Raw genomic sequence first — 54,445 nt, forward strand, 5'->3', positions numbered from 1 at the left:
GGCTCTGCCATTGACCACAGTGCCCACTCTGCCTCTTTTCCCAAGTCCCCAGAGTTCCCTCTACTCTTTCCCCTCCTGTGTGCCACACAGCAGCCTAAGAGACTTGCTCAGTACCTCCCTGCTGATAACCCTCACCCTCAGGGTAAGGCCAGCACCCTGGTGAGCCTTGAGAGGCTGCAGAGAGCCGGGCCCCACTCAAAGACCTCTGGCTCAAAGGCCTCTGGCCCCATGGCCTCTTTCGGTGCTGGGGATTGAACCCAGGGCCTTATGCTTGCAAGGCAAGCACTCTACCAACTGAACTATCTCCCCAGCCCTCTTGCTGTGGTTTCTGTGCTCCAAACCATACCAAATCTTCTGTTCTTAACAAGCCCATGCCCGCTTTGCTTCCAAGAGTTTGGACATGCTGTTCTTTGCCAGAAGCAGCCTCCCTCTGCAGCCTGTCCTCCCCTCACTTATGCCTGCCTGTCTGCTGTCTCACTAGGGAAAAAATAGATGCTTTCAAGCAAGGGATGGATCTTCCTGAAGGAAGAAGCCGGTACCCTAAGTCCTGTGCTTCCCCAGGAGGAGCACTGCTCCTGAGGGATGGCTCGCTGTCTCTCCATTCATGATCCATGGCATTGTGCCTACATAGTGCTTAATAAAACGTGTTCAATGGAGCCAGACACAGTGGTGCACACCCGTGACCCCAGCTACTCACCAGGCTGAGGTAGGAGGATCCCAAGTGCGAGACCAGCCTCAGCAACTCAGCGAGGCCCTCAGCAGCTTACTAAGACCCTGTCTCAAAATTAAAAACAAAAAGGGCTGGGAGTGTAGCTCTTGGTAAAGTGCCCCTGTGTTAAATCTCCAGTACCAAAAAAAAAAAAAAAAAAAAAAAAAAGGAAAGTTTGAGGCCAGCCTGGGCAACTTAGGGAGACCTTGTATCAAAATAAAATTAGAGGGGCAGGGGATGTAGCTCAGTGGTAGCGTGCCTCCTACTAGACGCACTAGCAGAAAAAAGTTTTGGATGAGAAATGGAAGCAGTCTCCAGGCCAGTGCCATGACCATGCCTGAGTACACGCCTACCCTCCGTGGCGCCCCTCCATCTCTGATGAGAGTCCAGTCTGCAGCCTGGTCCCCAGTACAGCAGTGCAGATGTGGATGTATAGCTGTTTTCTAGATCTATCATTCAAAAAATATTTGTTGAGTGTATACCATGTGTCAGGCAAAGATCAAGATCAGCATCATTTGGTAAAATGATATGTGAGGAATCAGGCACCTATAATCCCAAGGACTCTGGAAGCTGAGGCAGGAGGATCTCAAGTTCAAGGCCAGCCTGGGCAACTTAGGAAGAACTTCTATCAAAATAAAAAATTTTTAAAAGGTTAGGGCCAGGTGCAGTGGCGCTTGCCTGTTATCCCTGTGGCTCGGGAGGCTGAGGCAGAAGGATCTCGAGTTCAAAGCCAGCCTCAGGAACGTAGTGAGACCCTAAGCAACTTAGTGAGTTGTTCCTGTCTCAAAATCAAAAAATAAAATGTTTTAGTCAGCTATTTTGTTGCTGTGACCGAATGACCCGACCAGCACCACTGTAAAGGAGGAAAGGTTCATTTGAGGGCTCACGGTTTCAGAAATCTCAATCCATAGACTGCTGGCTCCATTCCTCAGAGCTCAAGGTGAGACAGAACAACATGGTTGAAGAGTGTGGCAGAGGAAAGCAGTTTGCATTATCAGGAAGCAGAGAGACTCCACTCTCCAGATATAAAATATAAAACCATAGCCACACCCCAGTCCTCACCTCCTTCAGCCACACTACGGCTTTGATTAATCCCATCAGGGATTGATTCACTGATTGGATTAAGACTCTCACAACCCAATCATTTCTCCTCTGAACCTTCCTGCATTGTCTCACACGTGAGCTTTTGGGGGACACCTCACATCCAAACCATAACATAAAATAAAATAAAAAGGGGTTGGGGATATGGCTCAGTGGTTAAGTGCCTCAGTGGTTAACCCGGGTACCAAAAATAAATAAATTAAATTAAATTAAAATAAGTGTTGGGAGTGTAGCTAAGAGATAGAGCGCTCCTGGGTTCCATCTCCACTATTGCTGAAAAAAAAAAAAAAAAAAAAAAAGGATGTGAACCACATATGGATTTTCAAGTTTTCCATTAACCACATTAAAAAACAAAAAGGAAACAGGTGGAGTCAGTTTTAGGACTATATTTTCTTTAATTCCTTATATCCAGAATAGTGTGATTTCTGCTTATTGCCAACATTAAAAAGATATTTTACATTTTTTTACCCGAAATCTTCCAAAGCTGGTGTGAACTTTATATTTAGAGCACATCTCAGTTTGGACTAGCACATCTCCGAGGCTTGGTCACCATGCATGGTTGGTGGCTGCTGTAGGGTGTGGAGCATATATTGAGCTCTAGTGTATGCACTCAGGGAGCTTATGTTCTAGAGGGGAAGGCAACAATAAATAGGTACAGGATACATGTCAGGTGGTTGTCAGAAGAAGGGGAGAGTGACATCCCCGAGGAGGTGACACTTGAGAATGTAGCAAGGGGCTAGCCATGAAACTGTCTCCAAGAAGAGCATCCAAGTGGGGGGAATGGCAGGTGCAAAGGCCCAGAGGCAGAAATGGACAGAGGCTGGTGTGGCTGGAGTGTGACTGGAGTGTGACTGTGGAGTGAGCCACAGGGTGATGGCACCCCAACAGCAACCCCAACGTCCCCAGTTGTTCTGCAACATTGCTGGCTCTGCCAGCCCCACCCCCTGCCTTCCGGGAGTCACCAGTCACCTAGTCCCACTGTTTAGCCCCCTCAGCCTCTCCTTCCTGTGCCTACCTTTCACAACCCGTCAGAGCCGCCCAGGGCGGCCCCGTCACTGATGGACCTGGAGAACACCCGGGGCCTCTGCTCCTGTCACTCAAGTCCAACCCAAACACCTCGTTTGGAGGCTTAAACTGGATCCAGCTCCTGAACTGGCCTGGACCTGAGCCCCCATGGCCTCACCTCTCTCACCATTGTGATCATTGGGAATGGCCGGCAGGGGTTGTGGCTCAGTGGTAGAGCGCTTGCCTAGCAGGTGTGAGGCACGGGGTTCAATGCTCAGCACTGCATATAAATAAAATAAAATAAAAAAGATCTATGGACACCTGAAAAAAAAATTTTTAATTGGAAATGGCTAAAACACAAAGCTGCTGACAATTTCTGATCATGCAAATCTCCTTGCCGCCTCTGTACCTGGCCGAGCTCTTTCGCTTAGGGTTGAGAGGGGCCACCTCTCCCAGGAAGGCTTCTGAGCCCCACCCCAGGCCTGGTAGACACTTCTGCCCAGTGTTGCAGTCACCCATCGTGTTCTGGTGGGTCTCCCTGTGGAGGTCAGACCCTGGCTCAGGGCAGAGCACATCAGCCCGTGCTGACCAGACTCTCGAGCAGTGCTTCAACCTGGGCCATTCTGCCCACTGGCCCAGGGGACATTTGGCAGTGTCTGGAGAGGAGGCACTACTAGCAGCTAACCAGAAAAGGCCAGGGAAGCTGTTAAGGCACAGGGCAAAGAATTAGCCCAAAATGTCACTAGTGCTTCAGGTGAGCGACTTCTTCACAGCAATTGTTGGCCAATAAAAAAAAGTCAAACCCAGAGGGCTTCTCTAGCATGGTGGGCCACTGTTTCAGGTGTCACCGTGATGAGGGACCCTGTTGGCATTTAGTGGGAAGGGGCTACCAATGCCAAGATACCCTCCCAAAATTAAAACAAAAAACAATAGGCCAGGCATGGTGCTGCCCGCCTGCTATCCTAGCTACTTGTTGGAGCAGATCACAGATTTGAAGCCAGCCCCAGCAACTTGGTAAGACCCCGCCTCAAAATAAAAAGTAAAAAGGACTGGAGACGTGGCTCAGTGGTAAAGCACCATTGGGTTCAATCCTCAGTACCCCAGAAAAAGAAAAATCGTCACACACAACCTTACAATGTCCCACTGGACATTTAGAGTGAAAAGCCTCTGAATTACCCGAGTCCAGTACCTGATTCTGTTTTACACATGAAACATTAAGGATTTTGTTTGTTTGTTTGCAAGGGTTTTTTAACACACACTACACCAGTTTTTATTTCAATGTCCACCTATACTCTATTTTTCCTGGACTTCTTGCACAGAATGGCTTCTACGCTTACTTCTTGTTGTTGTTGTTGTTGTTGTTGTTGTTGTTGTTACTGGGGATTGAGCTCAGGGGTGTTTAACCACTGAGCCACATCCCAGCAATTTTTATTTTTTATTTTGAGACGGGGTTTTACTAAATCCCTTGGGGTCTCCTGCCTCAGCCTCCTGAGTCGTTTGGATTACAGGCATGCACCACGGCCCAGCCAACCTTCTCACTTCTTTTAAAACCGAATGATCTCATTGAAAATTAAGGCACATGCCTGCGTTCCATGGCACATGCCTGCAATCACAGCAACTTGGGAGGCTGAGCAGAAGGATGGCAAATTTTAAACCGGTCTCAGCAACTTAGTGAGACACTGTCTCAAAAAAGAAAAAAATTAAAAAGAGGCACAGGTCTAGGGGTGCATGCAACTCAGTGGCAGAGCAGTTGCCTAGCATGTGCAAAAACCCAGTAAAAATAGAAGCACAAATCATCGTATTGAAACACATGGCACCCCTTTCCTCCTTTATAGTGCAGTCGTGATGAAATCTATTTTTAAAGCATGTATGTACAGGTATGTTATATTAAATTTTATTTGTTTCACAAAGTGTTAGAAAATCTTTACTAGAGGAAAACCCCATTTTCCCCAAGGCTCTGTGATAGACAGTGAATTCAGCGAGGAGCTGCTGCCACCTAGTGGCTGAAGTAGAAATTGCTGGGGGGACTCCTTTTGATTCTCCTTGCAAAGGACTGAACTGACCTCCTCCCACCTTCGTCCACAGTGTATGAGGCTTCTGCGCAGTTCCAGGAATCCAGTGAAGAGGCCTAGATCGGAATCCGGAGCCCTGAATGCTGATACCCACCCTGCTATAACTCACCCTGTGGGTCTGGGGCAGGGACACTACGTCCTCTGGGTTGAGATGTAACATGAGGGATGGACAGAATTGGTTCTGAAGGTCCTTGGGGTCTGCCACACACATATGGATGAGCAGCATCCAGGCTCTCCTGCAATCTGTCCTCTGTGCCTGCTGCCCCCACAGTGGGCTTCAGGTGGGCAGGGCAAGACTGGACCATCCTTCCTGAAGAGGGAAGGGTGGGCTGGCTGCCTAAACCTCCACCCCAATTTCATGTTCTTGTTGGGTTGCCATAAGCCCTGACTCCCGCCCCTATGCCATCTGCCACCCCTGCCATGATCAAGTTAGTGGTTACCTCCACAGTAGATCTCCTCTGAGACCCAAGCTCAGCCTCTGGTTTCTCTCTCCGATTAGGGGTTCCTGGAGGCAGGGGTGGTCGTTCCTCCCCTCTCCTCCATCCCCTCCCCATTCAAAGGCCGCACAAGACTAGGCCTGACTTCTCCATCAGTCTCCAAAGACCCTCGCCCTGCTGGAGGGCAGCTTGGAGCAACAACCAGGCCAAACCATTGACCCCTTCAAGTGCCTGTGTCTGACAGCAGGGGCCCAAAGCCTGTCAGGAAGCCCCTATCCCAAGCCCCCTACCTGGACACTAAGAGAAGCAGGTGGAGGCAGCAAAGCTGAGGCACGTGTAGAATAAATATAACTTTATTCTTTATCCAGTAGATCTCAGTGGAAAGTCCAACAGTAACAGGTGCGCCAGCGGGCTCCGGGGGATGAGTCCCCAGCCCCGGGGCCAGGAGGGCCGGGCAGAGCCAGCTTCCCGAGCCCAGAGGTGCAGGGGTAAGGGAAAGGGATCCCCCCATATACCCGTCCTGCGGGAAAAGAAGGGGGCACAGGTGTGGGGCAAGCCAGGATTGGGGGACAGGCCAGGGAAATGGAGGAACTTGGGCTAAGTGTATCAGCCCATCAATTGTTGCGCGTGCGTGTGTGTGTGTGTGTGTGTGTGTGTGTGTGTGTGTGTGTCCAGGGGTCCCTTGGGGTGCTGGTGGCTGTGAGGCTGGGGGCAGGGGCAGCTCAGACCCACTGGCTGGCCCCTTCACAGTGGGGCTGGGGGCTTGGATGATGTGGGCCCAGAGACATTATAAAGCACTCACTCTACATATCCCCAGGGACCCCAGCCCCTCCCCCTACCCCACTTTTATTGGGTGGAGGCAGATGCCAAGGGCCAGGACCCCCCCTAAGGGTCACACACCCAGCGGTTAGGCAGAGGGAAAAGGGGGCTGGCTGCTCCCCCTGCTGAGGGGAAGACAGGCCTTGGAAAGTTAGTACTTCACAGTATTAAAGAGACAACTGAAGAGGAGAAGGCTGAGGAGGAGGGCTGGAGGGACAGGGACACGGAAGGAGAGGGGGAGCCCTTCTGAGCCACTCCCCTCCCCCAGGACCCACCCGCCTCCAGCTCTGGATCCAGCTCCCCCCAATACACAGCACAAATTCCTTCAGTATAAATGTGCTTAAAATGAAAATTCTTATTAAAAAAATCAAAACAAAAAAATTAAAAAACAAAACCAGCGAGAATTAATACCTGGGTGTTGGTATGGCAGGGTATATACAGGGGGAACCCCCCACCCCGGCCACCCCTCTGTCACCAACCGAGGCAGGGGGAGGTTCCCCAACCGGGGAGCAATGGCTTGAGTTCGGAGGATGGGGAGCCAGGTCCCGGCATTGCTGGTGATGAAGACGTGGCAAGGTGACCAGGGCCGTCTTGACAAACACAAGGTCCAGGCCCGGGTCCTCTCTCAGCTCACTGCCTGGCCCCCGACGTCAGCACAGGCTGCAGAGCAGGGCAGTCCATCGCGAGCCCAGGCCTCTGTCCAAAGAGTTGCTGCCTCCTCCCTCCTGTCCCCTGGGAAGGTCTCCAGTTCTGTCTGGGAGGCCGAAGGGGGCAGGGCTGGCAGGGCTGCATGGTTGGTAGGAGGCAGAGAAAGCCGGGACATGGGGCCAGGGCTGCGTCCAAGTGGCATGGTGGTCACGGCGAGTGGGTGGCTGGGCTGCTTCTGTTGGAGCTGGGGCTGAGGCTGGGGCTACAGCTGCCTGGTGGGGGGGCCAGGCCACCCCCATCCCGTCCCCCACCCCCTGGCTGTCCGCTCAGAGTGTCCAAGCCCTCCGAGTTCTCCAGCATTTCCTGGATAAGAGGTGGCATGGAGCCTGGGATCTCCATCTTCAGGGTGATCACTCGCTCGGCCCCTGCAGGAAGGGAAGGTGGAGGTCAGTATGTCCTGCCCAGGCCGACAAACTCAGCTCCAGCAGGGAGAGCCATGGGAGGCAGGAGGACCAACACACAGGGATGTGGGCACCCACCACACACTGTACTTGGGACTCAGTTACGTGACATGTGCCGGCTCTTTTGAGCCCCCACATCCAGGGATTTGAGGCAATGGGGCAAAGTGGTACCAACTCTGGGCTCCAGGGTTAGACTGCCTACCTGGGTTTGGCACTGGGCCTGTGGATTATTTCACTCGCACCTCCACTCACTAGCCCCACTCAGGTGGGAAACGGAGGTTCAGAGCTGTGAGATTCTGGCTCATGGTCAACAGCCGTGGGATCTGGTTCCAGAGCCATGCCCTGAACTACCATGCAAAGGCATCTGGCTGAAGCTTTCAGGAACTGTAGTCTAGATAGGGATGGGGACAGGCTGGCTCGAGGTGAGTACAACATGGTCTAGGCATGGTGAGCTGGTGCCAGCTTGGCTGTAGGGGGCTGGACCCTGGGCAAGGATGTTGGGTCCTGGGCCAGGAGTGGGGAGTCTATACCCCTCTAGGTCAGGGAGCCTCACCCTTGGCACTGATGCTTCGCAGGTCCGTGATCTTCATCAGCATCTTGGGGAACATGTGGGGACGGCTGGGCCTCCGTTTCCGCACATAGACCTTCAGCGCCTCAAGCAGTGGTTCCTGCAGCATGTCTACCCTGTCTGGCTGCTCTAGGTCCTGCCGGTCTGAGAAGCACAGAATTGTCCCCTGAGCAGTTGCCCCCAACCAGGAACACAGCTGCATTCCCAGTCTTGGCCACTAGAGGGCATGTCTGAACAGGCCACAGTGAGGGTGGCCTAGAGGGTGCGCTCAGACCTCCCCACAAGGCAGGGGGTCTCTGAGTCCCCAGTGGGAACAGAGGCCCTTAAATAGAAGCAAAGAGAAATTAGGACCAGAACTGCCCAAAGCCCTCCCAAAGAGGCAGTGCCATCCTCAGGCAAAGGGAGGATTCCAGCAGGCTCCCAATCTCACCAGGTATGGAAGCCAGCACAATGCTGCAGAAATCCTCACACAATGGTGACAGCAACTAACATTAACCGGGTCTTAGTCCATGCATACTGTGCCTTCTTTAAAACCACCTTAACCCCCACCTCAACTTCAAGAGGTAGACCAACTGTCTTTTTTTTTTTTTCTTTGGTGGTGCTGAGGATTGAACCCAGGGCCTTGTACTTATAAGGCAAGCACTCTACCAACTGAGCTATATCCCCAGCCCAAGGTAGACCAACTGTTACTGCCCCCATCTGACAGGAGCAGGGGCTCTGGAGCAGGCTTGGAGAAGTTCAGCAACCAAAAGTTAAAACTTAAAAATAAATGTAAAATAACAAATAGCAACCTGCTCAGGGTCCCACAGCTGCCCGGGGCTTGAACCTGGGCAGACTGATTCTCCAGTGCTCATTCTTGAACCCCCTTGAACAGGATTTCAGAATTCAGGCCCTTGACACTGCTGTCTTGCTGCCCCTCAGGGCCTCAGTGTCCCTCTCTGAGAGGGACATGGCAAATGATGCCTGTGTTTCCTGTAAAGACTCCACGGCCCTGCACTCCCACCCTAGACCTGGCCCCCATACCCCGCCTACCTCCGCAGATGAGGCAGATGGCACTGAGCAGCCCAGTCTCAGCATCATCCATCTCCAGGGGCAGCAGCTGGTTGGCGAAGGCAAAGACCAGGTCTGTGAGGGGGCCGAAGCCAGCGTTGTGCATCTGGGTCCGATTCAGGGTCAGCCCGTCCGAGAAGGTCATTGTGTCCTGCTCAGGTGTGTACCGCGTGCAGATCCGCAGGATCTGGGTGCAGAGGATGTACAGGTTCAGGGACTCAAGCTCCATCCACCCCTGGCATTCAGAACCAGCACTCCCCAGAGGACCACCTGGCAGGCAGCCAGAGCAGTGCTGTCTGACAGAATTTTCTTACTGTGATGGAAAGCTTCTCTCTGCACCATCCAGCACAGTAGCTACCAGACCTATGGGGCTACTGAGTTCTTGAGATGTGGGTAAAGGAACTGACCTGGGTCTAATTGTAATTAATTTACATTTAAGTAGCCACACATGGCAAGTAGCTATTCTACTGGGCAGTGCAGATCTAGGTCATCTTGCCTCCACAGAGAATCAAAAGGACACAAATTTCCAGGAGACAAGGAACTAGGAGGATCTGTGTCCACAGTTCCCAGGGCAAAGCTCAGTCGAGGTGTACTGACTTGAACTACGTGTGCCCTGGTGGTGCCCCCCACAGCTGGGCATCGAGACAGGCAGCTGCACACGCCTCCCAAATCCTGGGTTCCCCACGCTGGATGTGTCTGAAAGGGAGCAGGTGGACTGAGCCCTTGTCAGGGATGACATGGAGAAGAGTCCTCTTCCCAGTCTTGGCTTGGGCAGTTCTCCCACTGTCACCTGCATTCTAAACCACAGTTCAGTCCACCCTGTTGGCCCCAAGTGCCTTGCCCTGAATCCAGCAAGGTCTCCCAGCAGCAGGCCTTTTATCTCCTGCTCCTGGGAAGGAACACCCTCTCACCTGTCCCTTCTATCAACCCCTAAAGGGCACTCCTCTGAGACATCTTCCCTGGTGGCCCGGGCATGACACCCCTCTTTGGCAGGGAGGGAACAGCCCTCCTCTTCCCTCCAGGCAGCATTGAGCAATTCTGCACCCTGTTGACTCCTTGTGGCCTATTCACTGGAAGATTTTCCAGAGAGGGGATGGTGGTGTGTCCACCTCGGGCTTCTGACACAGCTCAAGGACTGGCCAGAGGGACATAGGTAGATCTTATTATGAGCTGGGTGACTGGGCACTGTAGGCACACTGGCTGCCGAGTGGCTGTGTGGACAGATGCACAGGTGGGCAAGTGGACAGGTGGATACATGGGGGAAGAAGGCTGGTTATTTGGGTGGTGGGCATTTGGACAAGTCAATTCCATGTGGACATTCAGGAGAGTAGCTCTTCAGCTGAGAGGTCATCCCCCAAAGACAGCGCAGTGACCAGGACAGTGGGGAGGTGGGGGGCAGACCCTCACCAGGATGTCCAGGCAGGCAGCCTTGAGGAGGGTGATCTGGTCGGCAATGGTGAGGGTGGTAAAACCGGGCAGCTGCTTGGCGAACTCCACAGTCTTAATGATGCACTTGGTGGAGAGTTCACTGAACTTGTCCCAGAGGTCAATGTCCAGAGACACACGCTGTTCTGAGCTGTTGTTCTGGGGGAGGGAGGAGAGTGAGGGCCTCCTCAGTGGCACCCATGCCGGCTCCCAGAGACCTGCCCTCCAGCCAGCCTCCACTTCCTGAGAGCTCCTCGGAGGGAGGCAGTGGCAGCAGAGGAGAGAAGGGAGATAAGAAGATCCGGCCAGGCTCCCAGCCAGGCCAAGGGGGAAAGCACAGCAGAAGGGACGTCCTGCTGGGCGCTTCCACCCCCACGTCCAGGGGGCACCTACCGTAGTATATTTGCCCAGCTGGCAGAGGGCAGGGAAGGTTTCCTGGTGCGCTTTGCGCACCTTCTCAATGAGCTCCCCCACCTCCGGTGTCAAGGTGTAGCTCTCGGAGCACTCGGGCTTGGGCACCTCTTTCTTCTTCTTGTTTCGGTCGTTCCTCACAGCTGTGGAGGGAGGACATGGGCAGCTTAGGGGGCTGCAGTTGCAGCATCCACCCCAGGTCCAGCACTTCCCACCACACAGAGCTGCCAAGGTCACCCTGGCTGTCACAAGCACACAGACACGCAATGCACTCTCGAGCAGGAAAGGCATCCCTACCCGCTCTAGCCCCAGTCCTACCTGGGGGGCCCCAGGACCATAGCTGTGCCCCTCCCCACACACAGCCCACAGCCAGCCAGTGATGACCCGTCCTTCCATGCACCCACACTGGCCTCCACTCCGAGCACGAGCACGGAGCACCAGAATAGGGCCAGGACACACACTCCCTCCTCCGCTCCTTGCTTCCCCGGCCCCCAAGAAGGACCTTCCTCAGCACCCAGGCCCTCCTGGTAGAGTCTCCCTGGGGATCCCTAGTACAAAGTGGCTCAGAGTAGCTCCTTGAGCAGGTGGGGAATAGGGCTCCCCAGCCTCAGAGTGGGGGGCTAGGCGGGTGAATCTCTCGGCCCATTAGCCGGGGAGCTGACAAATCACCGGGGGCGCTGAGCCGCACACACCACTCGGCTTTAAAGAAGCGATGGGGTCGTTACCAGCCGATTATCTCAGACACACAATCACTCACAGGGCCGGTGGTGGTGGCTGCTGATGCGGGAGGAAGGGAAGGTGGGGGTGGGGGCCCGGGAAGGGGGCAGCAGGGGGGGAGCTGGCATAATTTGGAGATCACTCATGTCGATTCTGCAAATTCAATAAAGTGCAGGGGAGAGAAGGGAGAGGGAGAGGGAGAGTGGGGGGATAATTTGGGAAGAGAAAATTGCAGCTGTGACAAGACGTTTATCATTCGGAAGCTTTAATTCTATTGAAATGGCAGCTGCTCAGCTCCGGGGCACAGAGCAGCCAGGAGAGGAGAAGGAGGGAGAGAAGGGGAGTTGTCAGTGGGAGGGAGAGGGGGTCCCCATACTGGTCCTTCAGCAGTGAAAAAGTGAAAAGAACGGAAGGTGGCCAGAGGGAGGAGGAGGTGACAGCCCTTTAGCAAAGGTCCCAGGCTTGCAGGTCCCAAGTTGTCACCCACTCTACAGCAGGGAGCATCACTTCCTGAGCTCAAAACCACACAGCTCTGTCTCCTGGAGGAAAGAGGTGGCAGGGTACTCCAGGTCCCCTCTGTTCCCGTCTGGGGCTCCTGGTGCATCAGTCAGAACCGTCTCTTCCTCTAACCCCCACCCCACTTCCCTCCTCACTACCTTCCCCACAAAGGGCTAGGGGGTCCTGAGGCCCCCTCCCCCACTCCATCCCCCAAGGCTCAAGCTCCATAGCAACGGCCACGCAGACAAGGAGGAGTCTGTCAGCGTCATTTATCTCTGACATCATCAATCACCGGTCACCACGGTAACACCCATGATTCAACACAAGAGGATCTCCCTGTCCAGCCTTCCCCTCCCTCCCTCCCATTGGGCCTCAGCTGAGCCCAAACTGGAAACCCCTGTTCCTCTGGGATCTGAGGAGCTCTAATTCTCTTCCAACTCCAGGTCCCAGGCTTACCTAGACAATGGCTTCGGGTCCTTGTGCCAGTTCCCACTCCATACATAAATATCAACCTAGCACCTCCAAGAGTTCGGCCCCTCCCAAAGACGCATAATCAGGTATGCCTCTGAGCCCCACCCTAACACCAAACAGGGTCTGGAAGAAAGCCATCCTGGGAGTAGATCCACATGCGCGCATGTACAAACACCAGTCAGACAAGCATATGGAACGGCTATACGAACACTGGGCTTGAGCGCTGACCCGTACTTGGACACAGCCAGCGGGCATCACAGACAGCTATACACAGGCCCTGGCAGCTATACACAAGCCATCCTTAACCACGAGCCTGCATGCCATAAGCATGCACGTCAACGCACGTGCACACACATCCACACGGCCCTGCTCCCCTGGCCTTCAGGAGCACCTCGGCCCCACCTGGGGTGGGGCTTGGCCCCTGGCCCTGTGGCACTCACACTCCTTGGACATGCCCACTTCGAAGCACTTCTGCAGCCGGCAGTACTGGCAGCGGTTCCGGGTCACCTTGTTGATGATGCAGTTCTTGTCCCGGTGACACGTGTACACCATGTTCTTCTGGATACTGCGGCGGAAGAAGCCCTGGGTATGGAGGGCAGGGAGTCAGGTCATCCACACCCTCAGTGGGAGCAGTGCCCAGCCTGGAGTCTTGGCCTGGGAAAGAGTGCCAGCAGCTACTGCCCCCAAGCGTTTGCCCATCACCTTCTTGAGCAGGCCAGAATAGGTAGACAGATGATTCACCCAGGATAGTCCTCAGGAGAATCCCAAGACCCGCCTCAATCCTACAGCATGGGCAGGAGTCTTCTTCCAACCTACACCCACATAAACGACTCCTCCCTTTTGGGGACAAGACCTCAAGAGTGCTGATGAGTCAGGAAAAGGAACACATGGGGCTGGATGGGAAAGAGGCAGAGATTTGGAACCCACAGCCCAACACTCAGAACACAGAAGACGAGAAGCAGGAAGAAGCCAAGAAGGTGAAGAGAGAAGCACACACTCATAATCACATACACTTCAGGAGCAAGGTGCCAAGACATACATTCATTAACCAGACAGACATGCACAGATCGATTAGAGAGAGACCCAGGCTGTCAGGAGCTCCACACATAGGTTCACCCAAATAGATTAGGTAGGAATAAGCCAGGGACAATCACACAGGACAAGAAGACATACACCGTCTGAGGCCCGCTCTTTGCTGCAAACCTGAGTCTCATACCTGGGGACAGCTACTCTAGGTTGTGACCCAGAGAGTCACATAGCCCTAACGCTGTGCAGTCTGTAAGCCCTCTCTGGAGGAAGAGCCCAGTATAGAGACTCAAACCACAGGGAGAGAAGCGGGAGACTCTAGGCCCAAAGCTGCTGGGAAGGTATAGCTACATCTGTACCAGGAGTCTAAGATGAGGGTGGGGCCATCCAGACAGACCTGGGGAGGCCACAGCCTGGGTGCCTGAAGAGGAGACCAAGGCAGGGTGCCTGCTCCTGAATGCCTTCTGCCCAGCTGCCATGGTGAGGTTCAGGCAGGGCCGCCGGGGGCAGGCCTCCTGGGTCCCCAGCCAAGAGCCAGTCGGCAGCCAGCTCACCATGGCAACCTGGGCAGCGATGGCAGAGCAATGTTCGCCCTGCCAGCAAGAGGATGGAGACAGGGAGAGAAACTCAGGCAGGAGGGGACCTCTGGTTTGGGGAAGCCCGTCATCAAGGAGGAGGCCCTATTGTAGGTGTCCCCTCCTCCTCTACTGCTGCTGCCAAGTCCCAAAAGCAATGTCGTCCGAGACATCCCATTTATCTAATCAAGACTACCCTTCCCGATGACTCCCTCAACTCACCTTGCAGCCCTCACAGGCGCTGACCCCATAGTGGTAGCCTGAGGATTTGTCTTGACAGACAAAGCAAGGCTTGTAGATGCGAGGGAGAGGGGGTGGTGAGGGAGGGCTGGGCACTATCTCTTCGGAACTGCTGCTCTGGGTCTCGATGGCTAGGAGAGAAGAGAGGAGAGAGCAGTTAGAGACCTAGGTCATCCTCCTGAATACCTTGCCCCCACCCTGCCTCCTGGTCCTATGCCATCACTGCAGCAGGAGTCAAAGTCTGGGGCAGGGGCAGTCTCAAGAAACCTGGCACTCCCCCAGCCTTCTCTTGGGGAAGGAGGCTGCCAATGACACCTCCAACCTCCCCCATCACTCCTACTTTCCCAGGACCCCACCTTCAAAACCAGAAAGATCAGATTATAAGCCATCAGATTTGTGTGTGTGTGAATGGCTGTGCTTGGAGGGTGGGGAGTGGGAGTCAGCCTGGTTCCAAAGCTAGGGTCCTCAGGCACCTTGGCTTGGTCTCCCCAGAGGCAGGAAGGAGTTAAGGCTTGATGAGGAGGGAGGGAAGAGGACACAAGCTGGGGGCAGAGGAAACTGGGGTCAACAGGATATTCAAAGCCAGCCACTCCCTCAGCCCCCTCTGCTTCCGCTCCCCCTCCACCCCTTCTGCCAGCAACCACAGCCCCTCCTCCACCCAAACAATCCCCTGGCCAGGGACTCAAGGCAGGGTGTGCAAAGAAGAATCACAAATATTGGGGTAGAGCAATCTGGGCCTCCCTGAGATAGTAAGGGAGATCCCTTGAAGACAGGGAGGAAAAGAGTCCCTATGGCCCCAGGAACCCATCACTCTGGGTACCCGATGTCTGGGGGGAAGCAGCATGACAAAGGGGGTCTGTTCCCATCAATGCTCTGTCTGTCTGGCCTCAATACTATGTCCGGGTTACTACCCCCTCTCCTTCTGTTATTCAGCTCCAAGAGGGCAGCCAGGAGGGGCGACCCAGCCAGCATGGGCAGCCCCCACTGGCCAAATCTCCCCAGTGCCTGGCTCCATGCCCATCACCCCAGGCAGAACAGGGCTGATCTGGGTGGGGGATGTCTATGTCCTAAGCCTGGGCAACTGGGGGTGTAGTGTGCTAGATGAGAACTACAACAGAGGCAATCCCAAATCCCCAAGGGGCCATATAGCATCCTCCTGAGGCCTGCCACATCCACTTCTTTAGGGCCAAAGATAAGTGAGGATGCTTCCCTGGGAACACAGAGCCTGCTTCCTCACACACCCCAACCTAGCCCCTCCCTACACTCTAGCACATGAGAAACTGGCATTTAAAGGTACTCCCAGTTCCTGGTCCAAGCACCTTACAGACATGAGTTTTGTGGTCCCAAAGTCCAGGAACCGGGAAAGGAAGCATGGGGACAGGGGGGCTGTTGCATGCTACTACCCTCTCCTGTTACCTGCAAACATACTAGGGGATACCAGGCAGTTGATGACAGGGAACCAGGCCAACAATTCTGGCAGGCTTTCCTGGCTCTTAGTAAGGCATGGGCACCACTTTGCTGGTCAGCCCAGCTGACAGGCACTGCTGTAGCCCCATGTTCCCTTCCCTGCCCAGAGAGCAACCTGCAGCGAAGGGACCACTTATGCCTATACCCCTACAAGTCCAGCAGACTTCACTGACCTCCCCTAGCCTTCTGCTCTCCACCCCAACACCAAACTGTCCTGGCCTGGTTTTCCCTCTTCTCATTCTCCCCGGCCAGACAAGCAAATCAGACAGGGAGGCCTAAGAACAGCTGCTGGGGGGGCCGGGTTGGGGGGCCTGGGTGAGGCCAGGAGCAGAGGGGTGAGCAACAAAGGAGCCCTTTGTTGTGCTAACTTTTTCCAAGATGTAAAAGCAGTAACAATAGACAATCCAAACTGGGGGGGAGCATCAAGGACAAGGAGGTGGGGGGGGGGGCTGTAGCCTAGAATCCTGGTCAGCATTCCATCAGGCAGGGGAAGAAAGCTTTGACCTCCCCTCCCCTTCTAACCCACCCTTTGCCCTAAGCCTGCCCTCTAAAATGAACCAGACTGGAGGAGGAGAGGACTGAAAGAGCTTTGGGGTATAGATAGGAAGAGGGAGCAGAGGCAGACATGGAAGATACCAGGATGAAGAGCAGTCAATCAGGGAGACACCAGAGGTGCAAAGGCCCATAGAAATTTGGAGCTAAGGCAAAGTCCAGGGGTTGTTTATGGAACTGAAAGAATGCGCTTTTACAATTTTTATGGCAGGATGGGGGACATGACCCAAGGATGGGGCTACAGTTTGGGCTGTTTGAAGCCTCCTTTCAGCCACCCCACAGCAGCCTGGCTGGCTACCTTTTAGGTTGCAACACAGTCTGCACCCCCACCCCAGCATATCCCCACCTGTCACCCAGATAACCCAGCTCAGAGGTTTCCTGCTCTGCCCTTTGAACCCAAAGCCTGGGGCACAGTCCCCACTTCCCTAGGCTTCCAACCAGCAAGGCAGGAGGGCCAAGGCAGGGGACTCCAGGCGCTCTGTCTGCAGGAGTGGAGTTAGAACACATATGCGGGGGAGAGGGAAAGATACCACCCAGGAGGGACTGCCCTGGCCCCTCCCGGCAGGCCTCCCTCCCCAGAGGCCCCAGCCCACAAATCTCTCCTCTTCCTGCACCAGGACTCAGGCTGAAGAAGGACCACACCTTCTCAGCTCAAAGTTCCAGCGCCCAGCAGAGGGCTGGAACCGGCCCAGGAAGCCCGGCGTCCCCTCCCGCCACCGCTGCCAGGGTGCCCCTCCCCAGTTCCCCCTCTTGGGCGGGCGCGCTGAGCACTTCGGAGTCCCCACGCCCCAGAGCCGTTCGCAGGCCCGCGCAAGGGGCCGGTTTCCTGGAGGAGATCAGCAGGAAATCAGCTGGGCCCCTGGCCAGCGGCTCCCCTCCCAATCCAGCTGGCGCCCTCTCCTCCACAGCTCCCTTCACAGCCCCTGGGGAGAGCTGGGAAGGGGGCATAAGACCCTCTCTTTACTGCCCTTCCTACTCCGGGGGAGAGGGTGGGGGTGGCTCCGAGTGTAGCACCGCCGGCCAGCTAGGGAAAGAAAGCCCTGAGCCCAGCGGGCCGCTCGATAAGCATCTCTCCCCTCCCCCACTACGGGCATCCACGTGCTTCACATTCTTGGACGTCTGGGAGCGGGCGGAGGCGTGAGCTGCAGAGATTGGTGGGGGACAGATGGGGAGCCACATCCTGTGCACCCCTTGTCCTCTAGTGCACCGAAACGGGGCTGTGAAGAGGGAGGCAAGGTCCCCAGAGCCATGCGGATCCTGCAGGTCTCCTCCCACAGCCAACCTGCTCTTTTCCACCGTTGGTGGATGCTAGGGGGAGTGGAGAATTCTCCACGAGGAGGCTGGAAATGAATGATTCCAGTCCCCAGAGGGCATCACCACACCAAGAGGTGACATTCATCCTATGCACTCTAGACAGGGTCTAGTGGCCACCTAAACTCCAGGTCCTTCTGTGTGCCTCAGAGCAAAATCACACCCCATGGCTGCCATATACACACCTCTGTGCTGACTAGGGGAACAGGAGTCCAGGCCTCTAGTAGCTCTACCCCACCCCAGGCTGAGTGCAAAGCAGGTCTGCACTTCCTCATGTCCAGTGGTTGGGGGAAGCAGGCTCACCATATTGGCTACAAGCAGGCCTCTGCAATCCTCCTCCCTTCTAGTTCTGGGCCAGGAAGAGCTGAGCTGTCCCCATGGGCTAAAGAAGAGACAGGAGCTGAAGCCCAAGGGCTCTGATTCCAGCTTTCCCCAGTGCTCTAGAGAAGGCGGTGGAAGGGGTGGGCCTGGCAGCCCTGCCCCAATTATCCCTGTGGAGGGTGTGTGTGTGTCTAAGAGAGGGCTTATTCCTCCATTGCTGGGGTAATGGAAAAGATTCTAATGTCACCTCTCTCACCTCCCTCTTTTTCCAAAGCCCAGGTCACTCACCCCTCCCTCTGGGTCTGCAGCCTCACAGCTGATTCAGCCCCAGAGGCAAAGGTCAGGGGGCAGGATAATAGGAAAGGCTGGTGTAGAGGTGTCTCTGGGAGGGCAGAGGTGGGCTGTCTGTCCACCTCAGGTCTCTTCCTGAAACGAAGGGCTGTGGGTGGGTAAGTCCTTTGCCCTTCAACCTTTTCCAATCTGCCAGACCCCCAGAGACCCAATCCACCTCTCCTCCCTGGCAGGCAGGAGGGCGGCAGCAGGTCTGGGAAGGTGGGAGAACCTCCTGGGAAGAGCTGAGCACAGAGCTGGATAGGGTAAGAAATCTGAGTCACCTAACAATAACCCCCGAGTGCCTTTCTTGCCCACCCAGTGTACATACCTCACAGCTGGGCATGAACACACCCAGGTGTGCACCCAACCTCTCACTCTCCAGCCTAAACCCAGACTGAAGAAGGTACTCAGCTGCCAGGATATCAGGGTCCTCACAGTGCCCCTGTTAGGGACAGCACAAGACCTGGCCCTATTTCCTAGACTAACAAAAGGATTTGTTGGCCAGTAGGATTAGGAGAGAATGATATATTCCCCATTTCCAGAATAGCCCCAGACCCACAAAAACAAACTCAGCCCAGATTAGGACTAGAGGAAGGATTATTCCCAAAAGAGCAGCCTTTCCCTTCCATTCCTGAAGAAAGAATCCTTTAGGATGCCAGTGTCTGGGACCAAGACAACCCCAGATAAACCAGGTGCCCCTCCCTAAGATATAAAGGTTGGTCAGGACACTAGACAAGGGTCTGGTGAAATTGCCCCTTTCTGCCACACCCCACTGGCAACACCAAAGACAGGGAGCGCTCCCCTGATACCCACTCTAATGACATAAGAGCAGGGGCTGGGGGCAGCAGATGTGCAGGGAGGGGGCTCTCCCATAGGCTTTATCAGGGGTGGGATCTAGGGAGATACCCCCTCCTTCTAGGATCAGACAAGCCCACCTTTAACCCACCCTCCAGCCTGCTGCGAAGCTAAGGGAAGATATAAACAAGAAGATATAAACTGGGGGCAAGAGGCTGGGGCTCCAAGTGCCCTGGAAGAAGTGCAAGAGAGGTGAACGAACGTTTCCTTGAAAGGAGGAACCCTCAAAGTTCCTCAGCCCTATTATAACAGAAACAGCGACCCAGGGTTACTGGGGACAATTGTCCAGCAAGGGCACTTGAGTGGAAGTGAGATAAGGGAAAGTGAAGGGCACGGACAAGACCCCTACCGCGCCCAGGGCTGCATCCCTGGGGAAGAGTGGAAGCCCTACCGCCACCCACACCTCCTACAATAGCAGAGCGGAGGCCGGTACATACAGTGGTTTGAGCCATTCCAAAGCGGAGTCCGGAGCGGAGTGGAGTAGGGACCCGGGGCGGGGAGCCCCTTCTCCGGGAGCAAACAGGCCCGGTTCTGGTTATAAAAATCCACAACTAGGAAGGGGTTAGGGGTGGGGGCGAGCCCCCCCACTTCCACACTCTCGTACATCTTCCCCCTCGAAAACAAGAGGTCCAGGTGGGGAAGTCCTGCGCGCCGCCCCCTCACTCAGCCGGCCGCGCCATCCAAGCAGAGGCCGGGGGCAAGGAATACGTCCCCTCGCCCCAACTGGTGACCCGGGCAACAGGGCGCCCTTGTCCTTAAGTGCCAACGTCTAAGTCCACCGCTCTCTCCACCAGTCCCAGGTGAAAAGCGGGAAGTTGCGTGTGCAGACTAGGGTCCCTCGGCGCTCTCAGGGAACGCCGGGCGGAGGCCCGGGAACTCGGAGGCTTCACCTCGAGGGGGCTCCCGTCTCGGGTCTCCGGTGCCGAAGAAGGGTCCGGCGGCTCCCCAAGTCCGCAGGCGGGAGGCGGGATCGGTACGGGGCGGGGGGGTCTCGGTGCACTTCCTCCAACGCTCCGGGACTCCCGGGCTTCTCCCGGGCAAGGATTCCGGGTGGGGGTGGGAACCCCGTACGGCCCCGCCTCCGCCAGGCCCGGGCCGCGGGCGGCTAGCTGGGTCTCGGGTGTGCGCGCCGAGGCCCCCCCAGCCCCTACAGCCCCCTCCCTCCGGTCCCACCCCCTCTCCTCCGCCCCGCCCCGATCCGGCGCCGCCCCTGGCTTAACCCTTTCCGGGCGGGTCAGACTACAGCTGGCGAAACGCAGGGAGGCAAGTGGAGAGCGAGTGGGGAGATCCTCAGAGGGGAAGAAGAGGGAAAGGAAGAGAAAAACGCACCAAAGGAGGAGTACGCCGAGTGCAGACGGAGGCAGGGTACGGGAAAAGGAGGGGTGCGGGCGGAAGAGGGGCGGGCGTCTCACTCATCCCAGTTCCGGCTCCCAGCCTCCCCGCGAGCTTTGGTCAATCCCGGGGCAGGCGCTGCTGAGGCAGGGGAGGTGGGGTGGTCCGGGTGTCCTCCTCTTAACACACACCCCCACCCAGACCCGGCCTCATTTGCCTAATGCAATGCGGCTGAACTCTCGCTGAACTCGCCTGGCGGCGCCTCACCTCCGAGTGACCCACCCACCACTGCCCGTGACATCACCCGCTCGCCAGCCCGCCCGCAAGGTTCGCCCGCCGGTTCCCTGCCCGGATCGGCCGGGCCAGCTCTCCCAGACACGCGGAGAACGGCCGAAGGCGGGGCTGGGCCCGGGTGCTGCGGCCAAGCGTTACAGCCACGAACGCCGCGTGCCGGGTGTCCCGGGTGTGACATTATGCAGCTTGGGTACTGTGTCTGAATGAGACACCCGGCTTGTGTCACTGTCTGTGACATCACGTGTGACTCGGGCCACCAGCCCGCCCGCCGGAACCCAACGCAGCAGCGCAGTGCAGTTGGCACAAACACAAGCAGAGGGGGTTCTCCTCCCCACTCTGCGTGCTTCCGGTGAGCAAAGCCCCGCCCAGGGTGTCTCCCAGCTAGGGAACCAAGATCCACAGCCAGCCAAATGGTCCAGTCCTGGAGAGATAAAAGGAGGGTCTGGTATCTTCCTGCTGACCACTTCCTCTCAGAAGCCCTCAGGATGCCTAGGATGTCTGTTTCATTGAAAGGGCCTTGGTTGGGTAGGTCCCTAGAAAAAGGGGATACCCCTGGAAGAGGGGTATCCTATTACCCTACTCTGTAAAAAGAAGAGATAGGAATTTAATACACAAGATTATCCTTCTAGAAGCCAGGTGCTTTACATATGTTGTCACTGAATTCTCACAGCAACTGCAAGAAATCAACAGGTTTGGGGCTGGGCATGTGGCTCAATGGTAGAGCATTTCCTAGCTTGCATGACACTGAGTTTGATCCCCAGTACCACCAAAAAAAACAAAAACAAAACTGAAGTCTCAGCAAGGGTAGGTGAATTCTGGATAAACATGCAAGTTTCTGCCACCAAGAGCACATGCTCCCATCAAGCCAACTCAAGGTGAACTGTATTTTCTGAGTGCCTTCTACAAAGTGGATACCCTGGAGACCTTCTGGAGTAACATCCACTAATATGTAATGTATGTATATGTATGTGTGTATCTATATATATGTGTGTGTAGGTATATATACACACATATACATATATACTAATCTATATACATATGTGTATGTATATATAGATATGTGGTATTATGTCACAAGTGTAGTGTGCTCTGAAATAATTAATGAAGGTGCAAGGGTCAGGGAAGAATTCAAAGCAGAGACCTGAAAAATGCAGAAATTCAGAAATCAGGGAAATAGCAGGAAAGCTTACAGTTCCAATAAAAGAGCCTGTGCAAAGCTCCTGGAGGTACAAAAGTTGGTGAGTTCATTTAAGGAACTGACAGAAGACTAGGATGAAGGCAGATAAAATTGAAGAGGAAAAAGATGCATCAGATCCAGCTGGAAAGTGGGCTAAGACCAGAATATGTAGGCTTGTAGGTTTCAGTAAGCTTCTGGATTTTATCCTACACACAAAGAGAAGTCACAGAAAGGTTACAAGCAAAGAAACAAGACCTGATTTATACCATAAAGAAGATCTTCATACTGTGTGAAGAATGGATTAAAGTGGGGCTGGAGATATAGCTCAGTTGGTAGAGTGCTTGCCTAGCATGCACATAGGCCCTGGGTTCAATCCCCAGCACCACCAAAAAGAAGGGATTAAGGGATAGCAAGAATGACTACTTAGAAGCTGCTGCAGGAGTCTAGGCTAAAGGTAGTTTAGCCTAGGAAACTGGCAGTAGTGAGGGACAGAGAAAGGTGAATTCAAAAACTACTTCAAAGGAAGAACTAATGGGGGTGGGGGATGGGAAAGGTGGTATCTGGTATAGCTTATACAACAGCAAAGTTCCTGAGACAGCAACACAGAGATGTCCTCCTGCTACTGGGCAGATGGGAGTGGGGCTCAGAAGTGAGGGTCAAGGCTGCAGAAGGAATACTGGGGGCTGGGATAAGTATGCTAGTCTTGGCAGCGAATGAGGCTGCTGGAGAAGAGGACAGAGTACTTCTGTGCCCTTGGTATCTTTCCGCCCAATGATGTAGCTCTTTGGCATCAGTTATGTTGTAGGCTCTATGCTCACAGCTGCAAAGTGGTAAGGGACCTAAGACTGTCCCTTGTGGTCAGGGCAAGATCTCCCAAACAATTATAGCTCACTGTAGGAAAGGGAGAAGTAACTGGTAAAGAGAAGAGTGTTGTAAGAAAAGGAAAAAAAAAAAAAAAAAGAGGGAGCCACAGGCACTCAAAGGAGGGAGGGAGAGGGTGGCAAGGAAAGGGGAACATCTGTGAAGATTTTGGGGAAGAGGCAGCATTCAAGATGTTCCTTGAAGGATGGATAGGATTTCTAGAGCTAGAGAAGAAAAGCTGGGGTGAGATGCCTGTTCTGGGCAACTGCAAGGTCATGCAGCAGGTCAAAGCAGAACACAGCATTCTGGGGCAGTAGGATAAGAGGGGAAAAGGAAGGTTCTGGTAGCAGCAGGATGTGGAGGCCTGGACCCCATCCTCCTCAGCTTTATCCCCCCAGCTCCTGCTCCTCCAGGGCTTTGTGCTTTAGCAAGACCACAGCAGGAGTGGGCTGAATTGGCTCCCACTTGTGCCAAGGAGTGTTTCTTCCCTCCTGTCCCCAACTTCAACTAGCGGGGACATCAAACACATCATGAGGCCTGGTGCCAGGTGTGAATACAGGGTGACCATCCCCTAAGACAATGCCCAGCTCCACCCTGCCCCTTGTTATCACTGTTTTTGCAAGGTATTTGAAACTCACTGGGGCTATCACCAGCATGTGGGTCATTGTGGCCTCACAGCAACTAGTCTAGCCAGGGACAAAGTAGGAGTCTTTCTTCAAAAAGGATAAAACAGACTGAGAAAGAGGTTAGGTGACCTGCCCAAGGCCACACAGGAAGAGCTGTATTTTAGGGCTTTTGCCCTTGGGGGAAGATAAGGTAGAGGGGTGTCAGGTCACCTTCCGGAAGGGAAAGACCTCTATTTGATATAACCAGAGCTGAGTGGCCTCCAGTTTATCCTGGCCAAGGAGGGAGAGGAAGGTACCACCCCAACGTGACTCAGAGAAGGTACCACTTCCTCTTTCCTCTTTCCACAGATACTACCCCTCACAGGGTTGCCAGGTCCTGTACTAGCACATCCACATGGGCACACATCCCTTGGCATGATGTGGACACAATGCCTCAGAACCTGACTCCCCTAAGAGAAAGAGAGGCTTCTTTCCTTGAGCCTCCTCTGCCATTCCATGAAGGGATCCTTCCCCGAGGGAGTCTGTGCTTTATCCATGCTGGAAGATAAAACTTGAGGGATCCCATGTTCATTCAAACAACCCCCACCTCAAAGTACTCTCAGCTGACTGCATTTTGGACCCCCAGAAAAGGCACTGCTAAGCAGTATCCCTCCCCCTAGGCTGGCAGTGGGAAGAAGGGAAGGAGGGATGGAGGGAGCAGGCACAGACTGCAAAGGAGAGGGAGTGGAAGAGGAGGAAGGCATACCCACTCCTCTGTGTCTCAGGCCCAGCTTACCCCAGACCCTGGGGCCATTCGCCCCATCTCTTGACACACAGCAAACTGCTGGATGGAAAATCTGGAGCCACTCTTTCAGGCTCCCATCCCTGGCTCATCTGTTGATTGCTTTGAACTTCCCTGCCCCCACCCCACAAATTGAAACAAAATAAGAATAATAGGAACTGTGGCTTTTACATGCTGTTCCTTCAGTGTCTGTCTGAAGATGGGGGGAGTGTACCCACTAAGCTCTGCAAACCCTTGTGAGCTGCACCCAGCAGATTCGAGGTGGGGATGGGTGTGAACAGATTGCAGCCACAACTTCCAGGACAAGATGGAGATCTGGCTCAGGCCTCTTATCTCTCCTTTCCTCCAGCCTTCAGGATCCAAAACAGAGAAGAGGAGGTGTGGCTTGGTGCCTTCCTTGCACCCCCTGGGAGGGGGCAGGAGATCCTAAAGCACAGACAGGGCCTCAGTAAAAGGAGGGAGTTTCAACTCTGGCACAGAATTCCCTCCAGGCTCTCCACACCCAGAAATGTGTCCCACAGTTCCCCCAGACTTGCCTATCTGGGTTGTGGGAAACAGCCCAGCTCAACAGTCCTCCAGGTTGGGTTCTGCCATACTTTAACAGTCTTGTTCTCTCTTATGTAAATGGGGTAAGGTCCCTCTCCCAAAATTACAGGGATTAAGATTTGTAAAGCCCAGATAAAGTCCCTGACCCACAGTAAGTGCTCCAAAGCTTCCCTTTCTCTCCAGTTCCCACCTACAAACAACCTAGGTCCAATGGCACAGGGGTCATGTGCCACACATAGCTGAATACAATACCTTGATGATCTTGCCTAACTCAGTCCTCTGAGGTAGATTCTGATAATATCCCTGTTTTATAAATGAGGAAACATACTCTGAGAGGGAATCACACATGGTAAGTGGCACAGATGTCCAAGTTTTAACCAGGAAGCTCCAATGCCCACCCCACAGCCTCCAGTCAGACCCCTTGGCCCATGGAATTCCCAGGACCAACAGCTGAGCAGTGCCATGACACAAGCATAAGAAAGAGACACCCTCTCCTCCCAAACAGTCTGAAGATCATTTCCCCCTTAAGCACACATGCTATGCCATAAATCATGTCCCACCCCCCAGCCCCAGCACACAAACAAGCTAGCTGACACCCCCTCTCCAGCTCTGGATTTGATTCTCCCAAAACATACTCAACTGTGGAACCCTCTCAACAAATACAAGTCATTGATTCCGTTCTCAACACCCAAATCAACTTTGACCTCCCACCCCTAAAACACACCACCCTGACCCCCACCCTCCTCCATAATGCACATAGCATCCCCAACCTCCACAGTAAACACCAGGTCTCAGAGGCCAAGGACAAAGGGGAGAGGGAGGTCTCATACTCTCTTGTCCGCCTCCCACCATGGCTGCCTGGGAGGATGCAGCAGGCAGTAGAACAATGCCCACCCCTCCCCACAGTGACCCAGAGAGGATTTCTGTCCTCCCACAGGCCACTTGGTCTCTAAAGGGCACACCCAGGACACCTAAGATGCTGCCTCCACTTTACCCGGGTAGAGAGCTGAAATGGGCTGGAGAAACCATCCCAACACCTTTGCTTAGTGGGGAACAAGAAGAGGGAAGCCTTATCAGTGAGTCTTCCTACAAAAAAGAGTGGCAGAGACCCAGAGCATATCATTGAGGAATGGAAGGCCACCAATCCCACTTCTCCCAGAACTGCCTGACCCCCATTGCCAGCCCCAAGAGGGAAGCTGAGCTGCCTGCATCTCCAGGGCAGGCATCTGACATCTTTATCAGCCCTGCTTCCCTACACAGACTGAAGAGCTCTGATCACCAGGCTCCCCCACCCCTGCAGGAGAAGGAAGGAGAACCCTTCAGACCCAAAGCCATGCCTCTGATCTCAGGAAAGGAAGCTCAGAGGTTCAGAAGCTGGGGGTCTGGGTAGAAAGAGAAATTGTTGTTGTTTACTAGGAGTGGGGGAGGAGCTTAGAAACTAACAGGCTTACAGAGGAGGGGACAGGAAGGGGACATTGCTTAACCTGGGTGGGGAAAGCCAAAGAAGGTCACATTTGCCCGAAATGTGGGTACCCCACCCTGGGTAGAAGGGTTACCAGGGTAGGAATCCCTCCCCACCCACCTCTAAGAAAGAGGAAGCAGCTTGCAACATTGGGGGGGGGGGGGGCAAAGCATTTGCTCTGTCTGGCACAGAATGGGCAAGGACAGGGGCCAGGCCCCAGCCTCCACCTCCAACCCTCCAGTGAGTCTAGGCCCCAGGTAGGAGTGTGTTCCCATCACCTGGGGAAGGAAAAGCTATCCACGGGCACCAGGTTGCAGGACCCCAACGCCTTTCCTCCTTAAAAAATCCCACCATGGCAAGAAGTAGATGTTCTTCCAGCTCCAGTGACCTGAGATTGGACTATTAATCCTGCTCCCTTTAAATGCAGCAAATATTCCCATATATGTACCCACCCAATCCTCAGCAACCCTGAACCCCAGAGGCTGTCCTTCCCCCATCACCAACAGAAACTACAAGACCAGACCAGAATCAGGGTTCCCAAACTCCATCTGCCTCACCCTCCTATGTGAGGTAGAGAGAAGAGAGAGCAGCAACAGAAGATGAGGGTTTCAAAAAGGGTTAGCAGAAGAAACTGAGGTAGCACCTCTCTGCCCCCAAGCCCAGGGCACAAAATAGGGGATGTTAAGGAACACAGATACAGAGTCCCTGCTCCTGGTGGCTGGTGGGAGGGAGGGGGCTGTGGTGGAGCCAGAGGAGGCGATCCAGGAAGCAGTGGTGGCAGTGGGCAGACAGCCAGTGTGGGCAGTGAGGCGCCCAGCCAGGGCCTGCCCCAGGGACAAAGAGACTCCCTGGCTCCGGGGAGAGAGTGCTGCCCCCACATCAAGAAGGGGACACTGACCCAGCCCAGCCAAGCACACAGGGCAGTGGTGCCAGGCAGCTTGCCAGTAGCTGTGGGAGGGGCAGTGGGTGCCCAGGGCAGGGTGTTCATTCCCTGATGGCCAGGAAAGGTAGGACACATTTCCCAGGTCAGCAGCTGACCAGCCAGCCAGCCGTCCATGGCCTGTTCTGCTGCTTCCACCCCCTCCTGCCCGAGGCCAGGCCCAGCTCCCTCCTCCCCAGCCCTGGCCTGGCGCCCAGCTGGGCCCTGGGGGCCAGAGTTACTGTAAGCGGCCTGGCAGGCCTCAGGCCTGGACTCTGCCAGCTGGCCATAGCCACCGCCACCTCCCACTACCTGGCTTGGCCAGCCAGGGAAGAGTACTGAGACCCCCACCCAGCCAATGAGTGACCATCACAGCAAAGGGTGGAGGCAGAAAACACAGGCTCTGCCAAGACCATGCATGTGTCCAAGGCCAGAGTCCAAGCCGAGCGCCCTCTCCTGGGATGCTTAACCCTATCCACCAGGCTCAACTGCCAGTCCCTCTCCCACTCTCCCCCCAAAAAGAAACAGGGTGCTTAGTGGGGTAGAGCAGAGGGCCCCAGCCACCTGCCTTTACTTCTTAGAAGCTCTTTCCCTCGGAGTCCTGGGAGGGGACATGTAGGTAAGGGGCAGCTCTCTCCAGCTCTCCACAGAGCTGCCTTTCCACCAAATGTTGAGAGGTTTGTTTATCCACCTCCAGCCTCTGTGTCCAGTCCTTGGAGCTATTTATAAAGGCCCTCAATGGCAGAGCACAGGAGAGGGGCACAAGGGATTCCACAGGGCTGGGAACAGCATGGTTCACCTCTCTGCCACCCGCAACATCAAACACAGCAAACAAGCCTTCAGGCAGTGGGACTTTCATCCTTGAGCCCCCAACGCAATAGTCTCCCTGGTCTGGAGAAGACCTGGCCACTCACTGCACACCTAGCAAAATAGATGTGCCAAGAGCCCAAGCCCTGAGCCTGCTGCCCTTCACAGCCCCCTCCCACAAAGCCTCCCCCAACACCCAGACTTACTGGCTGGGGATGGTGTGCTGTATCCGCTAACTGGAAGCTGGTGCTGGAGAGTGGTCAGAGGACCTGGTGGGGAGAGTCCACCCAGCATAGGAGGGAAGAAGAAGGCGTAGGGAGGCACCGGGTACCCATTTAGGTGCCCACCCCCAGGTGTTGGGCAGGAGCTGCTGTTGCTGGCCATGCCAAGCAGCCGGTCAGAAGGACAGGCAGACAGTCTGGCAGGGTGCTATGGCGGGCTTCAGGCTGCCCCTCCTCGGGACATGGGGCCTGGGCCCAGAGGGGGTTTGGGTGGTCAGCCCACCCCCCTCTTCTGTCCTGAAGCTGCTGTCCAATGTCAACAAACCAATCTCAGCCTTCTGGAGCCCCGACCCTAGCTGGGGGCCAGGTGGGTTGGAGGATATCCCAAGACTCAGTCCTTTGGTTCAGCAGTTCTGTGAGCTATCACTTTCCTGGGAAGGTTCAAAGCTGGTCTTCAGGGTACCAAAAGGGATGCCACTCCTTGATGGATCCCGGCTAGGCGGCTAGGGGGGCCATGGCCTGTAGTGCTGCAAAAGGAGAAAAGACAAGTGAGTGGGCGCTGCAGAGAAGGCACATGGGATTCCCCGTGGAGCTCCCTAACCTGGGCGGCCGGAGATTTTCCTGTGGCACCAAGCTGAGCAGACAGCTGGCACCATGCCTGGCTAGCAGAGCCAGCCTGGGAGCAGGGCCCAGGCACTGCTGGGGTGGCAGGATAGCACAGCCAGGCTGGGGAGATGGGGACATAGCCCGGAGTATCAGAGGGCCTCTCACCCAGAATCCTTAGGGAAAGGGTCCACAGTGTCACCCCAAAATATCAGTGCAGCAGAGGCAGACAGCTGGCTCGCCTTCCTCAATGCAGGTTACCTAAGGTCAAGATGCAAACAACGTGTGCTTTGGGGGAGGCGGGAGGGGGAAAAAGCCGCTTCCCTAAAGCATTGGCACTTCTCAGAAAAATGACTCCTAAGCCAAGGGGCCCCTCTTATACCACTTCCCCCCCAAATCCAGGCCCCAGCACCCCAGAAGGATTGGTCCCACAGGCCTGGGGATGAGGCCCATTTGCATACACACAGATGGGAAAAGGAAATCAAGGACTCCTAGGTATCACTTCTAATGCCTAAAAGCATAATGGTCCAGGGGAGGGATTGTGTCAGGAAGGCCAGGACTGCCCACCTCTAGCAATGAAGGGGAAAGAGAGAGATTAATCTCAGAGTTCACCACACACTTCTCTCTGCAGAAGCAACACACTGAGGAATGGGGTGGGAGGTAGGCCAAAGATAAGAGGCCAGATGACCCCCCTTAGCAGTGTGTACACAGATCCACACCCAGTTTCAACAGCTGGGACCAGAGGATATGCATAGATAACACCAAGGGGTAGAAAGGCAGCGATAACTCAGAGATTCTATGACAGTGAGATAGGCAGCACAAAGTAGAGAGAAAAAAATGAGAAACAGATCCACAACAGGATATTTCAAATCCATTTGGGTATGGGTTATAAATAAAAAATTATATATATATATACACATATATATATGAAATGTGTGTGTATATATATACATATGTATATATATATATATATATATATATATATACACATATACATGTGTATGTGTGTGTGTAAAAATAAAAGACACAAAAAAATCACAGCCAATCAAAAGCACAAGAAACTCTGCCCAGTCTTTCTTCTTTCCCTCCCTTCTCCCACCAGGTACTATTTCAAGAATAATAAATGTATGCACATATTACAGGATGGCTATAATAAAGAAGATAGACAATAATATGTACTGTTGAGGATATGGAGAAATTGGAATCCTCATTCAAGGCTGGTGGGATTGTAAATAATACAGCTGCTTTGGAAAACAGTTTGGTAATTCCTCAAAAGGTTAAACACTGAGGTAGCATATGACCCACCAAGACCATTCCTAGGTATCTACCCAAGAGATATAATATAAATCCACAAAAAGACTTGTACATAAATGTTCAGAGCAGCACCGTTCATAATAGTCAAAAAGTAGAACCAACTCAAATGTCCATCAACTCATGAAAGGATAAATAAAACGTTGACTATCCACAGGGGACTACTAGTCTGCCAAAAAAAGAAATGAAGTACTGACACATGCTATAACCTGGGTAAATCTTGAAAACAATATGATAATTACAAAAGATTATCTATTGTATGATTCCATTCATATGAAATATCCAGGAGCAACAAGTCGGGCAGAAAGTAGATTTGTGGTTATCAGGCCCTCGGGTGTGGATATGAGAGAAACGGGAAGTGATGGGTACAGGGGCTCTCTTTGGAGTGATAAAAATGCTATAAAAGTGCACGGCTTGGTGGCACACGCCTGTAATCCCAATGACTGGGAGGCTGAGGCAGAAGGACTGCAAGTTTGAGGACAGTGTCAGCAACTTAGCCAGACCCCATATCAAATAAAAAATAAAAGGGTCTGGGGATATAGCTCAGGGGCACTGGGTTTAATCCCCAGTACAAAAAAAAAAAAAAAGAAAGAAAGAAAATCCTACAAAAGTGGCTGTGGTGGCAGTTGCACAACCATGTGAAAGAACTAAAACCATTGAATTATATACTTTAATGGGTAAATTTTATGGATTGTGAATTACATCTCAATAAAGCTGTTAAAAGAAACAGGGCTACAGAGACCCAAAACAAGGACTGTCTCTTTCTAACACCCTCCATCCTCACCCACTGAGTTCAGGATATACCAGCTTCCAAGCTCCAAGCCCCAGGCTCAAACACAGAGACCAGAGGACACGTACATGGCCTGCATTTGGCTGGGGACCAGGCCTGGGAAGGGGGTTTTCCTGCCAAGGCCACTATGGAAGAGGCCAAGACTTCTGAGCCCAGCTGGACCAGTCAGCCAGCCTCCCTGTGTCAGACTGAGGGAAAGATTAAGGGAGGGCACAGGTACTGGGTAAGGAGGCAGCTGCCTCTGCAGTAAAATCTGGACTTTGTTATTTACCATGATTTTTACTGTTACCCATTATGATAAGCATAGGGCCTCTCTCCTCACTCCCACTCCAGAATGAGGTGCCCCCTTCCCTTCCCAGGCCCTGCTGATTCCCTCTCAGGCAGCAAAGGTTGAAGTCAGAGAAACAGGGGCCCCACCCACTGGACCAGCTGCCACCCTGCTCCCCAACCCCCACTCCTGTGGGGCCCCACACAAAGGGAACTTGAGCTGGGGGAGCCGGGCAAGGAAAGGAGGGGCTGCTTGAACCTCATCAGTGCCTACAGTTGGACCCGTGCGCACACACACACATATACCATGCACTTGCAGAAACACACATGCAGCTCTACAGAAAGCATGTGGGTGGGCAAGAGCATGCTTGCAACCCCAGCCTGTGTGTGCAGGCACGCACGTGAGGAGAGGGAACCTGGAGATACCATCTCACACCTGGGCTCCCCCATGAAGTGAACACAGTTCAGAATTTCCATAGCGGGGCTGGGGTTGTGGCTCAGTGATAGAGTGCGTGCCTAGCATTCATGAGACTCTGGGTTCAAGTCTCAGCACCACATATAAATAAAGGAATAAAATAAAGGTCTATTGACATGTAAAAAAATATTTTTTAATAGAAGAAGAATTTGCATGGGCCCCTATACACACTCCCAGAAGACACACAACCACAGCCCCACAGTTTCCCAAAGTACACGTTCCCTGGGCCTACTTCTACTGCCAGGAAATGCTCCAAGGTCCTCCCTGTGAGCAGAGCCCAGGTACATGGCCTCCCCAATGCACATCAGGATCCACACTCAAATGGATTCACATCCAGAGGCCTGCCTCCCTAGAGGTGAGGCTCAGGGAGTAGCTAACCCAAAGGGAGGCCTCCTGAGTCGAGGGTGAGGCCCAGAAAGCCATTTACTCCAGACCCCAGGCATCCTGACCCAGCTTTGGGGATTTGGGAGACACCTGTACTGTTTGGAGTCCAGCAGGGCACTTTCTGGAGCTCAGCATTGCTCCCAGAAAAGTAACTACAGACATTTTAGAATGAACACCTCAACTCTGACCCTTAAGAGTTTGAAAGTGGACTAGATTTCAATGTCCCCCTGGAGACACACACCCCAGGGGCAGGCTGAAAGTTCTTCCCTGAACCTCCAATAGCCTAACCCACTTCAGTCTGCAGCAAACTTCAGTCCAAAGCTGCTCAGCTCCCTGGGGAGGGAGGACCCTGAGCCAAGGGAGGGGGCAAAGGTCACAGAAATGGGCCAAGGGCCAGGTTAACCAGGGAACAGGACTGGGCAAGGACAGGGATGATGGGGGATGGGACTGAAAGGGCACAGATCCTGCCTCAGAAGTCCCTTGGGAGCCATGACCCTCATGGAGAGGCCTGGGCCCCAGCACACTGTACACAGGGGTAGAGAAGGCCCCATCAGAGAATCGAAACCAGCACCGAAGAGAGGGAAAACAAACTACCCACATCCAACTCCCACTCTATGCCAGCCACCTCCACTGCCCACGACACCCTCTCTCAAGAGAGAGAAAACCACAGGCCCACACCTCCAATATACTGAGCCCAGCAGCAAAGGATGGGGGCTTGAATGCCGATCACTAGCCAGGTGCCCCTGTTCACTGGAGCATCTTCAACCCTAAAAGGTGCCAGTATCACACCCTAGAGAAAAAAATGTGAGAGTTGCCTGAGCCTTGAAAATGGCAGAAAAAAACAGAGGTCAAATCTCAGCTCTGTCACTCTGGGCGACCTTAGGCAAGTCACTTAACCTCTCTAAGCATTTGTTTTCTAGCCTGTGAACTGCCTACCTGAACAGCTGGTTGTGGGATTTAAGAGATGAAGCCCTGGAAAGCACCTAGCAGAAGCCTGGTGCAGGGGGAGACCTGGGCACTGGGGCCTCCCTCCCCATACCTCTCACTATCCCCCAGGGCCTCAGCAGTTTGCTCCTCTCCCGCCAGCATCTATGGACAGGGCTGGGAGGAAACATTACCCATTTTCCAGGGTCTGCTTCCCCCAGACAGAGAAGAGGGATGTGGGAGAGGGATATTAGGGGTGTGGGTGGAGGCCTGACCACAACCCTTTCCCAAATTCCCTTCTTGCATTTCACAAACCAAAAAAGGGAAACCTCTGGATTTGGGGATGGAAGAAGGGGAAGAGAAATAGACCATTTCCTCCCCTATCCTCTGGGGAGTGGAGCCAGGGATCCCCAAGCCCAGCTGGGCCTAGCTTGCCTTCTTCTTCATTCATTCGCTCCCCTCTGTTCCCCTGGCTCCCTGAAACAACAGTTGCCCAGGAATAGAAGTTAAGCAGTCCCCTCTGGAGGGACTGAGAGAAGGAGGCAAGGATTGAGGAGTTTATAAGAAAGGGAGACGGGGTTTTCCTAAGCATTCTAGACAGTTAATGAATCATATGCAAATGATACTTGGAGCTCAAGCTCAACTTGGGCGGGAGGGACTCCAGCCCTGGCAGGAACAAAGTCCTGCCTCCTTTGGACCCCCTACTCTGCCAGGAGCCGGCAGCCAAGCTGGCCAAGCAGGGCGGGACAGGGCACATTTCAAACTAGAACAGTGGGCTGGGACTATTTATAAACTTTCCAGGAAAACACACTCACACACACAAAGCCACAACCTCTCCCCTCCCCCACTCCCCTCCATCTGCAGCCAGGGCTGGGGAGCATGATGACCACTACTCCCTTTTTCCTTTTTGTCAGGGGCCCCATAGCCAAGGCTCTCACTCTTCCTCCAAGGCAAGCCCAGCATCATTTTGAAGGAGACCACCTGAGGAGAGCTTGCGGCAGATCACCTGGGGGAGGCGAGGACAGGTGGAAGGCACCTCTTCCCCGCCAGCATCACGGAACCCCAGCCTCTTTGTAGCTAGGACTGGCTTGAAAACCTGCCCCAGTTTGTGCAGGCTCTGAACATATCCTCACAGACATCAGGGGAGGGCAGTGCTGCAGGGGGCTACCACTGCCCACTGCCTCAAGACAGCACCTCATTCCAGAAGAATGGATGTCTCTGCAATTTGTACTCTACATGGCCTCAGTTCCTGCCCCAGAGCTGCCTGGCTCCCAGTTCCCACAATGTTAGCAGTGACTGACTACCAGGCAGGAACCCAAGCCCAGGCCCAGGAAGAAGCAGGGATGTCTGCCAGGTACCCCAAGGAATGTACTCCAGAGCCCTCTGGGGCCATGCTAAGGACCTCTGAAGCCCAGGGTAATGGAGATATCCACCCAGAACCAGAGCTGAAGCGTCCCACTACGTCTTCCTTACAGAGTAGGTGAAAGGGCAGAGGGGCAGCCCAGGATTCAGGGAGAGGGACCAACCGATGGGGAAGGAAGAAAACAGGAAGAGGAAGAAATGAGCCTGCTGAGGCCACAGCCAGACCACAGGAGTGCATGGACTATACAAACGCACCTCTGTCTACTGGGGGACCAATGGGGCACTAAGGGGACCCCCCAGCTTGGAAACCACCATCATCACACCCAGCCTGGCATGGGGCTTTCCCCACCCTCACCTTGGCAGCTGCCCCCGCCCCCTGCCTCTGGGCAATACATCAAGCAGGAAACACCAATTGCTCACAATTGGGGAGCAGAGGGCTCACAGAGAAAAGGGACAGAACAGCAAGTAGGGGGATAGGCTATAGCACTCATTGCCTCAGCTCAGACCCAACCCTGAGCCTGTCACATTCTGAATCCTAGGGCAAACTGCCAACAGGACTAGATGCTACCAGCCCCCTCCCAGCATCCCTCCCTGGGGACCTAAGCTGTAGGGAAGCCAGGAACACCCCCCTTCCTACCTCAGGATATCCTTTTGGCTCTGACCCCAGACCAGGCCTGAGTCAGACTGTGCCCCGCCCCATACCCCACACCCATCGACCCCCCAGAAACTTCCTACTCCACACCCAACCACTCGGTTGAGGCTAGACCTAGGGGGATCTCTTGTCCTTTCTATACCCAGCTGATCAGGAAAGCCCACAGTGAGTAGGGAAATCTGGTCAGAGCTCCATGGCCTCCCCTTAAAGAACAGGGAGAAGCTGACTGACTCTCTGTAGAAGAAAGCAGCATCTACAGATCCACCATATCTCCACCCCCAAAACACCCAGGGGACCCTGCCCAGAGCCCCTCCACACTCCAGTCTGGATCCCAAGAAGCCACAGAAATTCCCTGGGGAAGGTGGTGTCCATCAAAACACAAGATGAGAGAGGGCTCCCAAACTGTACGAGGGAAATAGGGAAGGCAGGGGCTTCATGAACTGGGGTCTTAGGAGGCAAAGGGACCCAGGCTAGAAGAGATGGGGCTGCCAAATCAGTCAGACGCACAGCACTGTCACAGCCACAGTCAAGCACAGCCAGATGCGGTCACAGTCTCCCCAACACTCAGTCTGAGTAGGTGGCTGTGACTCCTTCCCACAGACAGAAGTCTGGGGGGCCCTGGGGGACCTAGGGCATCAGAGACCACACACACTCAGTCTGAAAAGGCCCCCTAGTCAGGTCCCCCAAGTCCCCCTCCCAACTGTGGGCTTTGAGGGGAGGGGCAGCTTTCTCCCCACAAGAACCAGGGGTAGTGCCTACGGCAGCCATCGCCATGGCAACCAACAACAAACACCCCGGGAACCACAGTGGGACAGGAAGTGACAGCCACGTGACAGGAAGACATTTTTTTCTCACTGTTGGGGGGGTGACAACGATTGTTAACAGCCCCTGGGGAATCAGCTGTCCCTCGAGTTTCCCCCACCTGGAGCTGGAGGGAAAGGGAGCACCTCTGGGAGGGTTGCCATCCACCATCACCATGTGCACAGTCAGTGCCCAGTGGACAGGGCCCTCCCTCCTCGCCTGTCACTCACTGTTTCCCCCTTAGCCCCCCTCCTCTCCACTTCCTGCCGTGACTGGAGATCAGAGAACTCCCCACCGCAGCTTCCCCTTCTCAAGTCTCGATTCCTGGACTGAAGGTTTCACTGTGGGGCAAAGGACAGAGTAAAGGAGAGTTGGGGACCTGCAGTAGGACCCAGGGGACAGAGGCTTCAGGGGGAGGGGCTAGAAGGAAGCCACTCCAAGGTAGGTGTGTACACACAGGCACACAGTGAATGGGTCACCGTGACACACTGCTGGATGGGCACAGTAACATAAGGAGATGACCTGACCTCAGGCAGCTGGGGCGGGGGTGGGGGATCCAGCAGGAACATCCCACTCAGGTCCTGGCCTGAGCCTCTGGGTCCATCTCAAGTATCTACTGGTCTCCAGGTGGGTAAGATCCCAACTGTGCCTACCTCTGCTGCCTCTCCCCTGCCTTTTGTGCTGAGGAATCCCACTCCCTGCTCCAAGGTGCCTGCCCAGACGAGGGCACCTTGGCCGGAGGTGGGGGGGAATGGAACCTCCCTCCACCCCCCCTCCTCTTCTCTGCAGATGTCCCAGACTATATTTAGCCCAAACTGGGCGGCCAGCCAGACCCAGACTCCCCACTGGCCCAGAGCTGAGCTCCCAGTTTTTATGCAATTAAAACATTAACAGAGAACCACCCCCAGCCATCCCCCCAACACACACACACACACACACACACACACACACCCTAGCCTGCCAGGGCAGCAGAACTCTGAAAACTTGAAGGAGTGCAGCCTGGCTCTGCAGTCAGTGATGGGGATGGGAGTCATCGGGCAGGACAGGGCATCAACCCTGAGATCAGCTTGACACTTGGGGAGGCAAGGGGCAGGCTTTCCTTGTTCTAGCAAGTGGGAAAGATTTATCCAGTTGGGGGTGGGGAGGTTGCCTGGCTGCAGAAATTCCACCTGTCATTTTGCAGCCCCCTCCCTAGTCAGCTCCAGTTACAGGGTTGGGATTGGCAACAGGTGCTGGCCAAACTGGCAGCAGCCTAATCCCCCCACTGGCTCCCCAGGCTGAAAGTGGTGCCTGGAGGTCCAGCAGGGGCCTTGTGGGGCAGGATACTACGTAGAAGGAGGCAGGCAGCCCATTGCCCATCTGTAAGGGCTGGCCACTGTGTGCTGGAGGGTCTGGGGAAGCCAGGGAAAACTTAGTTCCACAGCACCTATTTCATTTCCCCATGATGCCAGGCGGGCGGGCGGGCGGGCTAGAGTGTGGGAGGTCTGTCTGCCTGCCTCTTCCTCCTCCTCCTCTCCAAATTCCAGGAACAGGCAAGGGAGGCTCCAGTTGTGGGGAGAGAGAAAGAGTAAGCAGGCGGTCCTGGCTGGGGTGGGGGGAAGGAGGGGGATGAGGACTACAGCGCGAGGCAAGATCCAGACGAAGCAAGAGACACCCACACCCAAGCCAGACTGGGGACAGACACACCGACTCTGACACATTCTCACACTCTGGGCCAGGTCCCCACACACCGCCCACCCTGCAGGGACACCCAAATACCCTCAGCCAGTCCTGCCAATTCCCAGAACACTCCTTGGACACACACAGAGATTCAGTCTCTGCCCTCCGCCCCACATCCCCCCACAAACCGTGTGGGCTCCAGACAGCAGCCGGAGGGTGGAGAGGAGAGCAGAGGGAGGAAAGAGCAGGCGTCAGAGAGGATGTGCAGCCAAAGCCCTGGGAGCCGAGGGTATCAGTTGCCACACTCCTTTCCCAAAACCCAGTAAGCCAAGACAACTCTGGACGTCTTGCCAGGGGCCCTGCCAGCTTCCCACACTCCCAAACCACTAGCACCAGACAGGGGCGTGAGGTGCTGGGCAAGTGGAGATTATCCTGCTTAATCGTCACAGGGATAGGATTACCTTCCCCAAATGTCCATCACCCCAGATCCCAAGCAGTGCTCCTAAACAGACCCCATGGGGCAATGCTCAAGACACCTATCCCTCCAGCCAAGCATAATTTCTGCCCTGCTCATGCCTCCCAGAGGACAGAAATCTACATACTGAGTCTTGTATTTGGGGGCGGGCCCCACCCTCAAATCACACAATTCTGAGGACCATCCCATCTACAACTCTAGAACCTGAGCAAGGAGTGACCTGGGGAGATAGGTCCCCGAGGGCAGAGCCAGCTTCAGAAACCAAAAGGTTTAGGGAAGGGGAGCTAATTAACTGGGTTCTGGGTTGATATCCCCCAAACAGATCTGAAGGCCACTCAGAAACGTCCTCCCCCCCACACTAGACAGGGTGGCAGGAACCACGTCATGGCATGAGTGGGTGACTGTGCCCAGCGGAGGAGGAACAGGGGTGATCAGGATGGGGCTGCCTACAGTTAGCTTCCTGCCAGGCTGCCGCAGGGTTGGGAGTAGGAGGGAAACTAGAGAGGTATCCCAGGGTGGCAGCAGGGGCATTTAGGGTCAGACTGAAGGGAGTGAGATTTAGGAGGCTATAGGAGGAGGTGGCCAGGATTAAGCTGTTCCAATCCCAGGGTCCTCTCAAAACTGCCACTGCATCTGCACTGCCTCAAGAGTCTGGTGGGGGAACCCTGCAGTGACGGCCTCAGGCACACTAGGTCGTACTCTCAAAGTCCCTGCAAATTCAAGATCCTCAACTCCCAAAGGCCTACTCAAGTCTGACCCTGTTGACCTCTTTGGGGGGGGGGGGCAGAAACTCTCCTGCAGTACTGATGTCCCAGCTCCCCTGTGCACCATCTTTCATAGCCACAAACTCCCTGACTCCACAACCACTCCCCTTCTTCCTCCAGGAGGAAGAACCACATATCCAACTCCAAATACTTTCCCTTGTTCCCTCCCCCAGACTCACCATCTCCACCCCTCCAGGGGGAAGCCCCAAAGCTCCAAGCCACCCCCATTCCAACCTGGGGCTTCCCCAGTCCAGCCTCCCCCATACAGCCCTGGAGGAGCTTGAGGAGTTTGGGGACCTGACCCCCAATTTCCTAGCAAGCCCCAGGAGGGTCTTTATTGAATGACTTCCCCCCAAAAGGTATTACCCTTATGCAGACTACAGCCAGGGAAAGGCCTAAGAGACATCACTCAATCTCCCCACTAAGGTGGGGGGAGTGAGGAACAGAAATAAGGGCTGGGGTAAGAAACAGAGGGTGGGGAGTCAGGGAGTGTTCTCAGGAACAATCCCCTCAGAAAGCAAGTGTACACACACACACACACACACACACACGCATATATAATGTGTGTGTGTAGACATATATTTAAAAGCTCTGTGTGTGTATACACACATACACAGGCAGCAGGCAGAAAGTAATCTGGTGGGAGAAGAGGGAGTGACACAAGGTGGGATCAGGGGTTACCCTTCCATGCCAACATACTGGGCATCCCATCCAAGATAGGATGAAGGATAAAGAAACTTCTCCAAGGCTAGTAGACTTTTTAAAATCTGATTTTTATGTAAGCTGGTTCCCACCCCCAGGTTAGTACACTGGGGGCCTGTCCCTCTTCCTAAGGAGCAGCCTGACAGCAGGGCAGTACCCAGAGATGAGGAGAGGGGATATAGCCAAGTTGATTTTCCCTCCCCACCACCAGACACACATACACACATCTGGCTAGCAGCTTCCAAGCCTCGTGGGTGGCACCAGGTCCCAGACATCCTAGGCAGAGCAAGGTCGGCCAGTCTATTCGGTCCCCCTCCACCCCAAAAGGCTTCCAAAACCCCATTGTAACACAAGACCCAAGGGCACCCCCCACCCAACTGTGCTGGCTCCGCACCCAATTCGGACGGCTCCCCCTTCTCTAGGTGGGACACCAGCTGGGCGGGCCCCGCCCCCCAACCAGCTCTCTCTGGTGGGGGTGGGACCCCTTGCCGATTCTCCCCAAACCACAGGGCGGCTCAGGTAACAGGAGAAAGGAGGGAGGGGGCTAGTCCGTTGGGCATCGGATCTCTCCCCAAACAGGTTTGAAAGTCTTTTTGTTTTGCTTGGTTTTGAGGAGAAAAGAAAGAGCAGGAGTTCCCAGTGGCGGTTCTGACACAGCTCGAGCGCCGGGGACACGCACGGCAGACTGCCCCAGACTGCTCAAGGCTGCGCGCGAAGACCCGGCGCAGACAGACGCACAGAAGGGGCTCCCCCACCCTGGACACGGAGGCTGCCGGCTGGGAAGCCCAGGAACCCCCAGGTTCGGGTCGGAACTGCCTGGCACTGGATCCCCACCCGCGGCTCCTATCAAGAGCAGGCCATGGGGCCCTGATGCCTGAGGGAGCCGAGGGCTCCCGTGAATCCCGGGGGAGAGGTTACCTCGCAGCAGGGGGACGCAACACGTCTGTAGAGTCAGCGGGCACGGCGTCTGTCCAACCCTGCGCCTCGGCGCTGCTTGGCGTCAGGGCTGTGGGGTCCCGAGAGAGGAGCCGTCCGGGGGGCCGCGGCTCAGGGGCGCGGGGCGACGGCAGCGGCCATGGCGAGTCACGTGCGGAGGCTGAAACTTTACCCGGAGCCCCAGACTGGGGGGGCGGAGGGTATGGAGCAGGGGTGGGGGGAAGGCTCCCCTCCCTCAGGCACGCCCCTGCCCGCCCACCGGCCAATCACCAGTCAGGGGCGGGTTCTCAGGCTCAAGTCCGCCCCTCTCTCCTTAGTAGACCCAGGGAAGGGCGAGTCTTAAAGGAGACGTTCCCAGCTGAAGGCTAGACCGTGGGAATCTGAGAGGATCCCTCCCTCAGTGCCAGAATGTGAGACTCACAGCGAGAAGGGGGTGAAGTTTTGCGGAAAGAATGAAAATAGGGCTCAGTGGAGAAAGGACCGCAATGTCCTTTCCAACCTGTACTCCCTTCTCCAACCACAGGCCCACACTCACAGGGACGTGCATCTCTCTCTCTCTCTCTCTCTCTCTCTCTCTCTCTCTCTCATACACACACACACACACCCCACAAACCTAAACCTGGGAAGGGAGAAAGAAGAGAGAAGGTGATGAAACATGGAAGTGAATGCAGTGACTCCTGCCCTCACTGTCAAGGCCCTGTCTCTTATAATTACTATTTTCCAGGATCAGCTGGATCTGAGAGCTGCGTGACCTTGAACAAGTCACTTCCCTTCTCTGAACATCAGTTTTCTCATTTATAAAAAAGGAGTACAGGAGTAAATCTACCACCAGAAGGTCTCATTTTCCCCCCCAAACACCTCTCCAGTTCCAGGTGGGTCGGAGGAATCCTGGCCCAACCCAGCTCCTCAGGCCCCATTGAAGCATGTTTCCCCAAAAGGGCAGCTCTTGACCTTCCAGTAGGGGCGCCCAGGAGTACCCATCTATGCTAGAAAACCCGGACTCTAGCTTCTCTGCAAGGCTGGAGGAACCTGGAAGGTTCTCATTCATGTTCCAGCTGCACAGAATCTGGATCACGCTCCATCTGCAGACCCCAGTCTCCAGCACAGCTAGGAGTCCCCTCCCTGCCTGCTACTCTGGGTGGATCATTTCCCACCGCTAGCAGAACACTGTGGGTGGGTGAGTGAGGAGAGCAGACTCACTAGGGAACAACCTACTGAGGTCCCTAGGACTGTTCCACCGCCACGCTCCGGGACAGAGAAGTGGCCACAAGTGCCCCCACAGGACTTCCCACAGGAAGGGAAGTGCCACACTCCCTCGCCGTCACTCCAGTGAAGAGCCTCTCAGCCTGACCCGCCAACCCAACAACCTACACTTGACAAGTGAGTAAAGAGGCCAAGAGTGGGCCCCGGGTTTTGCCCACGGTCGCATGGGTTGTGGAACCGGGTCAGAATTGAAGTATCTGGTTGTCTCTCTCTGGTCTTAGCCCCCTAGTCTTGGAAGGAAGGAAAGGCTGACAGGCAGGGCTAGTGGGACGCTTTGCCCTGAAGTCCGCAAGGGAAAATTGACCCAGCAGGGCAAGCAGCTTTTCCCCAGACCCCTTCCCGCCCGCTGGGCCGGGGCAGTCTCCAGCTCCCGTCTGGATTTCCGTCTGCCGGTGCGAACCGCCCGCCCAGTCCCTCCCGCCCTGTCCCGTCCAGATCTATCCGCAAACATGTGCTCAGCCGGCAGGAATGCGCCAATGGCTCCCAGATGTAGACGCTGACGCTTAACCCCTTCTCCCCAACCCCCGCCCCCCCCCCCCCCCACCAAGGGCCTTCCAGCCTGAGCCCCACCGACAACAGGGGCCTCCACCCAAGTGAGGATCCAGCCTAGGAGGGGGTTTAGAGCCAGCCCACTTCCAGCCTCTACAGGCTCCTCCCAGCCAGACTAGGTCCTACCAGCTGAGGCCAGAGGGGAAGGTTCATAGACAGAAAAATGCAAGCGGGTATGCACAATTACACTGCCTCCCACCAGTACGACCTTCACATACACCTGCCAGCATATGGATTCAGGTACACTCTTTCAAGCACGCAGAGATTCAGACATCCTTACACAAATGTATACCTACCTGCACATTCAAGGATCGAATGTATTCACTCCCAAAACACATGTATGCACATCCAGCAAGAACAAGCACATGCCGACATGTGTGCACACACAAGGGCATGAAACAGAGGGTGGGGCATGCTTCTGAACTGACCTAGTAGTAGGTCCATGTGCAGATGAGGAAAGACATTCATGCACACACAAACCCACCCCCACAGAGGGTCAGATACCCATAAGACTGCACCCATATGTACAAACACATAGCCAGCACACCTTTGAAGTATTCCCTTGCCCAGGGCATCTAGTACCACCTGTCCACAGTCCAGTCTCACTGAAGCTTGACTCTAGGAGGCAGGAGAGGTGGAGGGAGTAGGAATCTTCAATCCCCAAGTAGCAGCTGAACTCCAGCTGTGCTGGACTCCAGCTGCAGAACTCGAAACAGAGCTTCCAGCTCCTTCCACCAGGGACCTGACACTGGAGGAGAGTGCTCAGGAAGTGGCAGCAGAAGACCAGCAGAGGGAGAAGAGCCACCAGTCAAGGGGTACCTTACTCTTTAGGAAAGACTCTCCTCCTGGAGTGCCTACCCTTCCCCTACATACAGGAGACAGGCTGGCAGAGGACCTGAGCCCTGATTTCCCAAAACAAAGATCCCTTTTCAGATTGACAGGAAGCCAGAGAGAGCTTGGATAGGTGCAACATTCAGTGACAGCTCCCCCATAGTCAAAGGAGATACAAAATAGCCCTAGGAGGACCCACACTTCTAGCAAAACAAGACCTTCTCTTCTCACAGCCTGTAGGAATGCCTAAAGAATTTCATTAAATGGAATCTGAAGAGGGGATGGGGAAAAATTGTCCCTCCAAGACCACCTGGATGCAGGTAGGGTAGGAGACTTCTACTGAAACCAGCCTCATCTGATCCTTCTTCTCCCCTTCCAGATTATTAAAAAAAGATGCTCCTCCCACAGTTACCTTCATGGCCCCATCTGATTTGACTCAGTCCTGAAGGGGACAAGGCTCTTTTTCTCATTGTATAGATGACGAAACAGGCTCAAAAAGTAAATTAACTTGCCAAGGTCATATAGCTTGTCAATGGCAGAGCTGGGATTCAAACCCACAGTCCTTTCCTCAGTGCCCCCTGTCCCCCACCCCTGACACCATTTACTCCAAATCAAACATACTCCACTTCATTCTGTAGCCTGCTGCCTCTTCCTTTAACCTCTCAACAGAGCCCATGAGAGAAACACCATCCTCGCCTAGCTTTGCAGGTTTATGGGTGGGGCCAGCACATGCCAGGATAGATCAGAGAAGGCACTGGGGGCTACACACATAACCCTCCACCTCCTCCCCAAGCATGGTGCCCACCTGCCTAGCAGGCATGGCCGGGTGACTCAGCCGCATCCGGGGGAGATGCCAGGGCAGTGACTCACCTACCGAGAAGAGCAGAGTCTGGCCCTTTGCCAGCCCCAGGACAGAAGCGACTTAGTCACCACAGGGACTGCACTGCCCTACAGGCACAGTCCAGGGATCAGGGACAGGGGTAGTCTGTGCCCTTCCCCTTCCGTGGCTACATGCGCCCCCTGGTGCCTCGGCATCCTGGAGTGAGCTGAGGCTGTGCCTGCCCCTGCCCCCTCACTACTATCCACCCCCACCACACCAGGCCCTGCTCCAGTGCTGACAAGTTCTGTGAGACCCCTGGGCTGCTCTGCCCCCCTGCAGCCTGCCCCCTGCCCATCACTCACCACCCACTCTCCTACCTGCCCCACCTCCTCCTGCCACCCAAGTTGTACCCAGGCTGAGTCTCCTTCAACATGTCCTGGCAGCACCCCTGCCCCCACAGCCCCTCTCACCCACCCCCCACATACACACACATGCACTCACATATACGTCTGCCAGTCTTGCTTCTGCCAACAGCTGCTGAAGTTATTGAGAGGGAGGGAAATCAGGAGGGTTGGGTGCAGGGATTGAGTTACCAGAGCTAATGGGGTGGGCTGTCACCCAATCCCTTCTCCAGCTAGTGCCCCCACCATCTCCCTCACCCACCTGCCTCCCTCCCCACCTCTGGCTGGCAGCTTACTGCCCTTTGAGCTCCTCCACCCCCACTCCACCCAAACTAGGAAATAAATGTTCAAGAGTATTTGTCATGCTAAGACCAGCCCAGCCTATGAAGCAGAGAATGAAAGAGACAGAGATGGACACAAAGAGTAATTCCTATGCTCAATGCTCTGGCCCCAATGACTAGGTGTGTATATCTATGTATATGTATGGAAGGGGACTGAGTAACTTCAAGAGTCCCAGTGGAGTTGGTGGGGCCCAAGGGGAGTTGACAAGCTGAACAGCCTCAATCCATTTGCACTATTGATTTCTCACACACTGCAGCAGGACTGATGGGAGGGGCGTGATAAATCAGCACCACCACCCCCAGACAGAGAAACTGAGTGGAGGTGGGGGAGGGGTTCCTGCACCATAATTTGTGGCCCATTGGGAGCTGCTTGGTGGGGAGGGGTGTGCAGCAGAGGAAACAGAGAGGTTGAGAGGAAGGAGGCAAGATGCGGGAGAGGGTATTGGATTGAGGCCTGTCTGAAACACCTCCTCCCAGCTGAGTCTGAAGCTAATTTCAAGAAAGTAGGGAGATGGATGTACCAAGCTTGGGCCCTGGACAACTCCAGGGGGCACCATTCACTTCATAGTTCAAGGAATGGCTTCCCATGCAACTGCATGACATGATGGCCCTCAGGGAGAGAACACAGACTGAATTCTGAAGGACCACAATTCTGCACCAAATTTCTTCCCCTGAACCCCCAATTCTCAAATGCTCATTCCTGCCTCCAGGCTTCAGAGGAGGGGTCCCTTCAGATTAGTGATCAAAAGCCTGTACTAATCCCTCCACTCCTTAGACTCACTCCCTTCCTTTGTTGAGGGGAATGACAAACCACCACCATGACCTACTGGGCTGTTGTGGGGAGGCCCTGGACTTGGCAGGAGGGAACTCACAAAGGGCTCTGGAGTATGGAGATTGTGTCCTTGTTTTCCATCTGTCCCTAACTCATCCTGCAACTATGGACAAATCCCTGACCCTCTCTAAGTCTCTAAAATGGAGCAGCTGGAAGGGCTGTCCCTGCTGTAAGGTGTCTCCAAGCCCCACTGCTCGCCAGCCTATGAGTGTGTTGGAACCTGTCCAGCACCTCCATTCACACCATGGCCACAGGCCACCCAAACAAAACCCAGCCTCTTTCCAGCCTGGGCATGGACTCTTTCCATATAGTAGAGACTTAATAAACAAACCAGGCTGGGATTTACCCAAGACCCTGTATAAACAAGCAGAGAGGGAAATAGACTATGTGTGCTGGCCTGAGGTCCCCCTGCTGCAGTAGGGGAAGGAAGTCCAAGGAGGTGTGGAGGGACAGTGACCAGAGAAGTGACCAAGGGGCCTGGGTTCAGGTCTCAATGCAGCCAGTGGCTGGTTGAGGGTCCTAGGGCAAACCACATTCCCTTCTAGGCCTCAGTTTCCTTCTCTGTAACCCCTGTAACCTTGGTAACCTTTGCAGTCCCTTCCAGTTCTGAGTAAACTTGGGCAGAGAGAGCCCTGAGGGGTCCCAGGACTCCTCTGCCAAGCCTGGCCCACCTACCTGGCCAAACCCTTCTCAGCAAGCTCCTGCTCATACTCAACATGTCTCAGGCTCAATCTGCCACCCCCCACCACCCTTCCTCACTCCTTTGCCTGCCCGCTTACCCTCACCTTGGCCAGCCCCTCTGCCTGCCCCGTGCTTTTCTGCACGTCCCTCCTGCCAGGGGACAGACCAACTAAAAATAGTCCCTGCAGCCTTTCTCGCCCACAGCTGCCCAAAGAGCAGGAAATGAGGGGGGCAGGGATGCTCATGCCCTACCCTCCCCCACCAACTCCCAGCTCAGAACCATGTCCAGCACTCCAACCTGGGGCCAGTGCCAACTTGGCCATCTCAGGGGCATCCCACACCCCTTCCCTAGGGGGAGGTTTGCCCACAAGTGCCTACAATCATAGAGCTGCCCCTACCCTGTGGGTGGAGGAGAAAGGACACAAGCGGTCTAGAAGGAAATCTTCCCAATTTCTGACAAATCAGTGCCAACCACATTGTGGGCACTGCAAGGGCAGGTCCTGGCTCTACTGGCTGCTCTTTTAAGGCAATGGGAATTGGTGTAGGGAAGTTTGTGCCAGTTTCCTTTATCCTGACCCAGCTGGAGGGAAGACAAAATAGTGCCCCAACCTCAATTATGCTAATTCCCTGCTCCCCAAAACACATGGGTGCAGATATAGGGGTTTCCACAGCCACCCCCGCATACCATGGGAAAAAAGCTAAAAAGAACAGCAGAAGATCTTTGCTACCCACATGTAAAGATAGAAGCCTGGAGGCGAGAACAGGCCATGCCTGCCAGGTTGGGCATGCACTGCCCCTCAGCTGAGTCAGAGACTGGGAGGGAGAAGCCTAGGTGCTATGGTGCCAGGGGCTACAGTGCCCTCACGCCACCCCACCTGGGATTCCTGACACCTCCCAGTCCTAGGGGAATGCCCTCCCTATACAGGAGGCAGGAAATCAGCTTAGTGACTTTCTGGAGGCCTGCGAGGGAGCCCTGTCCATGAAGCAGGCGGGAAACCCAGGAGTCCTGGCGCCGAGCCCAGAGAGTGAATGAGAGAAATACCTCAGAGGGGAGGAAATGGCCCAGATAGAAACAGACACATGGCGCCCCCAGCAGCTCCCAGATGTGACCCATAAGGAGGTACTGGCCAAAAGGGCTGGATGGGAAAAGTGAATGTATTTCTCAACAGGAGGAGAGAAGAAAAAGAAGCCATAGGAATTGGAAGGTGTGGGGCAAGCCTGGCTCTCACCTCCTTGTCAAAGTCAGAGGTACTGACATTAAGGTCATCAAATACCAACAGGGTCCTCAGGTGCCCAGTGTGTTTCCCCTGCCATAATCTCCATCCCCCAGCCCATTTGTTACTGAGCTTCCTCTGGCACCCCTTTCCTGGGGCCAAGCCAAGCAACCAGTGAGCAGGCCCAAGGTGGTGCTCAGAAGGCCTGGGCAGTGCCAGGGGCAGCCCTCATACCATCCTCCCACTGGCTTCCCTCCCGCTTGCTCTCAGCCACCACACATATCTCAGCTGTCGAATCCGATTAGAGCTCCTGCCCAGTGAGCTGGACAAGGAGGCCACTGGGCAGGGGAGAGACAGAGACAAGGACACAAAGCAGGAATGGCAGAAGGAAGGTGGAGACAGGGCTCAGGGGAGTAGCTGTGGAGCCTCAGAGGAAAAACAGCAGGGTGGAGAGATCTGTACTCTGACCAAAGTGCTCTGGAGACATCTACAATCTGCATTAGGGGAATTCTGCAGTACCTGGGGCAACAGCTATGCCTGGTTCCAAGGTCCCCCAGATGGACGAGGATGGGGGAAGGAAACTGAAGGAAGAGAGAGTGACCTAGATTTAAAAAAAGGATCCCATCCTAGAATCTTCCAGCTATAACTACTATTTGCACTGGGCTTTACCATACATTATCTTATGGGGTCTTAATGGCAGTGTCTCTGTCAGGCAAGTCTGGCTTGCTACTGATAATTTCTACAAATGAAAAAACTGAGGCGTGGAGAAAGGAAAAACTATAAATGCACAGTTAAGTGGCCCTGGGCTGAGTCTCAAATTCAGGCCTCTTGATTCCTGGTCCACTGCTCACACTCAATTTCTATTTTCTTTCCTGGATCAAGAGCAGAATAAAGTCTGAAGCCACTCCATTATCTATCCTTTCCTCCAGAGGCTACCCTCAGGAGACCCGGGGAGCCATGGAGGAATGTAGAGCACATTTCAAACCTAGACAGTTACCAGTTAGGTACATGCCACCCACTCCCACTATACACTAAGAACCTGAGGGGTTTCCTCAAAGTGTGACCGGTCTCTATCAACCTTCTCCATAGTCTACTACTCACTGAGGCAAAATACACATGTTTTCTCAGACAGGTCATTCACCCTTTCTATAAACCCACTAAACCAGAATATGCCCTAGATCTCCAGAAAGTAGAGACTGTCAGTCCACAACGAGAGAAAAATATGCCAATATCAACAGTAGATGAAATTCAGACCTCTTCCGGAGAGCCTGCAGGAGGGCAGAAGCTTGGGGATCTCCCAGTTCTATGGTAACACCAGGAGCCTGAGACTCTAAAAGCCAAGAAGCCCAGGGAGCTGGTATGGCTGGTCAACCTCCCCGGTCTTGTCTATACCCCATTTCCCAGGCACCTGGACTGAGCCTGTTCTGGCCTGGGCCATACTCTTGGATCCCCCCTCTTAGATGCACACAAAAACCTCTATCTGAAACTTATAGATTTTACAACCACATGGTCTTCACAGACAGACAGATACACACACACACACACACACACGGAAGCTTTTTGAAATAGGCATTGAGGTATTGGCAGAAATAAAGGCTCTAAGTTGAAAGAACTTACCCTAGAGGAAAAGGTCACTAAAATGCACATAATCTCCACTACCCTCTAGCAAAGCCCTTGGCTACCCAAGTGTGAGATGAACCTGGAGGGGACACTGGTTCCCCTCCCAGGTGAGTAGGGAGTGGGGTCAAAGTCCTGAGCTCTTTAGGCAGGAAAGCAAGAGAGAAATCCCTTAGGCTCAGGTCCCTCAAGCTCTTTCCACTTTCTGTTACCCCATCATTTGCCAGTTCTCTGGTCTAGGTGAGATGGGGGAATGGGAATTGGGCAACACTGCAAAGGTGGGTACAAAGGGTGTGGGGCCTGGGCAGACCTTCCCCCAACTTTCCATTCTTGGAGAATGAAGACTGCCTCAAGCAAATGTGGGAGGGGTGCTAGAGGGGGCAGGGGTTTTGAGCTATCAGACACCCCACTGTTCCTAGGCTCCCACATCCCAGGACTACAGTGAGCAATGGGGGAGGAGGGATGGGAATGCCTGAACTGGTGAAAAGGGAAACGGCAATATCAGAAGCAGATGGGCCTGGCGAAAGGCGGCAAAGGGAGAATTGGGAAGGGGCGTGCATGATCCTACCTGCTCAGGTGTGTGCTGGCAGGGGGGCGATGGGATTCCCAGGAGAACCGGGGAAGCCCTCTCAGCTCGATTCAGGATTCCCCCCTGCTTCTGGGTTAGGCTGCTGCTAGAGGCACAGGTTCCCGTTGGGTCCTAAAGTCCACTCTCTAAACAGTAGGCTCTCCCGCCTTCTACTACCAGCTCTGACTGGGTCGTAAGGTGCAGAGTTGAGGACCCACGGGGGAAAAATAACCCACTGGCAGAAAGGTGAAATGTGAGTAATGGGCTGGGGACAGGGACATTCCAGGTCTCAAATACAGCATATGAATGTTGTAAGCTAAAGACAAGAATGGCAAGGGGCAGAAGGAAAATTTCTTCCTGCCTGTCCTGAGCCAATGGATTTCGACCTTTGGTGCAAGAGATGAGGGTAAATCTCTACCACTTCTGTTGAGCCATTCAGCTACCAAGAATTTGGGGAAGGAAACGTTAATTATTGGTGGGTACTCAACTTTTGTCCTCTTCCTCATATACTATAGCAGTCTCCCTCATTCTGACCTACTATTCTTAAAGTGCCTAGGAGGCCACCCCAGGGGAAAATCAATTGTCAGCAAGTAAAAATGGCAGAGTGACTTAGATGGCAGCTGGAAACTGGCAAAAATCTTTTGTTTAGCTTTTGCAATGGTGGAATTCAAACCCAGGGCCCAACACATGCTAAGTAAGCACTCTACCACTGAATTATAACCCAACCCCAAGAAACTGGCAGACTTTTATCACTAGACTGAGCCTCAACAGGGTCCTGGATCTTTATTACCAGAATGTGCAAGTTAAGAGTATCTTCCCAGGTACCGTTTTGGACAAATATAGCAGGTAGAGGACCTCTTAACACAATAAATAGATCAGCTTCCAGGTCGCTGACTCAGTTTAGGATAGCCAATTTCTCTGTAGCTCAAAAGGGAGAATTTGTGGGCCAGGTGGGCCAGGGAAATGATGGGTGAGAAGTCAGCAGTGCTGGACTGAAAACATTTTGCAAGGAGAGTTGCACATTATCTCCAGCAGCAGAGCAGGGAAAATGTCATGGGGTGAAGGGCCAGGGGAAGTCCATGACAGACTTGAGGGGAGAAAGCAAGGCCTCTTCCTAGAAGGGGAGAGGGCAACAGCAAGGCCACCACCGCTTCTGCTTGCAGGAAGAACTAGGGAAAGGAGCTAGACAGTAAGGATGGAGGGCCCCAGGGTGGAGTCCATGGGGTGAGCTTAGGTCAAGCCTTTCACCCTAATGTGCCTCAGTTCTCTCCCAGCTGTTAAACAGGGCTCTTGGTTCTTCCCAGGCAGTTAATGAGTGTTTACAAAAGGGACTTGGAGATCCTCAGATCTCAGCTGGGCCACCACTACAGTTATAAAGCTCAATAAGGGCTGAGTGTTACTTGGGGAGGGAGGGGTAGGGGAAGAGGGAAACAGACTACTCTCTTACAAACTAAGGATGAAACCAAGCTCAGAGAGCAGCACAGGCCCAGCTGCCACAGGATATCCTTGTGCCCATGGATGGAGGTCACACTCCAACCCCCCACCTCTAACCACCACCAAAGGCTGGCCTCCAGCTAGCTGTAGGCAGAACCCAGACGAGCAGCTGGTCTTCATTAACTCCAGCTTTTTCACCCCCCACTGTGAACCCACAGCTTCTACAGGCCTTGGCTACAGGGGCTGCCCTAGCCCGACCTTGCAGCCGACACTGGGGTAGGGGGCACCGCACCAAAGGCCAACTTACCAGCTAAAAAGTAAGTGGAAGCAAGAATCCTTTTTCCCACTGGGAGCAAGGAGAGAGAAAGAAAGGAGCATGAGGGTGAGAGGGTGGAGGTGGGGGAATTTAGGGCAAACAGCAGGCAGTGAAGTCAGCTGGATCGAGGCCCAGAAACCCCCACACCCTGGGGCCAAGTCTTACTCTAGCTTTGCTTTCAGCTAGTCTTGGCGAGGCCCCAAACTAGGGAAGGTCCTGGCTGCCCCTTTCCGCCTCCCTACCCCCACCCTTATTAAATACACATTTTATCTCTCAGCATCTTCATTATCTTAACTGAAGGAGACAAGTAGTGGATGGCGGCAGCAGAGAGCGTCAGGAGGGGGGGGCGGGTGTGGGGAGCAGGCGCACCCTTGTTATAAAGTGCTGATCTAGCTCTTTCAGGCAGTGTGGGAAACAGAGGAGGGATCAAAGGGAGTGAGTCTGATTCAGAACTCAATTAGAGCTTTTTAAAAAACGGAGCTGCCTCTCCTTTTGCCAGTCTTCAGCCTTTACCCAGGCCCCTTGCACCCAATTAGCTTCTACTGCCACTGCCTTGGGGCTGGGGTTGGAAATCAAGGGAAGGCCAGGGGAGCACACCTTCTCCCCCTACAGAATGTACTTCTAAGGGGAAAACCTGCTGTGTTTGTGGCTTAAGAGACTGTCTTAGAAGGTGCTCCATCTTTTCAGGAGGAACCTGAGACCAGTACTTTCCCCAGATGTTAAAAGTAGGACATCAAAAGTGGGTTCCTTCCTATGTCCCTGCCAACTAGAGACAACAGTTTCTGGTCCGTATCTAGGGACACTTGGTAACAGGAACCCCTCTTCCCAGCCTGCAGGTAAGACTTGCCTCATAGCCAAAGTTTCCCTCAAGCAACACAGAAGTTGCCTCAAGCAAAATACAACTACATCAGAGGAGTGATTGGAATGCATCTGTAAGGCCAATAAATGCCCCAAAACTATGCCAAGACACATTTTGTAGGTAAAGCACACTTAACAGGTACAGGGGCCTACTCTACCTCCATACAAAAGCACCAACGTTTACCTCCAGCTGAGAACTACTATCGTCAATATGGGGGAAAGGCAGCATCTTACTTGATTCATTTGTCATTGAACAATTATTAAATACCTACCAGGTAGCAGGCACTGACAGTGAGGATAAATACAAATGTAAATAAAATCTTGATCTTGGGCCTAGGCATGTGGTTCATTGGTAGAATGCTTGCCTAGCATGATGCAGGAGGCACTGGGTTCCATTCCCAATATGAGAAAACAAAAACAAAACCTGTCATTCTTGGTTCTCTTTTTTCTCCCATAGTAATCAACATAATACCTCTCAATTACAAAAAAAAAAATTTTTTTCAGTGCTGGGGATCAAATCCAGAGCCTCATGTACACTAAGCAAATGCTCGATCGTTGAGCTACATCCCCTCACCTAGGTATTTTTTAAAAGAATATGGTTTCAGCCATATCTTATTTCCACTTCCAGGGGCTTGAATCCAGGGCTTCATACATGCAAGGTAAGCACTCTACTACTGAGTTACATCTCCAGCCATTTTTTATTTTGAAACAAAGTCTCTCACATATTTCCCAAGCTGATCCCTAACTCTTGATCCTCTTAGCCTTCCAAATACCTGGGATGACAGGTGTGCACCACTACACTCAGCTCACTTCCCAGTTTTTTTTTTTTTTTTTTTGGCAGGGGTGGTACCAGGGATTGAACTCAGGGGCACTTGGCCACTCAGCCACATCCCCAGCCCTATTTTGTATTTTATTTAGAGACAGGATCTCACTGAGTTGCTTAGTGTTTCATTTTTGCTGAGTCTGGTTTTGAACTCACGATTCTCTTGCCTCGTCTCTCAAGCTGGTGGGATTACAGATGTGCGCACTGTACCAGGCACTTCGAAGTTCTTTTTGGTGCATCTTAAAAGGGCACTTAAAGGTAGGGAGTAATGAGGGTAGGAGAAAACAGGGCTCTACCAATTTTTCTGATCTCTGGGTAGCCTGGACCTCACACACTCTTGCAGTTAGCTAGCTACAGATGAGTGTTCATTGAGCCAGAAATGTCAGGGGCAGCTCTGAGGTTGAAACTCACACCAACTTTTGTGTCTGTTTTTTCCATGGCAATACCAACACTATGGAAGCTTAATCTACTTATTAAAAAAAAAAAAAAAAAAGACAAACCAGGATATAGGCAGACATACACCCCACCATCTTAAAAAAAAAAAAAAAAAAAAAGAATGTAGGTCAGCATCTTTGCCACTACTCCATATGAAGTAGCCTAAGATCTTGGCAAAAACTACTAACCACAGGCCCATCCCATCCCACTAAAACTTCTACCACCTTCCTGTAGCTCTCAGCTTCAGTGACAAAAAAAATAGCAAGAAAAGAGTTTTCTTCCTTCTTTCTTCCCCAGCTGTCTGAATTACACTTAAGACTTTACTGACAAACATATATCAGCCTTTGCTCCCACAAGGGCAGCGGAAGCCAAGCAGGGACTCTAAGTCTGCTTCACGCATCATTGACAGAACCAACCCTGTTCCAATTGCTGAAGTCTTAAGAGCAGCAATGACCTAGAAATTGACAGTGGGGGGAGAACTGAAGGAAAGGAAACTAACAAACCAGTCCACAGAAAGCCCTATTTCCAAATACCAGGGGAAGGAGAGAAAGGAGGGAGAGGGGGAAAAGAAATTTGGCCCCTTTGAATTTGTAAATGTGATCTTGGCTGGAAGCCAAGGAGGAGACATAGCAGCCCCACTGCGAGTCAAGCCATGTTCCTGACTCGAGCTCTACAGTTAAGAGGAAGGCGCCAAGCCTCAAACACAACGAGGTGGGGAGGCCGCTCCTTTCTGGGCAGGATCCTACTGTGGACACAGAACAGACAGCTGCCCACAGTGTGGAAACAAACTGTAAAGCAGTCACGTCTCTTAAGGCTGCAGCATCCAATAAAATGTAATTTAAATCAAGTCTCGCATCTGTTCTCAATCCCATTCAGTCTCTGCTTTCCATCAGCCTTCGGACAATCTTTGCAATTATACTTGTTAACCCTTATAGCCCCAGATGCTTTCCAACCTTTTCAATACAGAACTGTGTACCCCAATTGCAAATTGCCCTGAGGGAATGAATGCTGTAATACAGTGTGAGAGTAAGAACAGCATCCAGCCCTGTGTTCACAGATTCTTCCCAGCTACATACACCAGTGGGTAGTGTTCATTTCAGAGAGTCCTCTCTGCTTGCCCTTCTTCTATCCCATACCACCTGCTGCAGTGCAGATCACTTTACAAAGATACAGTGGGCAGAATGAACGAAACAGTGGCCAGCAGATCATTTGTACACATATCAAGTTCCTAAACCCAGGCCCTAACAGAAAAGCAGGAG

At 53.8% G+C, this 54,445-nt stretch overlaps 1 protein-coding gene and 1 long non-coding RNA gene across 5 annotated transcripts; one reads left to right on the forward strand and one right to left on the reverse strand.

The window, feature by feature from the left end:
- Window positions 1–6,478: 6,478 nt before the first annotated feature.
- Window positions 6,479–49,448, reverse strand: RARA (retinoic acid receptor alpha). Of its 4 annotated transcripts, none has more exons than XM_079135230.1 (9): window positions 49,321–49,448; window positions 28,084–28,625; window positions 14,216–14,364; window positions 12,833–12,974; window positions 10,689–10,849; window positions 10,278–10,454; window positions 8,853–9,057; window positions 7,806–7,964; window positions 6,479–7,216 (listed from the first exon to the last, which is right to left on the reverse strand). In XM_079135230.1, the coding sequence occupies exons 2-9, from the start codon at window positions 28,259–28,261 to the stop codon at window positions 6,999–7,001; spliced, it is 1,389 nt and encodes a 462-aa protein (XP_078991356.1). In that variant the 5' UTR covers window positions 28,262–28,625; window positions 49,321–49,448; the 3' UTR covers window positions 6,479–6,998. The 4 variants fall into 4 exon arrangements, with proteins under 4 accessions (XP_078991356.1, XP_078991355.1, XP_078991358.1 ...); XM_079135229.1 differs by lacking the exon at window positions 49,321–49,448 and adding an exon at window positions 40,186–40,404; XM_079135232.1 differs by lacking the exons at window positions 28,084–28,625; window positions 49,321–49,448 and adding an exon at window positions 20,402–20,657.
- Window positions 20,312–21,484, forward strand: LOC306658366. The gene is made up of 2 exons (XR_013763032.1): window positions 20,312–20,437; window positions 20,606–21,484. It is a non-coding gene; the product is annotated as an uncharacterized lncRNA (long non-coding RNA).
- Window positions 49,449–54,445: the final 4,997 nt, after the last annotated feature.

Source organism: Sciurus vulgaris (assembly GCF_902686455.1).
Source record: "Sciurus vulgaris genome assembly, chromosome: 3".
In the NCBI taxonomy this organism is placed as follows: domain Eukaryota; kingdom Metazoa; phylum Chordata; class Mammalia; order Rodentia; family Sciuridae; genus Sciurus; species Sciurus vulgaris.

Coding starts and splice junctions, on each gene's coding strand:
- RARA (XM_079135230.1), bottom strand. CDS start 28,261: ATGGCCAGCAACAGCAGCTCCTGCCCAACACCTGGGGGTGGGCACCTA. Junction 7,965..8,852: donor CATCTGCCTCATCTGCGGAG/GTAGGCGGGGTA, acceptor TGTGCTTCTCAG/ACCGGCAGGACCTAGAGCAG. Junction 7,217..7,805: donor GCGAAGCATCAGTGCCAAGG/GTGAGGCTCCCT, acceptor CCCTTCCTGCAG/GGGCCGAGCGAGTGATCACC.